At 34.9% G+C, this 72,089-nt stretch overlaps 3 protein-coding genes across 3 annotated transcripts; 1 reads left to right on the top strand and 2 right to left on the bottom strand.

Moving 5' to 3' along the window:
• The first annotated feature begins 28,442 nt into the window (after positions 1-28,442).
• Positions 28,443-30,853, top strand: LOC141718060 (WAT1-related protein At3g28050-like). Its single transcript, XM_074520411.1, has 7 exons — positions 28,443-28,868; positions 29,194-29,259; positions 29,404-29,517; positions 29,625-29,871; positions 29,959-30,117; positions 30,212-30,363; positions 30,475-30,853. Exons 1-7 carry the CDS (start codon positions 28,663-28,665, stop codon positions 30,641-30,643), a joined length of 1,113 nt encoding a protein of 370 aa, XP_074376512.1. The 5' UTR covers positions 28,443-28,662; the 3' UTR covers positions 30,644-30,853.
• Positions 30,854-35,305: 4,452 nt separating this feature from the next.
• On the bottom strand, positions 35,306-42,432 carry LOC141718059 (protease Do-like 9). Its single transcript, XM_074520410.1, has 9 exons — positions 41,904-42,432; positions 39,203-39,402; positions 38,942-39,122; positions 38,557-38,748; positions 37,336-37,568; positions 36,663-36,758; positions 36,460-36,510; positions 35,813-35,917; positions 35,306-35,670 (listed from the first exon to the last, which is right to left on the bottom strand). Exons 1-9 carry the CDS (start codon positions 42,142-42,144, stop codon positions 35,572-35,574), a joined length of 1,398 nt encoding a protein of 465 aa, XP_074376511.1. The 5' UTR covers positions 42,145-42,432; the 3' UTR covers positions 35,306-35,571.
• Positions 42,433-49,472: 7,040 nt separating this feature from the next.
• Positions 49,473-64,020, bottom strand: LOC141718058 (protease Do-like 9). The gene is made up of 9 exons (XM_074520409.1): positions 63,497-64,020; positions 55,390-55,589; positions 55,129-55,309; positions 54,735-54,926; positions 51,700-51,932; positions 50,799-50,894; positions 50,601-50,651; positions 49,932-50,036; positions 49,473-49,785 (listed from the first exon to the last, which is right to left on the bottom strand). The coding sequence occupies exons 1-9, from the start codon at positions 63,735-63,737 to the stop codon at positions 49,687-49,689; spliced, it is 1,398 nt and encodes a 465-aa protein (XP_074376510.1). The 5' UTR covers positions 63,738-64,020; the 3' UTR covers positions 49,473-49,686.
• Positions 64,021-72,089: the final 8,069 nt, after the last annotated feature.

Genomic DNA, 72,089 nt, shown 5'->3' with positions numbered 1-72,089 from the left:
CTAAGACTACAAAGAAACTAACTACATCAATCAAACAATCAAACGATTACTTAAACTAAAAAAATCGAATTCATACCAAGAACACCAAAAATTCGATTTTAAAATTTAACCAACCTCAGTTGATGTTGTTGATATCAATAGATTCGTCTCTTTGAGAGGATTAATTCGGTTACTCGAGCAAAATCAGAGGTTCAGTAAATCTCCTACAATCAGGGTTTGATCTTCACCTTCTTCCAGGAACAAAACTCTCACCCACACTCTCTAATTTCTTTTTATTATTTTTTTCTGATTTTTAATTACAATTAACTGAATAATTATCCATAAATCTGGTATTTATATTTATGAAAATAATACCCCTAAATAAAATTAAGGGTCTTATTACACTCCTAATAAAAATATTTGGCCCCAATTTTTATAATTTTTGGGTATTAATATTGAATTTTTAAATATCCAATAAATACAAAATTAATGTCAAAAATTCCCAAAAATTGTGAATATTACAAAAATACAAAAAAATGATATATGATAATTTCATGATCATATAAAAATAAAAATGTGATTTTTGTGGGGTTTTTGGTACCCGAAGGGGTCCGGAAAAGTTGTTTTTCGCGAAAAAGGTAAATTTGTAAAACATCTAGGGGTTCAGAATAGCGATATGATATAGGGCATTTTTGACAAAATAGGGCCAATGATTTTGTTTGAAATACGGGCTTTTAAAACATATTTTTGAGTTGTACGGGTTTTGATATAAAATATGTAACTTACAATAAAACACTCAATAAATATCCAAAACACGTTTGGATCAAAACAGACAACACGTAACACATAGCAGTTAGGGTTTAATGACTCAACACATTTAATCACATAATAATACACATAATTTATCTTTATTATGATATAATACAAGCGTAATTTCTCGGTCGTTACATTCTCCCCCCTTATAAGGATTCTGTCCTCAGAATCATACTATGCAAACAACTGAGGATACTTTTCTAACATTTCACTTTCGAGCTCCCGGGTTGATTCTTCAACCACTGGGTTTCTCCACAAGACTTTCACTAATGACACAGACTTATTTCTTAATACCCTCTCTTGTCGATCTAGAATTCTTATCGGATGTTCTACACACGACAAATCTGCCTGAAGTTCTACTGGTTCATACTCTATTACATGTCTTGTATCAGGGTTGTATCTCTTAAGCATAGATACATGAAATACGTTGTGAATGTGCTGCATATGGGGTGGTAAAGCTAACTCGTACGCAACCTTCCCAATTTTCTTCAAGATTTCAAATGGTCCGACGTAGCGAGGTTTCAATTTGCCTTTGTTGCCAAACCTGGTGAGTCCCTTCCATGGTGATACCTTTAGCAATACATGCTCTCCTTCCTGGTAGTCCATATCCTTTCTAGATAGATCTGCATATTTACGCTGTCGATTCTGCACCGCTTCAAGTCGCTTGTAAATCAGTTCTACTTTTTCCTTGGTCTGCTGAATCAGTTCTGGACCTAGAATTTTATGTTCTCCTACTTCATCCCAACATGTAGGTGATCTGCATCTTCTTCCATATAGAGCTTCATAAGGTGGCATCCCAATACTTGCTTGATAAATGTTATTGTAAGAAAATTCCACTAGCGGTAAATGTTCGTCCCAATTGCCTTCAAAATCTATTGCGCATACACGTAGCATATCTTCGATTGTTTGAATTGTCCTTTCACTTTGACCGTCTATTTGTGGATGATAGGCTGTACTCATGTTCAACTTTGTTCCTAGACATTCTTGGAATTGTCTCCAAAATCTGGAATTGAAATGAGGATCTCGATCTGATACAATCGATACTGGTACTCCATGACGCATCACAATTTCCTTGAGATATAAGTGCACTAACTTGTCCAGTGAAAATCTTTCATTAATCGGAAGAAAATGTGCTGATTTCATTAATCGATCAACAATAACCCAAATTGCATCGTGATTTGCTTTCGTCCTTGGAAGTCCCACTACGAAATCCATAGCTAAGTGCTCCCATTTCCATTCGGGAATGTCTAGTGGCTGTAGTAGTCCGCTCGGGCGTTGATGTTCAGCTTTCACTCTTTGGCACGTATAACATTTGCTGACCCATTTCGCTATTTCTTTCTTCATATTCGGCCACCAAAAATTTTCCTTCAGGTCTCTGTACATCTTTGTGCTTCCGGGATGAATTGAATATCTTGAACTATGAGCATCTTACAAAATTTCTGCTTTCAGTTCCGGTACGTTAGGTATCCAGATCCTTGAAGCAACACGAAAAATTCCCTTAACATCCTTCTGACTAGTAATCTCTTCTCCTGTCAAATTGTCGATATCCTGGTCCATTACTTCTTCCTGACACCTTCTTATTTTCTCCAATAGTTCTGGCTAAAAAGTCATAGCGTAAATCATTTCGGTAGAACTTTCTGGTACACGAACTTTAATTTCCAATCTATCGAATTCCTTGATTAAGTCCTCTGAAGACGTTAACAAGTTCAATCGTTCCTTTCGACTTAACTGTAAGTCATATGTCATAGACCTATTTGTATATTCGAGGATTCAACTCAACTCAAATAAGAATGTAATAAGTAAATAGTGGATCGACCGTCAGAGAGATCTCGCAAAATAATATCTGTCAAAGGATTCAGAGACAAGGTTCATCTACAGACTTGAGGAGGTAATTCACTGGAAGAAGTTCAAGAAGTTGATCATGCCTCAGTGATATAAATCAAGATCGTGGATTTAATCAAGTGACAGAGATCTCGTCAGAGTATCAATTAATTACAAGGATTTAATCTGAAGAAAATCAAAGTGTCAGAGTCAAGACATGAAGAAACGTCACGGAAGTTAGTCACTCATGAACCAGACAGTACATCGAGTGTCAACGTTGAAGTGGTGGAATTGATTCATAATTTTCAGTGATTTTCAGAAGATTTGCAGAAGAATGGTTGCTGCTCAAGACTAGAATTAATTCTCTATTAATTAATTAAGTCATCTAATTTAATTAAGAAAATAAATTATATCTGCGAAGAATAATTTATTTATTAATTGAATTAATTGATTAATTAATTCTGAATTAATTCTAGGAATTTTAGGAATTATCAGAAGTTTAATTGGATTAAATTCAAGCATTAAATCAGCAAGACAATTGAAAATGAACTAGCATGACAATCAGGATTGTCATACCGATTGTCATGCTAGGCCATTTTCCATTGTCATACCGAAAGTTACTCTAGGAGGATAATTGTCTTGCTAGTTCATTCTGATTGTCATGCTAGTTCATTCAGATTGTCTTGCTAGTTCATTCAATTGTCTCACCGAAAGTCTTGCCAGCTATAGGATTGTCATGCCAAGTCAATTCTATTCATTTGCTGATTTAAAAAGAAGCAGAGTAGCAGCAACTTATATTATTCATCCAGAGAAAAGAAGTCAAGAACATACAGAGAGAAAAAAAAGCAGCCAAATATTTCATCTTATCTGCTAATTCAAAGATCAAATTTCTAGCTTGTAAAGTTAAATTCAATCAACTAGAAATCATTCTCTTGTTCTTGTTTAACAATCTAGCGGATCAAAATCCCTAGAACTTAATCTCAAATCGCGTTTAGCATTTGATTCTAATTATTACAAAAATAGAAAAAGTTCATGTCGAATTTATTCTAGATTTGTGATAATTGATTTGAGATTAATACCTTGTAATCGATACAGTTGTTGTAACACCTTTCAAGTTTAATAATATTTTTATTTAACTTGAATTTTGTTTCACATTTTTTATTCCGCATTTAATTCGATTATTCGGTACTGTTTGTATTCAACCCCCCCTTCTACAAACACATTGGGACCTAACAATTGGTATCAGAGCCTTCTGATTAACGAACAAATCAAGATCCTAGACTTTTGTGATTTTTCAACTCCTTGAATTTTTATTTATTCAAAAATTCATAATGACTTCACATAAAGTTGGAACCGTTAAAATTCCACAATTTGATAAAGAGAATTATATCATGTGGAAGAAGAAGATGCTATTATTTTTACAAGTTGCAAATCCCAAATATTCAAACTTGTTAAAGAAGGGTATAAAAACTCCGATGGTTATTGAACCGGAGGTAATAATAGATGGTGTGGTGACTACTGAAGCTAGAACCTATCCAAAAGAGCCTGAAGATTTTACTCCTGCTGAGAAGGAAGAAGCCTCCTCGGATGCCAGCCTTCAATTAATATTAATTGATTCCCTTGATCCCTTGATGAACAGACATGTGATGAACTGTAAAAATTCCAAACACATGTGGGAAACTATTGAGGTGATTAATGAAGGCACAGAGGAAGTTAGGGAGAACAAGTTGGAAATCCTAACCTCTGAATATGAACATTTCAAATCAAATCCAGGAGAAGGAATTACTGAAGTGTTTGAGAGGTACAATGCGTTGATCAACAACCTGAACATCAATGGAAAGTATTATTCAATCAGGGAGGTCAACAAAAAGTTCCTTTTAACACTGCCAGCTCATCTTGAACATAGAATCACTGCCATTAGAGAAGCTAGAGATCTGAGTGAGATCTCTTTGGACAGGCTCTATGGAGTGTTAAAAACCTATGAGTTGGAGCAGATTCAACAGAAGGAAGTCTACGGGAAGGATAGAATGGTCAGCACATCTACTGCACTTGTAGCTGAAGGTCAACAACAACAACAATCTCAACAGTTAGAAAGAATGGTACAGTTTTCCAAGGGTGAGGAAAATGAGTTAGTAGCAGAATATGATCCTCCTACTACAAATCAATCAAGTGATGATTTTTATTCCTTGGAAGAGCTGGAGCAATTGGAAGATGAATCAATGGCCCAAATTGTCAAGAGATTCTCCCATGTCAGATTCAGGAGGAATCCCAAGCTTAAGTACAAGTCCAACTACAACAAATTCCAGAAAGGTGGATCTTCATCCTCTAACACCAGCAGTGGTGGGTACAAAACAGGGATGGTTGATCGAAGCACCATTAGATGCTATAACTGCAATGAGTTGGGACACTTTGCCACAGAATGTAGGAAGCCAAAGCAAGTAAGAAAGAACTCTGAAAGGGCTTATCTGGCAAAGGGAAGAAGCTGGGATGATACTGACAGTGAAGATGAAGATGAAGGAAATCTTGCTCTTATGGCTATTGATGGAAAAGCTTCATCGTCAAGAATAGAGGTAAAACTTTCTGATGCTGAAATGGTTTATCATCTAAGAGGTAACTTAGATTGTGCACGTCGTGATAATGAACTGTTAAGTTTACAGATCACAGACCTTGAGAAAGAGGTCAATGAATTAAGACTTGTGCACATTAATCAAGACAGATTAAAAGAACAGGTATCTTTTCTAGAGAATAGAGTTGACTGTTATAGAAAACTCGAAACTATTCTCAAAGATAAGATCACCGGTCTTGAGACTAAGGTTAGAGCCTACTTCAATTCTTGTTCGAAGGCTAAAGAGTTCTACAGTAAGCAAGCTGTTAATCAAACATCTGGAATAGGTTATGATTACAATGCTGCTATTGGAGAATTAGGCATAAACTCCCCTCCTCATGTATGTGCTAAAGGGAGGGAAGTACCACATGTGCTTAAGGGTGTTGATGAACCCCTCTATAAAGCATCAATTGTTGAACCATTTGATGCGACCTCTTCTGTTATTCAAGAAGAAATACGTGCTGAGGATCATGCTTATGAGAAGATTGTTTCCAAGTCAAGTGAGTCGAAAGTTCCAGTCAAAGTTGTGAAAGCAACTGAGACTAACTCAGACACACATGAGTTGGATAACAATAATGCCATGTCTACCATGCATAAATTGCCTGCTGTTAATCACTCTCATAAAGCATGTGGTGTTGCTAATTGTATGTCTTGTGCTTTTAATATGATGTATGCTTATTTTAATGGTAAGCATGTGTCTAATGATAAGACTACTCCTCGTCAGCATGTGAATAACAAGAAGCATGATAGGTCTAAGACTGCTAGTCCTTCTAAGGCTAGAAAGGAGACATTTGTGCCTAAGCTTAAACAGAAATTTGTTAAGGCTGTTTACAAGGTCAAATGTTCAGTCATTGAGAATGTTGAGACCATTAAAATTAAAAATGTTGTTTTGTCTGACAAAGGACAGTTCTACAAGTATGCCGGGCCCAACCAAGTTTGGGTTCCGAAGAAGGTCTAATCCATTTGAAGTGCAGGGCAGTATACAGGTGTAACCGGTAGTGTGGATTCTTGACAAGTGGATCATCAAGACATATGACCGGAGATAGAGCCCTGCTATCAAATGTGGTTGAGAAAGCTGGCCCCATGGTTACCTTTGGAGATAACAGCAAAGGTTTATCTGAGGGATATGGCTGTTTGCAAGCTGGGAATGTTATCATTGTAATTTTGTATATTGTGCTAGGTTATTATCAGGAAGCAGTATCTAACATATAGCACCAGTGACGAGACTTGAGAATATTACGACATATCAGACACCTGCTGCACATTACACTTAGAATTGTACTCTAGTAAGATGTGTACAAGTGTACTCCTGGTTGGTAAGTCAAAAGAGGAAGTCAATGCACCACAGTTCATGGACTTTGCAGCTGCAGATCTATTGGACTATGCAATTTCTTCTTCACAATCTCACTTCAGGTTGGTATGAACTAGTATACTGCTCAAGCAATCGTCAAGGACATGGTATGGCACTCTAACAGAAGTTATAATTTTATATGAATAAGTAGAGTCGTCATATTAATAACTATCTTATCACTAAGCACAATCATATTGTTTTATATGTGCAGTGGTATATTGGTTATGCAACATAACAATTAGTATCTAAAGTACTTGACAAGTATCGGTCAATGATATCTTGTTAACATTATGTTGCAGATATTTGTAAGCTTTTGACATGAATGAGAATTACTTAGACTTTACCCTAAGTGATCAATGTTTTATCAAAAACTCATTCATATTGAAAAATAAGAATTAAACTTCTTTCTACATTAGTGATTTCTTATTTCATGTAAAATCTTTTGAAATCACTATTGTAAATCATTTTCTCTCTATTACCATATATTCTGTGTTACAGGTTCAGTCTCCAATGACTTTCTTTCATTAACAGTCATGAGGTTGAAAACCCACAACGTCTATCCCAGACTGTAAAGACAAACACCAAAACAGAACCAACCAACACTCTCTTACCACTAAATATAGTATGAATGAGCGTGAGGGAGATAGTGCCTAGTGCACCACATAAGGAAGGTTCTGTAGTCAACCCAGTAGCTCTGTCTCCTACATAGATGAGTAGTATTTAAACCGAGACAACTGCTAGCCCCCATACATCTTCTCAAAAAGATGTAATGGCTGAAAAGGCACAAAAACGGTTACTAGATTCATTCTCTCAACAGGGTGCGTCTATTGAATTTTGCCTGTCGGCCAAGGTATCCGATGTAGTGTCACCACTTCAAACATAATCAATTCTTGATGCACAAGGAGAGGTTACACACACAAAGGATGAGTTGACGGAAACAAGAGTTTCGACCATTTTAAGGTCAGATTCGATTGTTCAAGGTTCGTTAGTGGACCAATTGCCTTTACAGGTGTTAGGAGAGGATACTGATCCAAAAGCCATATGTCAGTGGTCAGTGTCTACCTCCCCAGGCTTAAATCCCCTGGATGCATCTGCGGATAGTGGATCTGACATAGGTGCAGATCGGCAACTTGTTGACAATGATTCAGATATTACCTGATAAGTCACAAGGAAGTGTCTTCACAGACATTAGAAGGGAACTTTGATCTTTATGCTAAAATCGTTGGATCATTGTTTACCTTCCCAGAATTCAAATCTGGAACCCTAAAAGGGAAACTAGCAACTTGTAAATTATGACTCAGATTCATCTGACGAGTTTAACAAGGATGGGGATTTGTGAACTCCCATTGCACCACCTGTGACCTCCTTTAAGGATGGCTAAGGTGATTTTCCTTGCAGGTACAGCTGGATTATGGAGCTATGAGAGAAGAGTGATACACTTGTGAGAATGAGTGTAAACACGAGTGGAGAGAAGAGTGAAACACATGTGAGGTACACTAAACAGGATCACACACTCACAGTGAGGAAGAAAGTGAAACTACTTGTTATTTCTTTTCCAACCAAGTGAAATATGAGAACTCCTTCAGACGACGGCATACATTCCTTCTTTAAGGGGGAGATAGAAGCTTAAGTAATAGTTTGGAGGATTCCTCAACTAAGGGGGAGAAATAGCAGGGAGTAAGAAAAAGATCCTACTTGTACACTACACCACACCATTGTTGTTTGTAACTACGGATCCTATTGTACGGGAGAGGTGGTAAACACAAGGTGATTTCCTAGTAAGGGAAGAAGCTGTTAGGGGAGTACCATTGGTTTTTATCTGCGGATCCTATTGTACGGGAGAGGTGGTAAAACGAAGGTGATCTTCTTTAATCAGTTGATTCTCATAGGGGGAGAAGCAAGAGAGATATGGGCTTCTCAACAGGAAATGTGGTTGTACAAATGAAGATGAAACTACTTGAAGATATGTTCAGTCTAGAGGAACATCTACTTGGAATCTGGAAAATGTTAAATCTCATCCAGAAATTTTCTGCTATTTACTTTGCATGTATGTTTATATCTTTTTCTTATTTGTTAGTTGAGTTATCCTCTAGGTATTTGTGTGTTATTGTCTAACAAACAAATAGGGGGAGATTGTAAGTCATATGTCATAGACCTATTTGTATATTCGAGGATTCAACTCAACTCAAATAAGAATGTAATAAGTAAATAGTGGATCGACCGTCAGAGAGATCTCGCAAAATAATATCTGTCAAAGGATTCAGAGACAAGGTTCATCTACAGACTTGAGGAGGTAATTCACTGGAAGAAGTTCAAGAAGTTGATCATGCCTCAGTGATATAAATCAAGATCGTGGATTTAATCAAGTGACAGAGATCTCGTCAGAGTATCAATTAATTACAAGGATTTAATCTGAAGAAAATCAAAGTGTCAGAGTCAAGACATGAAGAAACGTCACGGAAGTTAGTCACTCATGAACCAGACAGTACATCGAGTGTCAACGTTGAAGTGGTGGAATTGATTCATAATTTTCAGTGATTTTCAGAAGATTTGCAGAAGAATGGTTGCTGCTCAAGACTAGAATTAATTCTCTATTAATTAATTAAGTCATCTAATTTAATTAAGAAAATAAATTATATCTGCGAAGAATAATTTATTTATTAATTGAATTAATTGATTAATTAATTCTGAATTAATTCTAGGAATTTTAGGAATTTTCAGAAGTTTAATTGGATTAAATTCAAGCATTAAATCAGCAAGACAATTGAAAATGAACTAGCATGACAATCAGGATTGTCATACCGATTGTCATGCTAGGCCATTTTCCATTGTCATACCGAAAGTTACTCTAGGAGGATAATTGTCTTGCTAGTTCATTCTGATTGTCATGCTAGTTCATTCAGATTGTCTTGCTAGTTCATTCAATTGTCTCACCGAAAGTCTTGCCAGCTATAGGATTGTCATGCCAAGTCAATTCTATTCGTTTGCTGATTTAAAAAGAAGCAGAGTAGCAGCAACTTATATTATTCATCCAGAGAAAAGAAGTCAAGAACATACAGAGAGAAAAAAAAGCAGCCAAATATTTCATCTTATCTGCTAATTCAAAGATCAAATTTCTAGCTTGTAAAGTTAAATTCAATCAACTAGAAATCATTCTCTTGTTCTTGTTTAACAATCTAGCGGATCAAAATCCCTAGAACTTAATCTCAAATCGCGTTTAGCATTTGATTCTAATTATTACAAAAATAGAAAAAGTTCATGTCGAATTTATTCTAGATTTGTGATAATTGATTTGAGATTAATACCTTGTAATCGATACAGTTGTTGTAACACCTTTCAAGTTTAATAATATTTTTATTTAACTTGAATTTTGTTTCACATTTTTTATTCCGCATTTAATTCGATTATTCGGTACTGTTTGTATTCAACCCCCCCCCTTCTACAAACACATTGGGACCTAACATTAACGCATCTGCTACTACATTGGCCTTGCCTGGATGATAATTGATTGATACGTCGTAATCCTTAATTAACTCTAGCCAACGTCGTTGTCGCATGTTAAGTTCCTTCTGGGTAAAAATATACTTCAAGCTTTTATGGTTCGTGTAAATCTCACATCTTTCACCGTACAGATAATGTCTCCAAAGCTTCAGTGCGAACACAATTGCTGCTAGTTCAAGATCGTGCATCGGATATTTCTGTTCATGCGGCTTTAGCTGTCTAGAAGCATATGCGATCACGTTACCACGTTGCATTAAAACACATCCAAGTCCTCGATAAGAAGCGTCACTGTATATGACAAAATCTCCTTGATCATCAGGTAAAACAAGCACAGGTGCGGTTACGAGTCGATTCTTCAATTCTTGGAAACTTGCTTCACATTTCTCGTTCCATTCGAACTTTTCATTCTTTCGCGTCAACTTCGTCAATGGTGTGGCTATCTTTGCAAAATCTTTAACGAATCTTCTGTAATAACCAGCTAATCCCAAGAAACTTCTAACTTCAGTTGGCGTCTTTGGTCTTTCCCAATTTAAAATAGCTTCAATCTTTGCGGGATCCACTTGAATTCCTTCAATACTAATGATGTGTCCTAAAAACTGCACTTTCTTCAACCAAAATTTACATTTTGAAAATTTCGCATAAAGCTGCTCCTTCCGTAATATCTCCTATGTCGTTCTTAAGTGTGCTGCATGATCTTCTTCCGTATGTGAATAAATCAAGATGTCATCAATAAATACAATGATAAACTTATCCAGATACATCTTGAATACTCGATTCATCAAATCCATAAATGCTGCAGGTGCATTTGTCAATCCAAAAGCCATCACAAGAAATTCATAATGTCCGTATCTCGTTCTGAACGCCGTCTTTGGAATATCTTCTGCCTTGATCTTTAACTGATGATAACCTGATCGTAAGTCGATTTTCAAAAACCATGCTGCTCCTTTTAGTTGATCAAATAAGTCATCAGTGCGAGGTAAAGGATATTTATTCTTGATAGTTAACTTGTTCAGCTCACGATAATCAATACACAGTCGCATGGTACCGTCCTTCTTTTCATGAACAATACTGGTGCGCCCCATGGGGATACACTTGGCCTTATAATTCCTTTGTCGAGAAATTCTTACAACTGCTTTGCTAATTCCTTCATTTCAATAGGTGCCATTCGATATGGAGCTTTCAAAATTGGTTCAGTCCCTGGCGTCAAATCAATAGTGAACTCGATTTCTCGATCCGGTGGAAGTCCTGGAAGTTCATCTGGAAAAACATCGGGAAACTTACAAACTACAGGAATATCTTCAATTTTCGGACTTTCTTTATTGCTATCCAATACGTAAGCTAAGTAAGCTTGACATCCTTGGCGTAACAATAGTCTCGTCTGCATCATTGTTAGGAATTTCTGCTTTTGCTTTTCACCTTTAAATGTTACCGTTTTATTTTCTTTAGTTTGCAATTTTACTTTCTTATTTGCATAATCAATCTGAGAATTATTACTAGCTAGCCAATCCATTCCTAAAATAACATCAAACTCTCCTAACCTGAAAGGTATCAACTCAACTGAGAAATGACATCTACCCTATCTCAATATCACATCTTGGGCATACTTGATCTACCATAACTTGATCATCATTTGCTAATTTTATGACTATCACTTCATCTAACCACTGAGTCTCACAATCTATCTTAGAGATAAAATCTTCAGAAATAAAAGATCCGGTAGCTCCTGAATCAATCAATACTAGAGCATTTACGGAATTCACAGGGAGCGTACCTGCAACCACATTCGGACTCTGTACTGCTTCCTTCATTGACATGTTGAAAGTCCTTGCCCTGGGCTGATTTTGTGGTGGTAGTGGAGGTGGAGGTAATGTAAAACCCTTGGAATACTAGCGGCCATTGCAATTCCTCTGCAGTCTTTGGAAATATGTCATTTTCTTCCACACTGGAAACAAGTGACCTCTGCTCTTCCCATCGGACATTCTCCTGAGTAGTGTCCCCTTTGTTTACACTTGAAACACGTGACATTTGGCTTATTGCAAATCCCCGTATGCTTTTTACCACATATTCTGCAATCAGGTATAGGCGGTCGAATAAGTCTTTGCTGAGTTGGGGCAGGAAGTCGATTAGCCATCCTCTGGTTATTTTGTTCTGGTCTCCTGGCATTTACTTTTCCCCGGGCTTGAAATCCCGGCCTTCTGTTGAAACGGTTCTGGAAATTTCCTGGTCCCTTCTCTTTCTGAGCTGCTTCACTCTCACCTTCAATGATCATGGCCTTTTGAACAATAGCCGTATAAGTCGTTAGCTCAAATACAGCTACTCTGCTATGAATCCATGGCTTCAGTCCCTACTGGAATCTCTTGGCCCGCTTTTCATCCGTATCCACTTGCTCAGGAACAAATCTGGCCAATTCAGTGAACTTGGTCTCATAATCCGCGATCGATAAGTTGTCTTGTTTCAGCTCTAGGAACTTGATCTCCATCTGGTTTTTCATGAAGTGAGGAAAATATTTTTCCAGAAAAAGATCAGTGAATCTATCTCAGGTCACCACACCTTCTCCTTCCAAAGCTTTCTTCGATTCCCACCAGTAATTGGCTTCACCTTTCAGAAAGTAGCTGGAAAAATTCGTCTTCTGTTCTTCCTCAACTTTCACCAACGTGAAAGTCTTTTCCATCTCCTTCAGCCAAGCTCTTGCCTTTGTAGAATCTGTGGAACCGACAAATTCCGGAGGCTTTACTGCTTGAAATTGCTTGAAAGTGACTGTAGGTGCTGCTGGTGGTACTTGATTTCCTGGATGAGCGGCTTACTGTAACATTTGTTGTTGGAACTGCTGTTGTTGCTGCTGCATTTGTTGTTGCATCATCAATATCTGTTGTTGCATAAGATTAAACATCTGATCCATCTGGTTATTATTTTTTTGGCCCTCGGTATTTCCATTAGACGAGTCGGGTCGTACTTTTCTTTTGGGTGCCATCTTTCTGATAATAAAACAATGGGTTCTCTTTAATAACAGTATATTAAACTAGTGTTATGGAATGGAAATAATCTTTATAATATTAAAACAGTGTTAAAACAGTTGATATGGGAAAATAAACAATTTAGTAAATATTTAAATAAATAAAACAATATGATGTATAAATAAATCCCCTTTTTAAAATACTTTAAAATCTTTTTGAAAACATAAAGGGTACAACATGATCGTAAATAAAACAACATTTGTAAATATGCAACGGTAAAATAATGTAAATAAATGTAAATGCTTAAATGACTGGAAATAAAATAAAGAAAACGTGCAAAAGACCATCTCATATATATATAGGTAGAACACCAGCTGCAGGTGTCAGTGCTTGATACAAAAGCCTATGATATATTAGTCGTACTGCTACTACTATCAGTCAAAATTAGTAGTTACACTCATACAAACTAGTCATACAATAATATGCTGCCTCTATCTACAAAATATACATGATATAACATTCCTCTATCTGCTAGTCTCAGAATCCTGGTGGCACGTGACTCAACTCCTCCTGCAACGCCTCTAGCACTACCTCGGTAAGTCCCAATGCTCTACGATATGCTGTCTCTGCACTAATATCCTGTTGTCTCAGATCCATAAGCTGCTGAGAACTAACTCGGTGAATCTGACGTAACCTCTCCCTCAATATGTAATATGATCGTAATGCTCGGACGGGACCATCTGCCTGCGTCTCAAACAATCCAAGGATCTCTCTGCAATGGTTCTGCCATCGAATCCTCTCCTCTCTCTCCGCCTGAAAATGCTGGTAAGTCACTGTATGATGCTCACGAAGATCCGTGCTAGACCCTCGAGAAGGTAACGACCCATCTACCACTATCTCATCCATGAACTCTGGCTGTGGAAACTAATATACTCCAGGAATAGGGGCATAAATAGCTAATGGGGTAGGGAATAAAATAGGCTGCTCCATAGGTGCATACACTGGTGGCTCTGCCTCTGGCTCCATCTGTGGAATATCTGGAATCTCAGGCTGCGGTACTGGAATCTGCGGCTCTAGGTCATCCCACTGTGGAAGATCAATCATATCAGGAACATCAAACATCGGAAATTCCAAAGGTGGAAAGTCAGGCATCTCCGGCTCAAAATAAGGAAAATAATCAACAAAATCTGGTATCTCTGGTGGAGGTGGTATCTCTGGCACTGGTCCACGTGGCAATGGTGGAGGTGGTGGTAATGGAGGAAACATCTGTACTGATACTGGGGCTAAAACTGGTGCTGCCACGGGGTCTGACTCAGTCCGCTCTGACGAAGAAGCCATCTAATATACATAACAATAATAACACAAAAACAAATCAAACCACATTCCTAAAACTCATAACTTCTAATCACATAAACAGACAATCCTAACACTCTTACTTCTATCCTATCTAATTTTCCTATCTTATCTTAATCCTAACGTTCTTGTTTTCAAGGGTCAATCCTAAGCTTTGATGCCAACTATAACACCCTTAAAATCCGGAGTATAGATTTGGGGCATTATTAACAACAACTACAAACTACACCTGCACAAGCGGAATATAAATATAATAATTACCCCGAACTATTACTACTCAGGATCTTTTAAGGGTTGAGTTGAAAACAAGAACCACATACTACACTTTATTACAAACCCAAATAAATAAAACATGTCTCAAGAACTCTCTTTGTTATAAAACTTTATTCAATCTACATTCTCACCACACAACTTTTATTCAAACCAACACAAAACTTTTATTCAACCCAACATTAATACTTATCCTGCTACACCTGATCTGGTAATTCAAAGCTCTCTTCGGGAATAGGAAGGAACACGCTTGGTATAAGAGGGTCTCGCTGCTTGACTCGCTTCTTGACTACGCGGGTCCTGATGGGTTTCATTCTCTACCTTAACTATAAAACAATAGGAACAACAATAAAAAAAGGATGAGCCAAAATTGCTCAACAAGCCTGCAACAATATATATAGTATAAAGAGAGAGAAATAAGTGAACCAATAAGCTGCTGGTTTGAACAACCATCTGAATCTGTATAGGATAATAATTTGCCAACACTGGCGAGTACCAAATGAACAAGACTGGAACAAGAACCAACATATGCACGATAACCTGCTGATCAGTCAGGATACAGTGCGGATCTATACCCAATTGCATAGACCCGACCAACATAAGGAGTACTCAGGCAACTATGGCCTATTAATTAAATGTCTGGGTAAAACCCAGTCCGCATCGTAACCATCCAGTCCAAAGATTAGCATCCGGAATAATCGAATGCTTTTGATGTATCCTAACATCAGGATATATCATAATATATGTAACAAGGGTAAGAATATTGGAATATGAATAGAGGATTCAATAAACTGGGAGATATCAAGAATCGAAATGAAATAGAAACAAGATTTAATAATTTCGTAACAGTGTATATGAACAAAATTTATCAAAGATAACTGATATGGGAAAATGAGATGTAATTCACTATTCTGAATTTAGAATAGGGGAAAACTTGCCTTGCGCGTACTTAACCTGGTTCAACTCACCGCCTTCTGTCCCTGGCCTGATCGGCCTTGCTGATACTGAATCAATCATAGAAAGATAGTCGTTTAGATAACTTACTATATACGTGTATCTCGAATTGATACCACGTAACCTTATCAGTCTACCCATGCGTTTCTATCTGACTTGCATATAGACACATATAATTATATAGCACGTAAGGTTCACATAACCACGTAAAGCACATAGCACATAAAGTACATAATTAATTTTTGGACTTATAAATATTTTTGGAATCGATTCTAGACTCATATCTGCATTAACTAGCCCTATCTGATTTTATTGCAATTTTTCGGGATTTATTTGACTCGATTCTACCCCTAATAGGGCCTATGAACAATTAATTATCACAAGACCACTCTCTTCCAGAAGAAATTATAACTTACAATTATTTTTATTGGATTCGTTTCATTTTTCTGAGTTTAGGGGTCTTCGTTTCGCTCAAATCGGACTAACGGTTTAATTATTATGAATTAAACAAGATTTTATTAATTAATAATTAATTATAAATAATTAATCATAATTAAATAATCCTTAATTATATTTTTAAATAATTAACTAATAATTATTGTATTTTAAAATAATTAATCCCTAATTATTAGGATTAATTACTATTTATTATAATTATTTACAAATTAATAATACTTACTCGATCAGATCGATTATTTATAAATAAACAATCGATACAACTAACTGATACGCTATTTATCGAATAAATATTAATTACTCGAATTATAATCTAATTCAACGATTAACTACTCGTATAAATACGAGCTACTCACTATTCTCGAATACTATCGAACTATTATATTATTACTGTAACTTATATGATTCGTTAATCAATTAATTATATGTATTTAATTATACGATACGAACAATTATTACGACATTCTTCGAATAAATTATTACTCGAATAATAATTCTCATTATCGAATCACTACTCGTATGAATACGAGTTGCTCGTAATATTAACTAATTATCGGATTATTAATCATATTATTTAATCCTTATTTATTAATTAATTACCTAATTATTAATTAATTACCTAATTATAAATTAATTAGATAACTAATAAATAATTAGATAAATAATTAAATAATTAATTAAATAATTAAGTTCGAATTTATAATTTAATAATATAATTCAGAAATTAAAAAAAAAACTATTTTTCAGTATTTAAAACTAATTTTTAATTAATTATTAGAATTACTAAAACTAATTTCTGATTTTTAGAAAATAGAATAAATATATAAAAAACCATAAACATAACATCAGGGTTCAGGGTCAGGGTTTTTGGATCAAACCCGGGTCGAACCCGGGTCGCAAAGAACACGAATCCAGCTGCCCAGAATCCGGCAACGTATAGTAACTATCCAGTCCAAGGCTTAGCATCCGGAACAATCGGAATGCTATTGATATATCCCCACACCAGGATATACCAGAGTATATGGAACAAGGGTAAAAAGGATTGAAATATGAATAGGGAATTCAATAAATTGGGTAAATCAAGAATTGAAATGAAATTGGAACAAGCAATAATAAATGGGTAACAGTGTATATGAACAATGATTATCAAAGAGAATTGATACGATGGAAAAGAAATATAAATCACTATTCTGAATTTAGAATAGGGGAAAAACTTGCCTTGCGCGTACTTAACCTGGTTTAACTCACCGTCTTCTGACCCTAGCTTGCTCTGCCTTGCTAACACTGAACCAATCATGGAAAAATAGTCGTTTAGATAACTTACTATATACGTGTATCTTGAATTGATATCACGCAACCTTATCAGTCTACCCATGTGTTTCTATCTGACTCGCATATATACACATACATTTATACAGCACATATATTCACATAATCACGTAAAGCACATAGCACATAAAACACATAATACATTTTTTTTAGACTTATAATTATTTCTTAGAATCAATTTTATACTCAAACCTGCATTACTAGTCTTATCTGATTTTATTATAATTTTTCAGGATTTATTCGGCTCAATTATACACCTATTAGGACCTACGAACTATCAATTATCACCAAACCATACTCTTTCGGAAGAAATTATAACTTACAACTATTTTTATTGGATTCGTCTCATTTTTCTGAGTCTAGAGGTCTTCGTTTCGCTCAAATCGGACTAACGGTTGAATTATTATGAATTAAACAAGATTTAATTAATTAATAATTAATTATAAATAATTAATTATAAATAAACAATCCTTAATTATATTTTTAAATAATTAATTAATAATTATTGTATTTTAAAAATAATTAATCCCTAATTATTAGGAATTATTACTATTTATTACAAATTATTATTATTTATTCGATCAGATCGATTATTTACAAATAATCAATCGATTTAATTAACCAATACGCTATTTATCGAATAACTACGAAGTACTCGAATTATAAACTAACTTAATGATTAATCACTCGTATAACTACGAGCTACTCGCAATTCTCGCATAATTATCGAACTATTAGATTATTATTGAAACTCGTATGATTCGCTAAACAGATAATTACCGATAACTAATTATACGATACGAATAATTACCGCAATATTATTCGAATAACTAACGCTCGAATAATAATTCTAATTAGTGAATCACTATTCGCATTATTAACTAATTATTAGATTATTAATCACATTACTTAATTATTTCTAATCTTTATTCACTAATTAATTACCTAATTATTAATTAATTACCCAATTATTAATTAATTAGATAATTAATAAATAATTAGATAAATAATTAAATAATTAATTAAATAAATAAATTCAAATTTATAATTTAATAAAATAATTCAGAAATTATTAATACTATTTTTCAGAATTTAAAACTAATTTTTAATTAATTTTTAGAATTATTAAAACTGATTTTTTAATTACTAAAATATAAATAAATAATTAATTAAATCAAAAACACAAAAACACAAACAGAATTTGGGTTTTTAGGATTGAACCCGGGTCGAAACCGGGTTGCAAACCGGGTCGTCCCCAACCCAAACGGGTCGGGAAGAACAACCGGTCGGCTGCCCAGAACCCGACGCCGGCGGGCTGATTCCGGAGAACCAAACGCAGCCAAAACGCTCGATTCCAGTTCGTTTCTTCTGCGTTTCTGAAGCAAAACAACACAGACACCCTCTCCTTCCTTCTTTCTTCTTCAGTCGTCGACGTCGTCCCCGGAAACGAAGAACAACGGCGACATCGCCGTTTTTCCGACGAGCTCGAAACGGACACCAAATCGAGTGAAACTGGTGCCAAACGACTCCCTATTCGACGATCTACACATTTCTAACAACAATAACATCAAACAATAACTAGCAATCAAAACCCGAATTCGAAATTAAAACCCGAAATAACAACTTTCAATTCGATCAATCAAATACGAAAAACAATTACATAATTGAAAACTAGAGATCATAAGCTTCAAAACGAGTACTCACACGACTGATTTAGACTCCGGAATCACGATGAAATTCGACCTTGATTCTCCTGCTCTGTTCTTCACAAACCCTAACCCTAATTCCCTTTTTCTTTTTCTTTTTATTTTTCTGATTTTTCTGTATAATTAACTGATTTAATTAATAATAATTCAGGTATTTATATTTATGAAAATAATACCCCTAAGTAAAATTAAGGGTCTAATTACACTCCTAATAAAAATATTTGGCCCCAATTTTTATAATTTTTGGGTATTAATATTGAATTTTTAAATATCCAATAAATACAAAATTAATGTCAAAAATTCCCAAAAATTGTGAATATTACAAAAATACAAAGAAAAATTATATATGATAATTTCATGATCATATAAAAATAAAAATGTGATTTTTGTGGGGTTTTTGGTACCCGAAGGGGTCCGGAAAAGTTGTTTTTCGCGAAAAAGGTAAATTTGTAAAACGTCTAGGGGTTCAAAATAGCGTTATGATATAGGACATTTTTGACAAAATAGGGCCAATGATTTTGTTTGAAATATGGGCTTTTAAAACATAGTTTTGAGCTGTACGGGTTTTGATATAAAATATGTAACTTACAATAAAACACTCAATAAATATCCAAAACACGTTTGGATCAAAACAGACAACACGTAACACATAGCAGTTAGGGTTTAATGACTCAACACATTTAATCACATAATAATACACATAATTTATCTTTATTATGATATAATACAAGCGTAATTTCTCGGTCTTTACAGAAGTGGTATTTTAAATAATGGTCTGTATGTATGTGACGTAGAGCATAATTTACTACAAATTGAACATACTAATAAAAGAAAAAGGGATGATAAAAATCTCACTTTCTTGTGGCACTGCAGACTTGGTCATATCAGTAAAAATAGACTGCGAACATTGCATAAGGAAGGGTTACTTGACCCCTTTGATTTTGAATCATATCCTACATGCGAGTCTTGTCTATTGGGTAAAATGACCAAATCTCCATTTAGTGGACATGGAGAGAGGGCTGTAGATTTGCTAGGATTGGTACACACGGATGTATGTGGACCAATGTCTACGCAAGCCATGGGTGGATTTTCATACTTCATTACTTTCATAGATGATCGATCTAGATTCGGATATGTGTATTTGATGAAACACAAGTCTGAAGCCTTTCAAAAGTTCAAAGAATATAAGTATGAAGTGGATAAACAAACCAAACATAGTATTATAACTCTTTGATCAGATCGAGGTGGCTAATACTTGAATAGAGAGTTTCTAGCTTATCTCAAAAAAAATAGTATAGTCTCCTAGTGGACTCCTCCATATACTCCACAGTTGAATGGGGTATCTGAAAGGAGAAATCGAACTTTGTTAGACATGGTTCGGTCCATGATGAGCTATGCGAATCTTCCTGTATTCTTGTGGGGTTATGCATTGGAAACCTCAGCATATTTACTGAATAAGGTGCCTTCCAAATCTGTTCCTCAAACTCCATCTGAGATATGGAAAGAAAGGAAACCGAGTCTTAAACACGTTAAGATTTGGGGATGTCCAACTTATGTCAAGAAAGTTGACCCAGATAAGCTGGAATCTCGATCTGTAAAATGTAATTTTGTGGGATATCCTAAAGAGACTTTAGGGTATTACTTTTACACCGATCATCGGGTGTTTGATTCGGCAGATTTTGATATCCACCCATGTCTCCAGACATGCTACCTTCTTGGAAAAGCAGTTTATCCTTGAAGGAAATAGTGGGAGCAAAATTGAACTTGATGAAGTTCAAGAAGCACAAACTACTACGGATCAAGTGGAAACACCTGTTCAGACTGAACAACCTTCTGTGGAACAGCCCATTCGTAGGTCAGGGAGAGTGTTTCGCCAACCTGAGAGGTATTATGGCCTTGTCATTGAGAATGACAATGAGTTGTCAATCATTGATGATGACGACCCTGTGACCTATAATGAGGCTATGAGTAGTGTTGACTCAGAGAAATGGCATAGTGCCATGAAATCCGAAATGGAATCTATGTATACCAACCAAGTATGGACTCTGGTTGAGGCGCCTGAAGGTGTTAAGCCTATTGGGTGCAAGTGGGTATACAAAAGAAAGATTGGAGCAGATGGGCAGGTGGAGACCTATAAGGCCAGGTTCATGGCAAAAGGATTCAGACAAAGGCAATGGATTGACTTTGATGAAACTTTTTTGCATGTAGCCCTGTTAAAATCAATTCGGATTTTGCTTGCGATTGCTGCTTACTACTACTATGAGATCTGGAAAATGGACGTGAAAACGGTCTTCCTCAATGGGAAACTTGAAGAGGAAGTGTATATGACATAGCCAGAGGGTTTTCTTTCCAAGGGAAATGAACACCTAGTGTGTAAGCTACTGCGAACCATATATGGTTTAAAGCAAGCTTCTCGTAGATGGAACATCCGTTTTGATGAGACAATCAAAGAGTTTGGTTTTATCAAAAACATAGATGAACCATGTGTCTACAAAAAGGTTAGTGGGAGTGCGGTAACATTTCTTGTATTGTATTGAAAGAGGAGACGTCAAGAGAGTTGACACACATAACAACGTAGCAGACCCACTCACAAAGCCACTTTCTCAAAATCACTTTGATCGTCATAAAGACAGGATGGGTATTAAATACCAGAGTGATTGGCTTTAGTACAAATGGGAGATTGAAAGAGATGTGTCCTAAGTCCAATCATGTATGATGATTTAGGAATAACTTTTATGTAATCTGTTTTGATTTCATTGATATTAATAAAAGACTTGTTTTGGTTTTATTGCGGGCTTTATCTATTTAAGTGTTTAAATAAGAAATACCATAGTTTAGAGTAAAGCTTTTTATGGATTATGATAAGATCATAATAATGAGACCTAAAAGATGATAACTCTAAACTTAAATATTTCCTAGTCATAGGATTACTAACAGGTAATTAGTAATCCACAAAGATCGGTACATACTATGCTTGCTTCATTATGAAGGATGTATGTTCTCATAGACATTTGTGTGGTGACACTATAGCTAGTATGTAGGTGCTTATTATAGAATAAGTTCACTGAACATGACTCACACAGCTGAACAACTGATGGAGTTCACTCACGTGTTAGCAGTTGTTCACATAGTGATAGTTGTACAAGTATCTTTAGACTTGAGGTCATCATAGTCATCTTGTGTACACTGAACTATGTTTTGGTTTAGTTCTTAGTCTCCAGGGACAATTATAAGGGCTCTACTGGGTATAGGAATTTGTACACGAAGATAGTGTATGATCAATAAAGGATCTACCCCTTCCAGTGAAGGAAGAGAATGTTCAATGCTGATCCACTTATGCTAGTTCAGGAATCTCTGACCAGAGTGAATGAAATTAGAAAGGAGTTTCTAATTTACATTAAATAGAACCAAGCATAGTGAATGGGAAAGCAAATGATTAAATAAGATAGGCTTGACACAAGTTCCATGCCTTGTATTTAATCGTGACATTGCGGGGTAGAAGGAATTGATTGTACGGTAACTACTCACTGAATAGGTTCTTGGTATTCTAAGCAGTGAATTCGTATTATCCGGATAGTCGCGATATGCTAAGAAGTATCCCTCACGATGTAGAATAAATATGATTAATTTATTAATTAATCATATTTAATGAATTAGAGAATTTATATAAATAATGATAAAATAGTTTTATTTTTATTTATTTCTATTACCGACTTAATATTGAACCTACAGGGTCACACCATAAAAGAGAATGATTTAATGGTGGAGGAATTAATTAATAATGGCTGGTAATTATTTATTTGTGAAATAAATAATTAATTAGCAGATTTAATAATTGATTAAATGAGATTTAATTAATTCTTAATATTATTAATTAAGAATTTAATTTTGGAAATTAAATCAAGTGAGAGAATTATTTTTCTAAAGTGTTTAGAAAAGGGATTAATGATTAAAAGGTGTTTTAATTATTAGTTAATTGGTTAATAAGAATAATCAATTAAAGGGTTAATAATAATAATATTTTATGGAAAATTTTCAGCTGAAAATTTTACCTATAAATATACTATTATAAACCCTATTTGCCTCAACCCAAATAATTAACCCTAATTCTAAAGTAGAACAAGAGGGAGGCAACTAATTCTCTCAACCTCTTCCTCCTCCATCACATTGTACTCTTGGTGGATACCGGTAGAGTGCTTCACACTTGAGGAACAGCTGCTAGGGATTTCTGTTCATCGTTCTTGGATCGCTATTAATGACCTCCATCTTTCCCTTAACGTAAAGTTTCTTAAGGTAAACATACTGGACTACGTATTAAATATTATTTTTCGCATGGATCCTGCGGAGGGTTTCGGTTTTTTTTTAAGATTTAAATTTACATTTTCGTTGCGTTTATGTGCTAAAAACCCTTCATTTGTTACCTATGTGAATGATGTGCCCAACAAATGTTTGTCTTCAATAAGTATGTGTTGAACAGTGCAGAAATTAGTTGTAGCATTACAACAAAAAGTGGTACTCAATCTTTCTAGCTCGGTATCAGTCCAGGTCAAGTCAGAATCCCATGCCACTTCTATATATTTCATTTCCACCGCATACAGATTATATACTTGAAATTTGAACTGCGCTCCTCCTTCATATTCCAGTAGAACCATGTGGTAGGGCTTCATTAAGTAGAAATTCATCATATCAGACAGATTTTGGATGCTCTTAGAGTTTCTCGGATATTTTCCCATCCAAACAATATTCAAGGGTCCTAACAACTTAACCTCACCATGGAGGTGACTCTCATAGTTTACATAAAATGACAATGCTAGAAACTGCATAATTTGAACAAAGTAAGCAAAACAGATATTCTAATATATAACAATTACAATTATCACATAATGAGCAATTGAACTTTAACAAAGTACAGAGCTACATTCTAATACATACCAATTCTCCCTTTCTGTAAAAATCACCCATATTTGTACAAACAAAACATATCTGAACTTCTTTTAGATCCATTTCTGCATCAATTTACATTCAACGATCAATCGAACATCAAATTCTTATTCTAACAATGAGAATACGTAAGAGAATTGAACAACTTACTTCTTTTGGAATGAGTACCCCCGATGAAATAGTATGGATTAGTTATTGTACTGAATGCAACACTTGAAGCTCTAAGCATAAATTACTTGAATCGGCTTCAAATTGAAAGAGAGAGTGTGTGAATTGTGAATTTTAAGTGAGTTTTGTCTGTTTCAAATTGAGAGTGTATGAATTGTAATTGAGCTATGCTGATTTGCTTTTTCTTTTTATTTTTGGAATATGTTTGTGTATTATTCAACTATTTTGTCCATCCGAAAAACCTAATTTTAAATGTTAAATTCATATTTTACTTTTCCTTATAAATTGAATGGAAATATAAATGCTCTATTAACATATTTTAATTAAAATGAAAAAAATTCTATAATTATGCTTTATATCAATACAGTACATAAGTTTAGAAAATCTTTAATAACTTGTCGCTGTACATACTTTTTTAGATGCAGAATATGTGATGTCATCTAAGAATGAATGTGAGTGTTGTATTGTATGTATATCTTTTTTTTTCATTAAATTAAATTATATTATTTAATTTTGGTATTGTCTAAACTATTCATGACAATATTATTTGACAGACTTTTACCTAAACTCTACACCATTATATTTTAGTGAAAAATAAACTATTCAAATGGTAAAAATATTTATTTGGTGCGAATCGTAAAAATTAATATAAAAAAATTGCTAGCATGCGTAGCTGACTCATCAAACTAGAAAGGTCATTTTACGTTCTCAGTTACTAATATACAATAAAGACAATTAACCAACAAAATTCATTTAGCACATAATTTATAATTACAATACAGAATTATACTTTATTCACTTAATCACGTCGCGAAATTCCCAATCGCTACAGTATAGATTGCTCAAATGCATGATTGTAACATTTGATACAAAATATTCTTTCAACTCAAACTCAATCCCCAAGTTTTAAATATAATTCATTTCATCTATAAATGTTAAATCATTATATGTTTACTTAATAGTTATTTGATTTTATGATATGAAGAACATGCATGGATGAATGAAATCAGATTCGAACAATTACTTAATCACTCATCACTAATGTTCAACAAAATTAAAGATATACACAGAAGTATCATATGTAATACTATATGTGAAAAAAAATCAATGATGTAAGGGTGCATATAGAGGAAGTAACAAAATGGACTCGGTGAATAACAATAATACCTCCGTTTTTTATTCAAGTGATACTTACTTTATAGTTGTAATAAAAATAAAAACTAAAACTTTTTGGTGTCTGATAAAAGAATAGGAGATGTGTCAATTGTATTTCAATTTGGCCACAATTTGGTATCTATACATTTTTTCATAAAATTAAACCACATTAAGTAATTCATGTTATTGTCTAATTTGAAACTTTTGTTTTTCTCTTATATATTAGCAACAAAAAAAATAAACTAACATCATATCGCAAAGCAATATTATTTGAGATACTTTTATCTAAACTCAACACCATGATTTCCGGCAAAAAATAAAATATTTAAATTATAAAAAGAAATGATAAAATAATGTATTTGGTGCTAACTGTAAAAAATAATAAAATTATTTTTTTTGCTAGCACGTGTATCGCGGGCAAAAGTCCCCGTATAATAAAATGTAAATCGGATGTTCAGTTACAAATTACGCAACGCAACAAATTTCTGGGGAAAGCAGCGCACTCTAAGGGGTCCAATAAACCGGATGCCCTGAACTATGCATGACATTGACCTTAATTGCATCCCAGACAAAGATGTGATCATTGTCTTATTATAATTTTTGTCCTAAATTATAATTTCTTTTTTAAGTTTTTACGGATATTTTAAAATATATATAAGTCATAGTTTCATAATTTCTAACATTTTTTTTCTTGAATTTAAAGTTAATATATATTTTTTTATCTAAAAAAAATTAAAAATAAAATAAAATTATTTTTTTATTTATTTTAAAATACACATAAAAAAATTAAAATAACTTATATTTCGGGACGGACTGAGTATTTCCTCCTAGAGTGTCCCCATACGTGTGAATCGAATCACCAAAGCATCTTATTCCCACTGATCATTTTAAATTATAATAGTGTGGTGAAAACTTAATACCACTTCCTGGCCTGTTTTAACTTTATATTTAATAGTCTCATTCTAATAGTCTTATATTAAATAATATTATTTTAATATTCTTAAAACCACTAATGATGTTATATTATAATAGGTTTATTTTATTTTTATATGATTTTATATTATAATAGAGATTGTTGTCCGGAGGTCACTATCAGGTAACAACCCTGATATTACACCAAATACAATACAAGTGAAGGTTATTTTTGTAAATACATAGGAGAGATTCGATTGTTACAAAAATATCATACAAAATTTGAATGGAAAAATATTATAACCATAGATAAGATACTTGAGGTCAATCGGCCTAGTTTTTCTTATTATAATATTGTAGTCAAAACATTATTTTTTAATTTTAATTGTCCAAAATATTCGTAAATAAGAATAATCGCCTAAAATGCCCAAATACACGTGTTGAAGATACATATTCACTTTTTTTTAAAGCTGAACAAAGAATAGACATACTATGCATTATGCATGCGTAATTATTTTAATTTTTGTAGCATGAATATTCACTTTAATTTTTTAGGCGAATTGGCATTGTTTAAGTACATATCGATAAAAGATAAAAGGAAACACCCACTTACGTGCATGTTCTTTATGAACTTCTAAAAAAATTAATAAGAAAATGTTTGGAAACTTACCTGATTATATAATGTATTTTTCATTATATGATTGTAATTTTTAAATAAATTTTATAATTTTAACAATATCCTTCATATATTCACATTAAAAACTTTTTATACTCACTCAACGTACCTAGGAGTATAAGCCCAAAAATTAATTATGCATCTCTCGAATTATAGGTATTTAGATATCAAAAATGATTATTTTCGTACAAACCTATAAATACAAGCTGATCCAGAATATGCATGTCAATGGAGGGAAAATCCGATTCGACCCGATCCGTCCGAGACAAATTTAGCGAATATGGATCGATCTATTAAAAATTTGATTCGGGATCCAATGGGATAAGAAAAATTCGATTATAAATGGAGCGAATATGAATTTAGGCCGACCTGATCTGTTAATGACTCGATCCGGACATCCGGTTTATATATATATATATATATATATATATATATATATTTATATATAATTATATATATTGTATATTAAAAATATTTTTTACTATTAGGTTATTCTTTATTATACCACTGTAAAATTGATTTTTCCCGTTGGTACCATAAATTTAATGGCCGCTACCTACGCTACCTACCTGTGGTCATTCTGTGCATTTGGTGTTTCACTTCGAATAACCCCATGTTAAATCAAGTGTAATAGAATTAATTTGGAACCAGAGAACAAGTTGTATATTTGAAATATTTGCAAAAGAAAATATATGAAATGAACTTTTAAATCATGTAAAAAATGTGTGAGATATATTTAAATTTCGTAACCAAACCTGATCATTAATATTTCACTCATATTGATTTCATTTTACATGATTTAAGAATCTATTTTATGTATTTTTTTTCCCAAAAAAAATCAAATATACAATTTATTTACAAACCGAAACCAATTCTATTAAATTTTACATAACACGGGGTATTTAGAGTAAAAAACAAAACATATAAAATTATCACAGGTAGAAACAACAAATTGATGGTACCAGTGGAAAAAGCTAATTATACAATGGCAGCACACAAAAAATTGCTTTACTATTTCTAATTTAGAATTTTTATCCTCAGTCAAAACTCATTATGTATATTTCATTCGATTCAGTCCGGTCCATTTCTATATTATACTCTAGTTCTTTTAATGTTTTAAAACCGCATATCACCTCAATCTCAACTCAAGTAAAAGTTCCACTTCAATATATCAAATTTTTTCATTGTTAAAATTAAATACTAATAGTATGTTTAATTTTTGATATGTTTTCAATTTATAAAAACTTTTGTAATAAATTAAGTTAATAAATAAATTTATATAAATGGAACAGATATTCGATCCGAAATTTGTGATCCGATCGAATTCAAATATGAATTTAAATTTAGGTCGATTCAATTCCGACCCGATCCAATTGACAGGTCTAATCCAAAGAATTTTGTAGACTTTCCTTTACTGAATTTAAAAAATTTGTAATAAAGATTATATATATCATTTATTACATGCCTGTCCGGCGAATAAACAGATATCGAAAAAATTAAGACAAGTAGGCACAGGCGAAACAGTTGAACACTTGGCAGCATTGATGAAAGAAAGAAGGGTAGCAGTTTGCCAAATCACTCAACCTCCAATCAATATAATACACGAAATATCACAGCACACTCCACTTCAACTCTTCTATTCACTCTATATATATATATAATAGTAATAAACATAGTTGCACAATTATATGTGATTGAAGAGAGAGTCAATAACCCTGATGAGAAGAGAAATGGCAGGAGACAAGTATTGTTACAGAGATGTGCTTCCTTTTGCAGCTATGGTGAGTATGGAATGCTTGAACGTAGGCTTGAACACTTTGTACAAAGCTGCTACAATGAAAGGAATGAGTGAACATGTTTTTGTAGTCTACTCTTATGCTGTTGCTGCTCTCTGTCTCCTTCCTTCTCCTTTCTTCACTCCCAGGTGTGTGTTTGCATCTGTTTGTAATCTATTTCACTTACATGCTGTTGATATGTTACATGTATCTACTTCCGATCTGTAGTACTATTTCGAACCATGTTTTGACGGATGATTATTAGAGTCTTTGTAGGTTAAAGTGGTTTGTAGTGAAACATACCCGTGTACTTTGTATAGGTCTGATCATTCTTAGAGTCTACAAACAGACAACAATCTAGCTAGATGATGTCTTTTTTCGCTCTTTTTTGCCAGTTGAAGACATGGTGATGGTGTTAATTAATTGATCATCTTAGATCTTGATCTTGATTATTTTTTGTTAACATTATCGCAGAGGCAGAGCACTTCCTCCGGTCAACTTCTCCATTGTGTCCAAAGTTTGCGTCCTCGGTTTAATCGGGTAAGGTTATGTTGTGTATGTAAAGTTTGCAGCTAATTACTTATGAATAATAATTTGGTAAAGTTGAAAAAGAAGGATAGAAAGTTTATAGTCTAGTAGTTGTGGATGATGGAATATGAAATTGGATTTTGGTGGTGTTTGTAGATGTACATCGCAGATAATGGGATATACAGGGATCGGTTACAGTTCTCCAACTCTAGCTTCAGCCATCAGCAACCTTGTCCCTGCCTTTACCTTCATACTTGCCATCATTTTCAGGTCTTTCTTCTTTTCTGCTTTTTCTTTTATCTTGCTTTTCTTTTCTTGACCTTAAGCATTTCTTTTTCTAGTTCTATTGTTCATGACCCATTTCTTGTTGTTGATAGGATGGAAAGTGTTACGTTTACAAGCTCAAGCAGTCAAGCCAAAGTGCTGGGAGCTATTGTATCAATATCAGGAGCATTTTTAGTCACACTTTATAAAGGTCCAAGAATCATCTCAACTCCTCCTCCTTCTTCTTCCTCGGTTCCTCAACTTCTGATCAGCACCTCAACTACAAACTCAAATTGGGTGCTCGGAGGCCTTTTTCTTACAACAGAGTACATTTTGGTTCCAATGTGGTACATTGTTCAGGTACTACTACCACATGTTGCTTTTCCGCCAAATTTCAAGTTTTTTTCTACGTGTTATATGTTGATGAATATCTTACCCATTTTGCAGGCGCAAATCATGAAGGAATATCCTTCAGAACTAACAGTGGTATTCTTTTACAACTTGATTGTGAGCATACTAGCTGGAATAGTAGGCTTGATTACAGAACCGGATTCGAGTGCCTGGAAACTTAAACCTGATATAGCACTAGTCTCTATCATTTGCTCTGTAAGTAGTAGTGGTTGATTTTATTACTTATTATAGTATGAATTAGATTGTCCAGTATTAATGGGTTGATCACTACCACCTGGTTTCATTTTAGGGGATTTTTGGGTCGTTCATAAACAATTCCGTTCATACATGGGTATTGCGTGTAAAAGGCCCCTTCTTTGTTGCAATGTTTAAGCCGTTATCAATAGCTATTGCAGTAACCATGGGAGTCATTTTCCTTGGTGACACGCTCTATCTTGGGAGGTAAATACCACATCTCCCTTCCCTGCAGACACACATGTTTATGTTTGTGATGGCTAATTTACAAGCGAGAATTCTCTAGTTCTTAACATTGTATATGTTACCATTTGACAGTGCTATCGGAGCTATGATAATATCTATTGGATTTTACACGGTGATGTGGGGGAAAGCAAAAGAAGAGATGAATGGAAGGCGCCTTGATGTTGAGAGTTTAGGAACCCCGCCATCTCAAAAAACTCCACTACTACAACAAACTACCCAGAACCAAACATTTGTTAGTTGATTGTTTCCGGGACAATTTTTATGCCCATGAAGCTCGAACTCGCTCTAGCAGTACATAGACAATGTCAAACAAAGAAACCATGAACTCTGTAGATATACTCAGAATGAGCATAATCAACATAAATTGTATGATAGATAGCAGGTTGAGTCTCCTGGTGCCAATGAAAAGGAGAAAATATATATAAATATATAAGTAATGCTGTATTTTTTTCTGGCCGGGTGATTAGGACAAATGTGCTCAACATAATTGTGTATCGTCTGTTGTCACCAAAAGATAAATATTTGGTATGTCATCTACACTAATATTTTTCGTGGAGATTTTTGGAAAACAGTTGATGTGACGACTGAGAATTTTTCGACGTAATTAAGTGAATAAAGTGCGATTTATGTGAAGTGATTATAATTATGTGATTAAGTGTTGGTTAATTGTCTTTACTGTAGATTAGAATCTAGGAGCGTAAATAAAAGCGTTTCAATTTAAAGAGTCAACTTAAAAGTTAAGTTGTGTTGTCGGATCGTCAAGTAGAACGGCATCTGTCCTAAAAAGGGATTAAAGTACTTCAAATGTGAACTATGTGTTATTATGTGAAATGAAATGTTTAAGTAAAGTATTGTGTTCTAAGTGACGTGTTGGTCGGTAACGATATTGTGAAGCGTAATTGAAACGCTGAGCGTCGGGCCGTCAGGCTGAACGTGACCCGGTAGACGTAAAAAGGAATAAAAATTTAAGAAGGACAAATTTTATGATCATACATGAGTTGTGATGTGCTCGTATGTGTGCTTACTGGTCTGTATGCATGATTACGTGATCTGTTGACATTTTTTATGGATTTAAGGGAATTATTTGATTTAAACAAGGTTTATTTAACCTTCGCACATTTTTATAAAATTATCTGAGTAAGATAAAGGCATGAGATTTATTCTGTTATCTTCATAATAGTCCTAGAGACTTTTTATAAATGATGGACGGATTTATTTGGTGATCGTTGCATTATAAATTGATTTTTATGTGATAAAATGCTATTATTAGCACGAATTTGTGAAAATCATATAAAATCAACCGTTCGCTCAAAAGTTTATTATGAGTAATGGTTGGAAAGCTAATTTCGAGATCTACGTCTTAAAATTGTCATTTGCAATAATTTTCGACTTTCCGAGAGAGATATATTTTATATTTGATTTTTATCTTATTTGAGTAAAAAGAAATGATTAATTAAACAAAAAGGGATTTAGTAGATTATTAAAATACCCTTGGCCCTAATACAAATATAAACTCCCCCCCTTCTTTTCTTTCCTTTCCCGTGAACACCCTCCCCCTCCCCCTCTCCCTCACTTTCTTTCTTCCTCTCTCTCTCGGCTCTCTCTATCTCTCTTCTCTCTCTCTTGTATGCAACACCAAATATTCACCCAAATTCAAAGATATTACCATCTATAGCTTCTATTTTCGGTATACTACTCAAACATCACTTGCATGTCAGTGTTTATATAAGTGTTTATGGTCCATCTCTATGGTTGTGTTCAAGGAAATACAATTTCTTGATATATGATCATAAGAGTAGATTCAAGAAGATTTTGTGGTTTAAACTCAAGAGGAGACCCGTTAGGGGCACTGTTAAGTTCGACCACCACCGGCCATGATCCAAGGAGAGCCGGTGGAATTTTAATGATGTGTTGATGTGATTTTAAGCCTTGCATGTTTTGGTTTCTTGAAAAGTTCAAACGGGTTTTGTACTTCCTTTGAAATTTAAGTATGTGATTGAAAATGGATTGTTTTGATTGTTTGATGTGTATGTAAGTCATTTGATGCTTAGGAAATCAAATTTGAAGGTTGCATGTTGGCTTTTTGATTCAGCATTGTACTAATAAAAAGGGAAATTAGATTTGGTGGCTTGATCTTAGTGTAAACTAAGCTTAATTAGTGAAAAATGTGATTACATGTTAGTTTAAAGAAAAGAACTAGTAATGCATGTCATTGTTTGGTCCTTGAAGTTGTGAATCATGGTTTTAGCCGAATGGAAAATGGGTCTAAAAGAGATTTACTTGAAGATTAAGTGAATGCATGCTTGTTTATTGGATAATTTGATTAAAGCTTGAGTCATTAGGTGATGTTTTGTTTTGTGATTCGAAAATTGTGATGGAAATGAGTTAAATGACTAAGTTAAGGTTTAAAACAAGTTGAAAATGTGATATAAAACTTTGCATGTCAAGATTGATCTTTGCATGTGTGTTTTCTTGAAAATTCTGAATGGGTCTTATGGTTAAAAAGAGAATTAAGTGGATTTTTGTGAGATTATATGTTAATTATCTTAGTTACTAATAATAACTTGGTTGCATGTCATTGATTGGATGATGCTTGTGTTCGAATTTGATAATTAAAAGAGGGTGTTGAATTTCGATTCTTAAAATGAATATGATTCGGTTTTTGGGACTAAAAGAATGAAGCGTAATTGCGTAAAAGACCCTTGTAATTTGCATACCAAAGAGGTTTATTGTATTTGATTATATGTGATTGAAGTTGAGTACACGTGGTTGTGTTTTATGTTTATAGCCGAATGATATATAAGTAGAAAAGCGATTGATTTGGTTCTAATACCTTGCTAAGTGATTGCATGTGAAATCCTAGGAGATATGTGATTCATTTGTGTGACTGATTGTTGTTGTGGTTCGAATTAAGGAATAAAAGAAAAAGGGAACTAAGTTGTTTGTTATTAAAGAACTATAAGTGACAGTTTTGGTCGCAAGAGATTTAATTGTGAATAAATCATGTACTCGTACGAGTTATATTAGTGTGATTTGAAGAATAGATAAGTTTAAGCGAGTATGAGTCGATTGATGAGTATATAAAGATATAAAGGTTACGAGAAAGGAATGTGTTATGTACTATGTGCTTATGCGTGTAAGCTATACTCGTATATTTGAGTCAAGAGTATAATCGAGCTATCGTATTGAGTGATCGTTCCGGGAACGAGAGTTGGGAAACTGATTAAGGTTTTGGTTTTATTGTAGATTTGGAGCGTGAGGGCATTCAGGCTAGGAAAGAGAAGGGTATACTAGGTGGCAGTAGTTCAACCTTCAGGAAAGCGAATTCAAGCAAGTAACTCTCAATACTTGTGAAAATGGTTATAGAGAGGTTATTGTTCATACCATGTAGAGTATTGAACTGTTTAAATAATGAACCCTTGTTAATGATTTGAGATACCCTGTCTTTGATCTTGATAAACTATTATTGATAAGCTTATTGATTCAACCCTTTGGTAACCTGTCTTTCTTGTTCAAGTTATTTGTTATACCATGAACTGTTATAAATACCATAATTACCTTTATGAACCCCTTGTAACGATACCATATTCCTTGATCACCATATTTCCTATTGATCCTTCTAATTTAATTACCTTGTTATCCTTGATTCAAAATCCCTAGAAATTGCTCCTTGATTATCCTTGATTCATTTCCTTAACTTTGATTTCTTGAAATTTGATTTAAGAATGAGTTTCGACTCGAAAGAGTCCGAATGATTTCATATTCTTGGTAATGATAAAATGAATTTAGAAAACCTACTTTTTCCAACTCAAGGTTTTCCAAATGAATTCCTGATGGATTGGATGGGACGTAAGAGGCTAGTGGGACTAGTCCAGTCATTGTAAGAGGCTAGCGGGGCTAATCCAGTTTAAGGCTGAAATTATGTCGTATGGTACCTTAATGACCGGATGGAGGTCGGTACGGGCTGATCACCCGTATTATAATGAAATGAAAGATAAAGTGATCCAATCAAGAGTTCTATATTGATTATTTAAAAAGGAATTGAAACTTCCTATTCGGTATTTGATTCTTTGAAAATGAAAAATGGTTTATATTGTTGTGAAAAGAGTTGATTGTGATATTGTGAAGCTTAAAACTCGTGAACCCTGATTTTAATCTGTTGATCATATAATTGATTCCATATAATGAAAATATTATCGCTTTCCATTCTGAAAGATCTGTTCTGATCCTTTAATGATTTGTGATGAATGTCGGCTTTCACCCTGCTATGAGCCCTGTTCCTTGAAAGCCCCACATTTTGCCTTCATAACCCCTTTTTTAACCCGAAAGATAGAAATCTGCCACCTAGATCAGATAAAGTAGAATGCCCAGAGGTTGGTAAAATATATTGTGGATTTTATATTGTAGAACTGCTTTATAGTTAATTGTTGAGTTTTATACTCATATGTTTTGTCTTAATCTAAACATGGAAGTTAAGCAAGAAGATGGCTAGTTTTAGGCGCACTGCTCGTAAGAGCGTACCTGGTGGTCCCTATCGTGTTGAGGGCTTCCGGTTGCCAGAGCAGGTAGTGGTATTTTGAGTGAGCGAGCGCTTAGCCAGGAAATTGTAGAGATACAATGGGTTATCTGTCGGTTCCAAGCCGGAATCGATCATGTTTATTCAATATTATTTTGAGGTTGTAAGTTATATTTTATGATTGGTAGTTGAAATCTTGTCTCATACTTTATCATGTTTGATCCTGTTAGTAGTTAATCGGGGTTTATGCTTATTTAATTATTAGATTAAAGGTGTATGAGTCCTCATTTCCTAACCCCGAGATTGAGGGCGTCACACTTACGCATGTGATCAAGCATTACAAAGATCTAACCCTAAAAAGCATCCAACCATGTACAGTAGTTGGTATATAACAGCTCAAACATAACCTCTAATCGTTCCGTCTACCAAAGCTTTATGGAAAATTAAATTGTAAAATTTATAATGAATCTAGATGTGGTGTTAATTACAAAACGTACTATTTTTATTGCGAGATGTGAACATATGAAGTTAATTGTATATTTGGTAGTATACTGACAATCCCTGCTAAATTCTAATTGTTATCGGCACTGTATAGCACAATAGACCTCTTCATAAGGATTTCACTTCATACAACTTCATCACACAATCTGCTATTATGCCTGGAGATCATCAGACATTGCTGAAGGTATGCAATGAGTGGCAAGAATATCTGGAGTTGCGGCTTTTGCTTTTTTGGTCTGCAAGACCACAATCTACATGAAATTCAATAAGATCTTAAGTATGACAGAGGGATAAAGCAGATAGCATAAACTCCTAGCGAGTAAATTATATCATACAAAAAGCATGTTTCAGCAGTAGGTGACTTGTGCATAAGGAACACACTGGGAAGTCAACCTGTTCATATTCAAGATGAAATTTCAGAAATTCTTCATCACACTTCTCCACCATGTAAGCTAATTCCTTTAAATTCTTAACAGGCTTGCCATTAAAAGCATGAACCTTCAAAAGTAAAGTTAACAGAAAAGAAGTTAGCAGCCAAAATATGGGTAGCATCCGTGTCACCCCGACCAATGTCACCCTGACTCTTCATTCACCTCCTTGTCGGGCACTCAACATTTCATTTTAGGCCAAATACATGCGAAATTTCATATTATTTTCAATACCAACACATTCCCCTATACATGTTTGTACACTTCCAAGTTCCCAGCACATATAACGTATATCATGTCTCGCCAAAAGGAAGACATATAAGTGAATTTTCTTTCTGAATATTAAGCACTCAAGTTTGTAATAGAAACTTAAGTTTGCACAGTTAAGATTATAAATATGTTGCTACATGCATTTTCTTGTTCAATTTGACCGACTTGCATATTGCCATTATATAATAAGAAAGCATTATAATTTGTATCATTGTGTGTCTATAATATGTTTCCAATAACGATTATGCTCTTTGGATGGTAAAAAAAAACATGACGTGACTTATATTTTTAAAAAAATCTTGTAAAATACTTAAAATACAAACAATATATAATCTTTCTAACCTGAGAGTTGACTATCTGTTCATAGCCAATATTGACATCTGCCACCAGTACCTACACAACAATTGATAAAGAAAATTGAGTAGTGATCTCATAATATATGTGCTTGACATTCATTTTTGCATATGAAAGACACATGCAGCATCAGGGCATAGCGTGAATGGTAAACTAAGGTTGGTTAATACAATTCAGAAAGGAAGATTTACCTGAGAAAGAACTACAACTTCCTCATCAATTGATTGTGCCACTCCATGCAGATGCATGTATAATAGTTTCACTGGGGCATCATAATATTTATCATACTAAATCATCACAAACAAGAGTTAAAAGAAAAATATCAGTAAACCTTTATTAAGTCAACAACAGAATCCTCAAAATTTGCAAGTGATCGGCACAAAGAAGCGTCCAGCAGAAAAACTACACTTAACAGTTCGACTTCTACTTAACAGAAAATATGATTTTTTTTATATATATATAGATATAGTAAAGAGAAGAGAATCTAAAGTTTGCTTCACATATTTTTGTCGTTTGGCCTATAAATACATCTATTGGCTGTTCATCTGATGATATAATGTGCAAATATGACAATTATAATAATCTTTCCATGATTCAATATTCATGATTCGTGAAATATGACAACAGTGAATATAATTATAATACCTAGTGATACTTGAAAACGGAGAACATAACAGGCAAAAAACAGAATTTTCAGTTAGAAGCATAACACATTAATAGACTACATTCAATAAAAGGAAGCATATTTGTAGTGAGTTGATATGTGAAACAATTGCACATACGCATGCACTTGCCCTACCAAAAGTAGGCATATTCATTGACGAAGTTTTACAAGCAAAGGCAAAATGTTTTTAGTGAGTGTACCTCTGAGCATAAATACGGAAAAGATACCGCTGAAAAAACAAATCCAGCAACTATGTAATATGAAGGTGGTTTTCCCTTGACGTGTGCTGGTATGAGCCTTGTGTAGGTTGCAAGTTTTATATTGAACTCCAGAGTCTTAGAATTACGAAGAACCTTAACTAGGGCCTTATCTCCAGTATATTTTTTGGAAACAAGGTAATTGAAACCTATGCGTTCTCCATCCCTGAAAGGAACTGATATTCAAGTCATTAGGAAAATAAGAAACAATGAAAGTATAGTATTCTGTATGCCAATCTGCAAGTGTAGACTCCAGCACACAGACACCAACACATCTCTTTTATTTGATATATTGTACTGGTTTGCTTATTTACATAATATAGCATGTGTAACATGCAATAATTTACAAATGATTTAAAAACCATTGCAATGATATATGATATAGGGTGCAAAATTACGGCGTTGTATTTAAAGCTTTATTTGATTTTGGTTTATGAATTAATTAATGTGAATTTTACACTTTAAAAGAATCTATATATAGACCGTCTTAAATTTTTTCCTGAAGATAAATTTGAGTAAAATAAAATGTGCAAAGGACATCATAAGGATTAGTGGACTATGAGCCAGAAAGGGATTAAAGGTGAGAATATGATGTTACCGTTATTCTAAGGTGATTGACTTTCTTCATTTTAATCAGACTCTAAAATCCTGATAATCAAATAAATTATGTAGCTTATTGACAGGAAAGCTTAATTAAATTAAGGAATTTTCATGTAAGTGGCATAAAGTTATAACTAAATGGTAACCTGTACCTATTTTTTATATGTTCTAGAAATACTGGTGCTTTAAATACATGTTATGAGGTCGACTATCCATTTGAAAGAGTTAGTATATAAGATCCAATTGGGGCCTTCTTGGGTGCCCGTGATCCACTCTTCGACCCATAAATGCAGCGACTGGTTTTCCACTAAACAGTTAGTGAAAGTAACCCATACAATTCAGGTGAATTTTGTGCCGCTATGCCAGACGACAAACGACTCAAACAGTATAGGCAAATACTAGTAACGCGGGTATTGCACATGCATTATATATTTTAAATTTGTGTGTGTGTGTTTTACAACTTACAATTTGGTTAATGTTCCACGTTAAGAATTTTACACTGTTGCAGATTTTCAGGAGAAGGGATACATGCAAACAACATAGCTTAGATTAGACGAGGCTCACCTGTTCCATCGTTAGCAATATTCACTCCATCAAAGCTAAGGATAACATCATATGGCTCTAAAAAATGAGATTCTGGAGCAGTAGGTTCAATCCTTCTTATGAGGACACCCTTCTGCTCGAGCCCCATTCCCATAGACATACGAAGATCAGGATTCTCCATATTTTGACACGCAACACTGAGTACTGGGAAACCTGAAGATGAAAGAACTCACAGACATAAATTAGTAGGAGGAAAAAGACATTCCACTTTTAGACAGGTAACTATATGATGAAATGAATGCTGCATCCAAATTGATTTCAACAACTTCTATCAATCATTTATAAGATTTTAATGCACTATTAGCAGATATGGGTAATTAAAACAGATGTGGCTGAATAAGTTTACCTGTATAGTTTCCATTCTCTTCGTAATCTTGCATAAAATGTAAAATTACTGGTGTTGGTATGACATAACCTATGTTCTCAGCATCTCCGTGTTTAAGGGATTGGAATGCAATACCAACACACTGGTCTTTATCGCTGAAGGCAGGCCCGCCAGAATTTCCAGAGTTTATAGCAGCGTCTATCTGCAAATGAATCATCTAGGTCAAGGATCATATATTTGTCAATCAGTTGGAACTTCATGATATTATTTATATCAAACTACCTGAAGTCCAAGAAGTTCTGTCGATCCATGAGTGTACGATAGTATCTCAATGCGAGATACCACACCACTTGTCACTGAGATTGTGTCTCCACCGATAGGGTAGCCAACAACTGACACAGCATCTTGCAGTACAGGCAATTCCCCAAATTCAATAGGAGAGACCCCTTCCCAAAATTCATCATCGCTCACAGTCAATAGAGCTGTTGTTCCACAGATATAAACATGAGTTACAAATAATTCCAATGAAAATTAGGTTATCTTGCAACAATCAAACTTCAAATTCAAAATGACATGGTAATCCATGGTTGACTTACTAATGTTAACCTTTAATTTCATGGTATGGATATAATACATATAAAGCATTGAGCACATTTATAAGCTTCTAACAATGGAATGAGGCTAGAATGAAATGAATAAAAAAGATATAATGAGAAATGAACGGTTATTCCAGTTTTCTTTACTTGTCAATTCTTTTTTGGAGGGAATGGAATGAAAAATGAAATTGAAAAAAGTTCTTGTAAAATTTTTTCTAAAAAACAATTCTCAAAAAAAAAAAATTCAAAATATTTCTCCTGAAATTTTTTTTGCAAAAAAAGGTTCTCAACAAAATTTCCCAGACAAGAAAATCTCAGAAAACTTTTCCCCTAAAAAGAGATCTTGTTGGAAATAATAATTCAAAATTATTTGAATTATTTTTTTGATTTGATTTTAATTATGGCATCTGATAATAAAATTATGTTTTGTTTTAGTTTATTTTTTAAAATACTTTTTATCAGTTATCATTTATTTATAAAAATCTAACATCGTATCACAGCTATGTTCGATTGAGTAACTGGGCGTCAAAAATTGCTGTGAAGAAATGGAAGGCAAGGATGGTATTGTTAAGAAGAATGTCTCAAGGAGAGAAGGGCTCCCGAAGTAAATTATGGAGAGAAGTGCTCTGCAATGGTGGTAGGGATGGCAACGGGTCGGGTTCGGATCCAGTATTGTAAAATCCAAATCCAAATCCAAATATTTTCGGGTTATCCAAATCCAAATCCGTCGGGTTTTGGATCAGATCGGGTATTTTTCGGGTATCCAAAATTACGAATAAAGTAGTCAAATTTAATATTATTACATACAGACACTATTAATCACATTTATATGATAGCTAAAATTAAAATATATTAACTGTAAGTAGTTAAACACATTATATTGCAAAGGTTTACATGATGAGTAATATCTTAGATATGTTGATAACATAATATTTAGTATTTTATCACAAATTATTATTTTTATATATATATACAAAGTACATCTTACATAATAAAAGCTGATTTTGATATTAAAAGTTATAATTCACTAAATAAGTGTTGACAATCTTGATAATAATCTATTACTACACAAATAATTAGAAAACTATGTAAATTATATGTATTACATCTAAAATATTACATATTATATATAATAAATGTATCGGGTTTTAATCGGGTTTCGGGTTTGGATTGAATTTCAGATTTCGGATCGGGTATCAGTTTGGTATAGTTGAAATCCAAATCCAAATCCAAAACTTCGGGTTCGATATATTCAAAACTTCGGGTTCGATATATTCAAAACTTCGGGTTTCAGATCGGATATCCGTCGAATCGGATTAATTTGTCATCCCTAAATGGTGGAGGTGATGGAAAGTACATCCTTGGTCAAGCAAATTAATTATTTTGAATTAAGAGGGAGTGTTGGAAATAATAATTCAAAATTATTTGAATTATTTTTTTGATTTGATTTTGATTAGGCTGTTAAAAATAGAGTTTAAATATTTTTTCGATAATGTAGCTTTTGAATTTTAGATAAGGTTAGGGTTACCTATTTATTAGGGGTATCAGTTAAATGTACACCTATATAAAGAGGAGGATTACACTGTATTTCAAAAATAATAAGTATGACATCTGATAATAAAATTATGTTTTGTTTTAATTTACATTTTAGAATACTTTTTATCAGTTATCATTTATTAATAAAAATCTAGCAAATCTCGGCAAAAAGTTCCTTAATAAAAGTTCCTTTAAAATAGTTTCTCAAATCGTGAAACAATTTATAGGGGGAAAAAATTATGGGTAAAACATTTCATGGGAAAATAATTCTCCAAAATTTTTTCCAATTTTTTTTTTCTCTAAAATATGTGTGAAATATGTGGTGTGATGCTTTGCAATGAATGAGTTTATCCAACATGTTTAGGATGAAATATAACTCAAATAGAATGAAATGAATATGGAAATTACTCATTCCATTCCGTTGTGCCAAGCTAACAACCTGAATTTTTATTCTGACCACTTATTTCATTCCAGCCACGTGAACACACCCAAAAACTTATAGCTGGAAGATATTGTCTTTTACAATGTAAAACGAATTAATATATTAAAACTTCTGCTTATGTTAAGCTTATATGCAAGTCTCCGCACCCTGCTTTGGATCCATATCCAAGAATCCAGGTTACAGAGGGCTTAAGCAATAAGCATATGTGTACTGGTTGAGCATTTGGTCTCTTAGGTTCGACTCCCGGTATGTATATAATTAAATAGCAATTGAAAAATTTGTGCTAATATTACCTACAAGTAGACACAATCTGTGCAAGCTCAATAAATAAAATAAAATACTACAAAATCAAGAACTATGAAAAATCGACAAAAAGAAAAGACAAAGAAGTTGAGGAGGGAGGGGTTACCAATATCACATTCAGTTCCAATGGCTAAAACAGTAGCCAAGTACTTAGTATCAGACCCGCGTTTCTTCAACTTAACTTGAGTGTGATGCTCCACAGAATGTGCATTTGTCAACACCCTCCTGCCCTCAATAATAAACCCACTACTACTGGTACTATACTGCCTCTTTCTCTGCCATGGCAATGAGAAATTAGGCTCTGTGTGAACACAAAACACCTTCACTACCGCGTCCATTGATGACATCACTTGAGTCAACGCCAAGTCTTGATCAGGTCTTGTCGGAAAATGGGTTTTGTTGATAAGCAAATCGAAAAAAGAATGGGTTTTCTTTAGGATTTCTTTCAGCTTTTTTGCAATTGTCAATGTTCTTGAGTTTGAGTTCCATAGCTTTGTATTCCTTTTTATTGGTGTTTGAAGAGCAACAAAAGTACAAAAAGGAAGTTTACACCTTCAGTGTGTACATAGGTCTTCTTGTTAAAGTTCATGGAGCATTCGTTGTAACAACCCATTTTTCAATAGAATACTTGTATCTTGCATCAACTCCGAGTAGGAGTATTTCTAGATTATCTGTAGGCACGGCGTCAACCATTTTCATGACCCCGTTTTGTCCTTTTGCGGCAACGTAGGCGACGCCAACCGTTGTGATTCAAAAATCCAAATTTGGATCACTAACTGATCCAAATACTGATCCAAATTTCTGAACAACTCCAACAGTGTGATCCAAATATTTGATCCAAATTATTTTTATATATAATAATATATAAATATCATATTAAACAATTTTATCTTAAATTTATCATTTAATCATTATTAACAATTTATATAACATTTCATGAATTAATTAAATAAAAAATTAATAAATATAAAACTATTAAAATTGTGCACTTAATTCACGAAAAACACATTTATTGCAATAATTAACATACAAAATATCATTGATACACACTAATTTTTCGAATTAGTATATTCTTCCCATAAATTCTCAATTAATGCATCTCTAAGTGCAATATGTGCCTCTTTATTTTTTTATTTTTAAATTTTCATGAAATTATGTTTTCTCATTATTTTAAGTTTTATTTTAAAAATAAATTTAGTTAACTATTAATTATATTCTGTTATTATTTATATAATTAAATAATCAAAAATTAATTTAAAATCTCTTAAACTACAAATAACAAAATCATTATTTTATATTAAACCAAGTGATCCAAATTTGGATCAGTGAAATCCAAATTGGATCACTATTGTTCACTGATCCAAATTTGGATCACTGTTGGAATGGAATTTGGGGTAATCTGTCCCAAATTTGGATCTTTTGATCACCGTTGGATTTGCTCTGAGTACTTAAAAATTGAAAATTACTTCAATTTGGATTTTTAACTCTATAAATGGATCAATCACCCGAATTTTGAAGGTATAATCTAGTCAAATAAATATAATCGGCTCCCAAAAAAATTGATAGACTCGAGTTTGGCTTGATTTAATTTTACCAAATATTGATAAAAACCTGGAATATAATCAATTAGGCTCGAGTTCGATTCAATTAAATGTATAAAATATAAATAAAAAATTAAATATTTATATAAAATATATTTATATTAAAAAATAGTAAATGCTCGATAAGGCTCGAATCTTAGAGTCGAGTAATTTGAAACTCGACCTCGGCTTGATAAAAAATTCAAACAATGCTCTCGGAGGGTGTCTCGGTCGCCCCCTGGGTCCTGTGCCTGGGAGTGGTCCGGGACCTGGACCTGGGTACTAGTAGAGGGTCTCGCAGTAGTACTTGGGTCTCGTAGTAGTACTTTTTCCTGCTCTTGCCATTGTTTCAAATGTACGAACAACAACTAACCAAGATTCCAAGCTAACAATATTGATCTAAGATTGCTTTTTGAAAATAATGAAAACTATCCAACACATGGACTCAGGCTAAGAAAATTTTATCAGTAGCAACGAAAAAGCAACCCCAACAACCCAAAACTTGTAGCCTATGGCAAGCACCCATTTTATAATTCAATATTTTGTATGAAGCAAATTTGAAATCAATGAAAAGCATTTCTGATTTTACTTAGCAATTTTTTACAAGCAATCACAGTCCGGGTCATACTTGAACCCGGACTAGCACATCATTTATTACTTAGAAATATTTATCTAAGAAAACATGCAATCACAGTTCGGGGCCATACCTGAACCCGAACTAGAGAATCATTTGATACTTAGAAATATTTTTCTAAGAAAAAAAGCAAAAACAGTCCAGGGCCATACCTGAACCCGGACTAGCACATCACCTGTTACTTAGAAATACTTTTTTAAAGAAACAAGCAAACCAAGTCCAGGGCATAATTGAACTCGGACTAGCATATTATTTTTTCTTAAAAATATTTTCTAAGGTAAAAAGCAAACTTTCGATGTGACAGTAAGAACTCACTTTTGGGGAAGATGAAAATAGATAGGAATGAAATGTGGTTGTGTGTGTATATGAGTATGTAAGAGAGCGTAACCCCCATACCTTCTTCCTTGGACTATTTATAGGCAATGATAGGGTTTAGGGGTTGGTACTCATCAATCAGGGTTGTCCATCCTTATGGAGGGTAGACACCTGGGACCTATGGATGCTTTACACGTGTCTATGTACGGATGTTGTAGGAGCGTGTTGATCATTATCCATTTACAGATGTCCATATCATGTGATGTGGCTTGCGCTTCACGTATCATGCTGTGTGTGGACTTTCTTGAGTATGAGCCGCGAGGTTGAGTTGTTGTCGGGTCCAAGTGTTGTTGGACCCGTGTGTTGTTGGATCGGGGTGTTGTTGGACCTGGGTATTGCTGGACCTAGATGTTTTTGCTGGAACCGGGTGTTGCTGGACCTAGGCGTTATTGTTGGACCTAGGTGATGTTGTTGGACCTAGGCGTTCCTGGACCTCGGTGTCCCTGGACCTGGGTGTTGCTGGATTAGGGTGTTGCTCGACCTAGGTGTTGTTGTTGGACCCGAGTGTTGTTGGACCTAGGTGTTCCTGGACCTGGGTGTTGCTGGACCTAGGTGTTGCTGGACCCGGGTGTTGCTCGACCTAGGTGTTGTTGCTGGACACGGGTGTTGCTGGACCTAGGTGTTGTTGTTGGACCGGGGTGTTGCTGGACCTAAGTGTTGCGGGACCGAGGTATTTTTGCTGGACCCGGGCGTTGCTAGACCTAGGTTTTGTTGTTGGACCCGGGTGTTGCTGGACCTAAGTGTTCCTGGACCTGGGTGTTGTTGGACCCAGGTGTTGCTGGACAGGGGTGTTGCTGGACCCGGGTGTTGCTGGACTCGTGTGTTCCTGGTCCCATGTGGCCTTGGAATGGATCCGGGTTCATCCATGGGCTAGGCTGTTTATAGCCCATCAAGAATATTGTATAAAAGCTTGCCCAAATTTACTGAGAGACAATTTAGTACACATTTTAGATATTAAAAAAAATAACTTATAACTTAAAAAATATCTAAAGAGGAAACAATATTATATTATCCATTAGCATTAACTCCGAAGATGAATAATTATAGATTATTTGTTGCTATTGCAACTAAATTATTTGTTATTATTGCAGCAATCAATTTTTTTAAAGATATTTTATTTCTTTACATTATCTTAAAAATGTAGATGTGGCACATGTGTAATTGTAATAGTAATTAGAAATTATCTTATAATAATAATTTGGTTAAAAATTTTGGGTCACATCTATTATCTATTATCTATTATATATTTATACTATACGATAATAACCGAAATGAGATATAATTTGGTTCAACGTTATCCGCTAATTTTAATTATTAAAAAAAATATTATATATCCGCTAAACTATTAAATTATTAAACTGCTACACACATAGTCTACTTATCAACCAAAACTTATCCTATTATTAAAAAATAAAAATATAGTGTTATATATCCCCTAAATTACTAAATTGTTAACTACTAGATATATTATACATCTCCTACTAAACTACGACCACAAGTTATCCTATTATTTTTTTATAAATTCATTATTATTATATATTTATATAAATATTTTAAAATTATAAAATGACGGGATAAATAAAATTTTTAAATATTAACGGGAACTCGTGCATCGATCGCACGTGATTTAAGATAGTGTAATATAACAACAAAGGGGTTTGACGAGCAATTTGATAGATATGATGATTATACCCCTAAATTAATCCTACATTAATAATAATTTCACCACATCATTCATTATTAAAATTTATTAATTATTGTATAATTAATATGCGCATACATACATACATACATTAATACATACATACATATAATAAATATAGACACATGTATATATATAAATTAATACATATATATATATATAAATACATGCATACATATATACGTACATACGTACATGCATACATATATATACATACATACATATATACATACATACATATATACATATATACATACATATATACATACATACATACATACATACATATATTTATTTATTTTTTACTAAATTGGTTTGTATTAGAAAAGCAAAGAATATACAAGTGATCTATCCTAAGATCTATGACAAGCTATACACGGGTCTATAACCAATCTAAAGAAGATTGGAGATAGAAAGCAAAAAAAAGAAGGAATTAAATGACGTTTGGGTCACTCAACTGACCGGAAACTTGCAGTTGAGGAATTATATTTATACCACTAACGATTATGTCCATTAAAAAGTGAAAAGAAAACTGAACGAACAGGTCTCCTACAACAACGTTAAGGGCCCTCCTACCGCACCTTTTTACAACAAATATACAGATTACCATCAATGGTTTTACTCACAAAAACTAGGGGTGCACATGGGTGGGGTTGACCACGTTAAATATATTTTAGCAACCCATACAAAATAAAAATGCAATTTAACCCTACCATTTGTTCGTTGGTTTGGATTAGTTTGAATTGAGTTGAACAGGTTATTAAAACTCATTTAAAATAAATAATTGTTAGAAAAATGTATTTATGATAAGAGAATATCGTGCAAACATACGAGTCCAAAAATAAAATCACGTTACGAGTCATTATAGAATAATTTTGGGATTTTATCCCAATAAAAATTTTGAGAACAATTTTTGAAATATTTCGAGATATTTTGAGATATATATTTTTTAATGGACGTAATGATCAGTGACTTGAATGAATTTTTTTTTAGTTCGATGACCAAATTGCAAGTTTTAAGTTAGTTGAGTGACCAAAATGTCATTTCATCTGATTGTACATGCAACAGTAGATTTTTTTAAGCCAAGTCACCAAAATTAGTCAGCATTCCGTTAAGTTTTTAATATAATGTAACGGCGAGTTACCTGGATGAAAAATTTTAAGAGTAAAATAATGTAATTGAATTTTTTTTGAGATAGATGACCCAACTGCAATTTACGGTCAATTAAGTGACTCAAACGGCATTTAACCCAAAAATGAAGAAAGCTAAATAGACAATTTAAGCAACAAGGATGTCTAAGTCAGGTCTATTACAAGCTATTTTATCAAACCAAGTTGAACCACTAAGGCGGGCCTTGATATCCATAATAATACAATGCAGAAGCTTAGTTGGACCAAAAACTCCCTTATCATGGGCACGAGTGTTACGTTCTTTCCAAATATGGTAACAATAAACCTGAGCGTAGCAAAGAGCAACCATCTTTTCCTTGTCTTCGATAGCCAGTAAATCAGTAAGGACATGGGACCAGGAGCCAGGGCTAATAGTGATGTGGAGAGATGCAAAGAGATGCCTTAAAATCCAGTTGATGTATGTGCAATTCACGAATATATGATTATCTGTTTCACGACCCTGGATGCATATGAAGCATTGTTGATGAGTAAGGATCCCAAATCTGTGAAGTCGAGCAAGAGTATTCAGCCTGCCATGGCAAGATAACCATTGATGATGAGCATATCTGTTGATACGCAGCTTGTGTCATACTGCAAGGTGCCAGCCAACAACAGGGGCCCTAAGTCTGATTGAGTCCCAAATGTTCCAAGTCTTGACTTTGTAAGCATCAATCCCATCCCATAGAATCAAGTCACGACCACTAGGATGTATGCTAGAAAAGTCAAAAGTGAAATCCAATGGAGAAGCAAAGGGTCTAAACGGTGATGCCTCAAGTTAATGCTAGGAAGCCTCTATGAATTAGTTGAAATTACATGGATTTCCTGCTAATTTCAAAGCATTCAAGGACAAAAGGGTTGATGCAGTTTCTCAGAGCACCTATGATGTCTCAAGTCCTAGCTCTTATGATTCTCATGACTTGATCACTCCTAGCTCGTCACTTTCTAATGTCTCAAGTCCTGATTTTTCATCACCTGATCTCTCATATCACGGTACTTCTAGTTCTACTATTTCTCTCTCTCTACATGTTTCACCCTTGTCTGAAGTGCATGGTCTCAGTGATTCAGTTACCAATATTATTCTTGATATTTTTGTTCCATTGAGAAAATCTACTCGTTTACATAAAACTCCTGCCTATATCTTACCTCTTATCAGTGATCTACTGTGTCTGCACCCAAATATTGGTGTAATCTAGTTCAATAACCTGTCAATATTGATCCATAATCTTTATGTGATATTAAAGAGCCACATTCTTACAAAGAAGCCTATCCACTTTGGGTCTCAGCTATGCAAACTGAACTCGGGCCTTAATTAATAATCACACATGGGATTTAGTCCCACTTCGTTCATATATAAAACTCATTGGCTCTAAATGGGTCTACAAATTGAAACTTAAATCTGATGGAACCCTTGAACGCTGCAAGGCACGTTTAGTTGCCAAATGGTACAATCAGAAGTTTGGTATTGATTACAAAGAAATAATTTCACCTGTTGTGAAAATGAGTAGTGTTCAAACATTGTTGTCTGCAGCTGCTTCTAACCACTGGCCTTTACATTAGCTTGATGTAAATAACGCCTTTCTTCATGGGAATCTGAAGGAAGAGCTGTACATGCAGGTACCTGAATGTGTTCCTAACCTTGGCAACTTGGTCCGTTTTTTACGGAAATCTCTTTGTGGTGTAAAACAAGCCTCTAGGGAGTGGCATGAAAAGCTGGTTGAAGACTCATTTTGGTGATAAAAAATCTTGGTGATAAATTAACTGTCCCTTAATTTTGGGACAGTTAATTAAGGGATGTTCTATTACAGGTTACATTTTATTGCTCGGTAACTCCCCTATGTCATGGAAGTCTAACAAACACAACACGGTTTTTAAATCTTCTACAGAAGCCGAATATTAAGCTATGGCTTCTACAGCTGCTAAATTGTGCGTTTATTGGATGGATTTAATGTGACCAATCACAAGCCTGTTACACTCCACTGTGATAATCAATCAATCAGCTGGCATTCCTAGTGGTCAGGAATGATTCAGTAAGTTAGAGACTTGCCACATCAATTCTAGTCCATTAGGATTTAGATCATGTATATATTCCATTGTATTGATCACTTTAGATTTAATCAACTGTAATGACTCTTATCTCAATATAGCATATCAATTCTCTTTGTAAACACAAGTTTGATAATGTGTTAGATCTTCATCTTCTCCATTCAATCAAAGGTTCACGGAAAAATTTAATTGCAAAATTAATAATGCTTACAGATGTGGTGTTAATTACAAAATGTACTGTTTTTCATTGCAAGTTGCGTACATATGAAGTTTATTGTATATATAATTATAACTGACAATCCCTGCTAAATTCTACTGTAACTGTTATCGGCAAGTATAGCACAATAGACCTCTTCCTAAGGATTTCACTTCATAAAATCCGCTTTTTATGCCATTAGATCATCAGACATTGCTGAAGGTATGCAATGGGTGGTAAGAATATCTGGAGTTGCAGCTTTTGCTTTTTGGGTCTGCAAGACCACAATCTACATGAAATTCAATAAAATCGTAAGTATGACAGGGAAATAAAGCAGATAGCACAAACTCCTAGCGAGTAAATTATAGTATAAAAAAAAACACGATTCAACGGTAGGTGACTTCAAAGAACACAGACTGGGGAGACAAAATTAACCTGTTCATATTCAAGATGAAATTTCAGAAACTCTTCCTCACACTTCTCTACCATGTAAGCTAATCCCTTCAAATTCTTAACAGGCTTGCCATTAAAAGCATGGACCTTCAAAAGCAAAGTTAACAGAAAAGAAGTTAGCAGCAATAAATATGGTAGCATCCAATGTCACCCCCCCTCTTCATTCACCTCCTTGTTGGACACTCGACCCTCATGTAAGGACACTCAACATTTCATTTTAGGCCACATACATGCAAAATTTCATATTATTTTCAACACCGACACATTCCCCTATACATGTTTGAACACTTCCAAGCACATCTATAGTATCTCATGTCTCGCCAAAAGGGGGACATATATGTGCTGTTAGTAAATTTTCTCTCTGACTATTAAGTACTCAAGTTTGTAATAAAAACTTAAGTTTGCACAGTTTAAAGATTTTATATATATATATATATATATATTGCTACATGCATTTTTTCTTCTTCAATTTTACCGACTTACATATCCATTTTATAATAAGAAAGCATTATAATTTATATCATTGTATGACTAGAATATGTTTCCAATAAACTATTATGCTCTTTGGATGGTAAAAAAGCATGATATGACTCATATTTTCAGAAAAATCTTGTTAAAATACTCTAAATACATATATCTCATATTTCTAACCTGAGTGTTGACTATCTCTTCATAGCCAATATTGATATCCGCTACAAGTACCTATACAATTGATAAAGAAAATTGAGTATTGAGCTCATACTATGTGCTCGACATTCATTTTTGCAAATGAAAGATGCATGCAGCATCAGGGCATAGCGTGAAAGGTAAACTAATGTTGGTAAATACGATTCTGAAAGGAAGATTTACCTGAGAAAGAACTATTACTTGCTCATCAACTGATTGTGCCATTCCATGCAGATGCTTGTCTATTAGTTTCACTGGGGCATCATAATCTTTTTCATACTAACTCATCACAAGCAAGAGTTAAAAGAAAAATATAAGTTAAAAACCTTTATAAAGTCAACAACACAATCCTAAAAATTCTGCAAGTGGTCGGCACAAAGAGGCGTCCCGCAGAAAAATTGGAATTAAGCAAAAACCAGATACATGGAAAGTAAACTGACTATACCAGCCAGCAGCTCAATTTATTTAATAAATACAGTTTCTTTTTTTTGCTAAGCTAAAAAACACAGTTTCACTTTCACCTCTACTTAATACGAAATATTATTTTTTAGTTTATATAGATATAATAAAGAGAAGAGAATCTAAAGTTTGCTTCACATATTTTTGAAGTTAGGCCTATGAATGCATATATTGGTTGTCCATCTGATGATAAAATTTTTGGATGTAACGATTATAAAGAAAATAAAGTGATGTTGTATCCTTCTGTATGAAAACATGAGCCGAATCGATGAATTGTCACAACTAAAAGCAATAATCTATATCACTGGAAATGCAGAAAGACACATATATAACTATGAGTTACTATTCATTCGCTTTTAGAAGTCAGAACCCGTCCCATTGGAGATAAAGACACATTAGTATCATCTTCCCATGATTCACTATTCGTGATTTGTGAAATTTGACAACAGTAAATATAATTATGACACCTGCTGATACTTGAAAATGAAGAATGTAACAGGAAGAAAAAAAAAGACCGATCCTTCAGTTAAAAGCATGCACATTCAAAGACTACGTTCTACAATAAAAGGAAGCACATAAAAGTGAGAGGATATTTGAAAAGGCAAAATGTTTTTAGTGAGTGTACCTCTGAACACAAATACGGAACAGATACCGCTGAAAAAACAAATCCAGCAACAATGTAATATGAAGGTGGTTTTCCCTTGATGTGTGCTGGTATTAGCCTTGTGTGGGTTGCAAGTTTTATAGTGAACTCCAGAGTCTTAGAATTACGAAGAACCTTAACTACGGCCTTATCTCCAGTATATTTTTTGGAAACAAGGTAACTGAAACTTATGCGTTCTCCATCCCTGAACGGAACTGAATACTCAAGTCATTAGGAAAACAAGAAACAATGGAACTACTGTATTCTGTATGCCAATCTGTAAGCTATGTTACTCCGACTCTTCTGTTTAGGCTACCGTACCCGTGTCGGACACTTGGACACTCGGACACGACACTTATTCCGACACTTATTCCGTGTCGGATTCTTTGACTGAAATATGGACACTTTGACCAATTTATAGATAAAAAATTAGTCACACTTCATATTCAAAATACATATTTAAGAAGAAAAAAGAAGCGGGAATGAGATAAAAGTAGGGAAGATACCAAATTCGCAATGTTCATTAGAAAATCAAGTTTAATCAAAGTTCAATTGTTACTTTATTTTACGATGTCTAACTTAACATACTTGTTTATTAATAAAATATGCCTTGTCCCCATACCCGTGTCCAAAAATTGGACAGTGTCCCCGTGTCCCCAATTTTTAGTCTTCTAAACTCCAACACTCGGATATGTGTCGTGTCCGACACTCCGTACCCGAGTCAGAGTAACATAGTCTGTAAGTGTAGACTCCAGCACACAGACACCAAGAGGTCCAAGACATATCTTTTATTTGATCTAAATTACTGGTTTTCCTATTTACATAATACAGCATGCATAACATGCAGTAACTAGAGCTGGCCAAATGTGCGGGTTTGAACCGCACATTCGGGACCGGTTCGTACGGAAACCCGTAATTATTCGGTCCGAACCGGGCCGGTTCAAACCCGCACAATTCGTTAAATTAATCGAGCCGGTTACGAATACAGTATTGAAAAACCGGGACCGGAACCGGCCCGCACTAACCCGCCGACACGGAACCCGCATGAGCTGCACGCGCCTGCAAGCCCGCACAGCCCGCACAGGCCCGAAAAATACATACATAATTCAATACAATTTTTTCACTTAATCTTAATTCTCTCTCTGACTTTCTGCCTCTCTCAATCTCAATTCTCATTCTCTGCCTTATATATTTCCTAATTATTTCCGAGCTTCACCAATCAGTATCACCAATTCACCATCCCTAATTTATTTCTAAATTCTCACTCGCACATCATACATCACAAATTCACAATCACAAATTCAAATTACAAATTCACAGACATAGGACAGGAGCCACAGCCACACAGGTGAGCACATCACAGTTCGCAATTGCTACATTTATTAGAGTTGCGTCGGTGAGGAAAAAGATGGTTGAGACTGCCAATTGCTTGGGCGTAGGTGGATATGACCACAGTACCATTCCACCCCTTCTCTCTTTATAATTTCTCTGTAGCTTGTACAAGACTCTCCCTGTTGACCCCTTCTCTCTTTATAATTTCTCTGTAGCTTGTACAAGACTCTCCCGCATGAGCTGCACGCGCCTGCAAGCCCGCACAGCCCGCACAGGCCCGAAAAATACATACATAATTCAATACAATTTTTTCACTTAATCTTAATTCTCTCTCTGACTTTCTGCCTCTCTCAATCTCAATTCTCATTCTCTGCCTTATATATTTCCTAATTATTTCCGAGCTTCACCAATCAGTATCACCAATTCACCATCCCTAATTTATTTCTAAATTCTCACTCGCACATCATACATCACAAATTCACAATCACAAATTCAAATTACAAATTCACAGACATAGGACAGGAGCCACAGCCACACAGGTGAGCACATCACAGTTCGCAATTGCTACATTTATTAGAGTTGCGTCGGTGAGGAAAAAGATGGTTGAGACTGCCAATTGCTTGGGCGTAGGTGGATATGACCACAGTACCATTCCACCCCTTCTCTCTTTATAATTTCTCTGTAGCTTGTACAAGACTCTCCCTGTTGGGTCTCTTTGTTCTTTTTAAGACCTACCTACACAGTTAAGCTACACTACACTACTGCACTATAAATATAATAATAATTATAATATAATATATCAAAGTAATACATGGCACTTGGCAGAGAATAGAATCTGGTTGCTTTTGCACGCGCGGCCCGCGGGTTAACCGTACGAGCCCGCACATCTATCAACGGGTTATTTACCGGTTCCGGTTACGAGTTCGGTTTCTGCGGTTCCAGCCAGACCCAAGCCCAATTTGTTCATCAACAGGCCGGTTCAGTGTTAGCATTTCGAGTGCCCAACCCGTGTGCGGCCCGGTCCGGCACGCACGGACCGCACAAGTGGCCAGGTCTAGCAGTAACATACAAATGATTAAAAAATTAGCACTTGATATAGGGTGCAAAATTACAGTGTTATATTCAAAGCTTTATGTGATTTTGACTTGTGAATTAGTTATTATGAATCTTTCACTTTCCCTAAAGAGAAATTTGATTAAAATAAAATGAGCAAGTATAATTATAAGGACTAGCGGACTATTATCCAGAAAGGAAAGGTGAGAATATGCTGTTAGTAGTCTGTTACTGTATTTTTAAGTTGATAGACTTAACTTTATTTTTATCAAACTCTTGAATCCTGATAATTAAATAAATTTTGTAGCTTATTGACAGGGAAACTTAATTGAATTAAGGCATTTTCATGCAAGTGGCATAAATTTATAAATAAGTGGTTAACTATACCTATTTGATATATGTTCTAAAAATACTGGTGCTTTGAATACAGGTTATGTGGTCGACCATCCATTGAAAAACCTTCCACTAAACAGTTCGTGAAAACAACCCATACAATTCAAGTGAATTTTGTGCTGCTATGCCAGACGTCAAGCGACTCAAACAGTATAGAAAATACTAGTAACGCGGGTATTGGACATGCATTTTATATTTCAAAATATGGGGGTACACAGCTTAGATTAGATGAGGCCCACCTGTTCCATCGTTAGCAATATTTACTCCGTCGAAGCTAAGGATAACATCAGATGGCTCTAAAAAATGAGATTCTGGAGCTGTAGGTTCAATCCTTCTTATGCGGACACCCTTCTGCTCGGGACCCATTCCCATAGACATGCGAAGATCAGGATTCTCCATCTTTTGACACTCAACTCCAAGTACTGGGAAACCTGAAGATGAAAGAACTCCACAGACGAAAATTAGTAGGAGGATACAGACATTCCAACTTTAGACAGGCAACTAAATGATGAAATGAATGCTGCATCCAAATTGAATTAAAATTACAACTTCTATCAATCATTTAATAAGATTTTAATGCACTAATAGCAGATATGGGTAATGTAAAACAGATGTGGCTGAATAAGCATATACCTGTATAGTTTTCATTCTCTTCGTAATCTTGTATAAAATGTAAAATTACCGGTGTTGGTATGACATAACCAATGTTCTCGGCATCTTCGTGTTTAAGAGATTGGAATGCAATACCAACACACTTGTCTTTATCACTGAAGGCAGGCCCACCAGAATTTCCAGAGTTTATAGCAGCGTCTATCTGCAAATGAATCATCTAGTTCAAGGATCATATATTTATCAATCATTTGGAACTTGAAGATATTATTTATATCAAACTGCCTGAAGTCCAAGAAGTTCGGTCGATCCATGAGCGTATGATAGTATCTCAATGCGAGACACCACGCCACTTGTCACTGAGATTGTATCTCCGCCAATAGGGTAGCCAACAACTGTCACAGCATCTTGCAGTACAGGCAATCCCCCAAATTCAATAGGAGAGACTCCTTCCCAAAATTCATCATCGGTCACAGTCAATAGAGCTGTTGTTCCACAAATATAAAAATGAGTTACTAAAACATAATCAACAAGTAGAAGCAGGGGAAGAATCTGCACAAATGATAAAAGAATTATAATTACTGAAACTCGGATCAAGCAACCCTCTTTAACCAAGGTTGCAGACTAGTTATGTAAACTTTTTAGGTCACATATTGTGAATACAATCTGCGATTAATACATATAAATCAAATAAGTGTGTGCGTGAGTAAACGAAATCAAACAGAGAAAGAAAGGATATAACCAAATGAAGATCCTCGAGTCCAGTTGAAACTGTCTCCTTAAAGCTATTTCTCCTATCACCGTATATGCGAGTTGATAGCCTCCCAGGATAAAACGAGATACCAGTATAATCGATAGATCGAATATACTCTCAGCGAACTTGAACTAAGCCCGAGAACTATCACCGGATTATTGGAAAAATTTAAGACTAAAGAGACCGAGAATGAAAGAGATGACTCTTATTCCCTTGACTTAATAAAACTGATGCCCTAAGACTCTATTTATAAAGAGAGGCTTGAAAGGACTTGTTTTTCTTTTCGATGTGGTACATGGTATTTATAAGAAAAACTAAGGAATAGGTTTGTGCTACTCTCGATGTTGTACAAAACCACTTTTCATATTAAAAGGTAAAACTTTGGAACATCAGTTCTCATTCACCTTTTACTCATTTTGAGCGTGTAAATATGCGTTGGAATCCCCTCGAAGAGGAGAATACGTTCCAATAAATACACACCACTAACACACATAATGTGTCTCACTCATATAGAGTCCCAAAATGATTCACAACTTAGTCTAAAATACTAAGTTTGTCCAACAATCCCCCACAAATGAGATTGATGGTCCAGTAGCACGCACCACATAGACAGACAGACGGGGAGCTTGACTTGGTGATAGTTCCGGCGGTCAGATATAGCATACGATAGGTAGAGAATGCTCCTTGAACCTTCGCTCGAATAAGTATATCGACTTTACTGGTAGACAGTATGACGCGATGTCCTTGAACTGTTCGACCGTTTGTGTAAACGATGACATACTCATCACTATATCTTTCCTGACTCATTCAGTTCTCATGATTATGTCCATTTCGGCCATGGAACATCGTCCTGGTTCTGCAGGAGTTTTTAAAGAATTGTGCCTCGCAATTCTCCTTTGAAGCGGCCCCACTTCTCTCCCACATAGGTGATCTTTATCTTATAGAGTAATCTGCGTTTACTCAACTGAATTCCATGCGTTCACTCCTGAACTCCATGTATTCATCAAAGATCATTAAAAGCTCAAAGCTTAACCTCGTACCTTACAAGTCTCACTGTTTCCTCATCATAGGAACAGGCCAGGGGTTACCCCCACAGTGATTTGGTCATCATGATTTAGTTGTCCCATTGAACCAAGTTCTTGGGATCTCCAGTCAGCAATGGTTGGGTGTCCACGATGATGCCGTTAAGCAATAGGCTTAAGGCCCATCCCTCTCGATGATTTCTCAACCACTTCTTTTGATAACCCTTTGGTGTGGATCCGCGATATTATCTTTTGACGGTATATAGTCAATAGTGATAATTCCGGTTGAGATCAATTGTCTAATGGAACTGTGTCGTCGTCGTATATGACGAGACTTTCCATTATACATTGTGCTCTGTGCTCTGCCAATAGCGGATTGACTATCACAATGAATCCCTATTGCAGTTACAGGCTTTGGCCATCTTGGAATATCCTCCAGAAACTGACGTAGATATTCAGCCTCTTCGGCGCATTTATCTAGTGCCACAAACTCAACTTCCATCGTGGAATGAGTTATCACCGTTTGTTTTGATGATTTCCATGATATTGCCGCTCCAGCTAATGTAAACACATAGTCGCTCGTAGACTTAAGTGCTTTCTTGCTAGATATCCAATTTGCGTCAGTATATCCTTCTAATACTGCTGGGTATCTGCCATAGTGCAGTCCATAGTCTCGAGTTCCCCTCAAGTACCTTAGTACCCTTATGATCGCTTTCCAGTGATCAGCTCCCGGATTACTCGTAAACCTACTCAACTTGCTAATTGAGTATGCAATGTCTGGTCTTGTACAACTCATGAGGTACATCAGACTACCAATTATCCTCTAGTATTCCAATTGGGAAACAGCTACACCTTTGTTCTTGGATAGGTGCAAAGTCATATCCACAGGTGTCCTAGCTTTCTCAAAGTCATCCTTAAGAAACTTCTCAAGGATCTTGTCAACATAATGTGGTTGACTTAATGCGAGACCCTCTGATGTTCTAGAAATTTGAATTCCCAGAATTACATTTGCTAGTCCCATGTCTTTCATGTCGAATCTTGATTTCAACATGTCCTTGGTAGATTTGATCACTTTATCATTGCTTCCGACAATAAGTAGATCATCTACATATAGCATCATCATGACATAGCCACTCTCGTTATCCTTGTAATAGGCACAACTATCACATTCATTGATTTTGAAGCCATTAGCCAGCACGACCTCGTCAAATATTTCATGCCATTTCATAGGCGCTTGCTTCAAACCATACAATGATTTCACCAATCTACAAACTTTCCTTTCTTGTCCTGGGACAACAAACCCTTCGGGTTGTTCCATATAGATTTCCTCATCTATGTCCCCATTTAGGAAGGCTGTTTTCACATCCATTTGATGTACAGTTAGATTACGCATTGCAGCAATAGCAAACATCATCCTTATGGACGTTATTCTCGTTACAGGAGAATATGTATCAAAATAATCAAGGCCTTTTTGTTGCTTGTATCCTTTAATCACAAATCTGGCCTTATACTTATCAATAGTGCCATCAGTTTTCAACTTCTTCTTGAAAACCCACTTGCTACCTAATGGTTTGCAACCAGTTGGCAAGTCCACTAGTTCCCAAGTATGATTCTGCATAATTGAATCAACTTCATTCTTGATGGCCTCTTTCCACATAGGTCCATCAGGTGAGGTAACCGCCTCCTTATAGGTTTTTGGGTCACCTTCTTCGAGCAAATAGGTCATAAAATCAGACCCATAGGATTTCTCCGTTCGTTGTCTTTTGCTCCTTCTCACTACCCCCACATTTTCGTCTTCACTTTCTTCACTCTCATTATCGTCATCTACAGACTCATGAGATCGTTTAGACGTCGTAGGTTGTTGGTTTCCTGGATTTCAGGGAAATATCGTCTCAAAGAATGAGGCATTCCTTGATTCCATAATGGTATTCTTTTGAATATTAGGAATCTTGGATTCATGAACAAGAAACCGATATGCAGTACTGTGTGGAGGATATCCGATGAAGATACAATCCACAGTCTTAGGACCTATCTTCACCTTCTTCGGTGTAGGGATCAGTACCTTTGCAAGGCACCCCCACACTTTCAGGTGTTGGTAACTTGGTTTCTTTTTCTTCCACATTTCATAAGGACTTACATCCTTATTCTTGCGCATCGTAATATTTAAAATATTATTTGCGCTTAAGATGGCTTCTCCCCACATCGATTGTGGAAGCCCAGAGCTTAACAACATCGCATTCATCATTTCTTTCAGAGTGCGATTCTTCCTTTCAGCCACACCATTTGACTGAGGGGAGTATGGTGCAGTGACCTCATGGATTATACCATGTTGTGAACAGAATTCTCCAAATGGTTCAACATATTCACCTCCACGATCACTTCGTATCGTTTTGATTTTCTCAGTCTGTTGTGTCTCAACTTCTTCCTTATAGATTTTAAATTTATCTATAGCTTCGTCTTTGCTTTTCAACAAATATACATAGCAGTATTTTGTACAATCATCAATGAATGTAATAAAATACTTGTTTCCTCCTCTTGTTGGAGCGAATTTTAAATCACATATGTCGCTATGTATTAGGTCTAGAACTTTGGTGTTCCTTTCCACACGTTTAAATGATGATCTCGTCAATTTTGCCTCAACACAAGTCTCACACTTATGTTTTGAATCGATAGTAAGTTTAGGTATGTATTCTTTTACACTTAAACGTCATAAAGTGTCATAATTTACATGTCCTAATCTAGCATGACATAAATTAGGAGACTCAAGCAAGTAAGCAGAAGAATTCTTCATTTCATTATCGTCCTTAACGGACATTACATTGAGCTTAAAAAGCCCATCGATTAAATAACCCTTGCCTACAAACATACCACTCTTAGACAAAATAACTTTATCTGACTCTATTACAATGTGAAAACCATGCTTACTCAACAGAGAATCAGACACAAGGTTCTTGCGAATATCAGGCACATAAAGTACATTCTTCAAAGTCAGATTCTTCCCAGAGGTCATCTTCAGGATTACCGTGCCTTCACCCTCAATGGTAGAAGTTGCTGAATTCCCCATGTAGAGCTTCTCACCAGCATCGGAAGCTTTGAGGCTAGAGAAAATCGCCTTGTCTGAGCAAACATGCCTAGTAGCACCAGTATCAATCCACCATTCACGTGGATTAGAACCGACCAGGTTCACTTCAGAGACCGTAGCACAGAGGTCTATATCACCCCATCTCCTTGAAGATATTCTCTACCATGTTTGCTTCTTTCTTCTTGTTGGGCTTCTTGGGCTTCTTGCAGTCAGAAGACCTATGACCAACTTTATCACAGTTGTAGCCCTTCCCCTGAAATTTCGACTTCGAAATCCCTCCTTTGGGTGCCAGCTTTGCCCCTTTACTAGAATTAGTCTTCTTGGGCTTGGAGCTTTGAGCATGCTCCACCATGTTTGCCTTCCCAGTGGCAACATTAACTTTCTTCTCGGACCCTCTGTTGTCTTCTTCAATACGAAGTCTAACAATAAGATCCCCCATAGACATCTCCTTTCGCTTGTGCTTAAGGTAGTTCTTGAAATCTTTCCATCCAGGTGGAAGCTTTTCAATAACAGCAGCAACTTGGAAAGACTCACTTATGACCATTCCCTCAGCATGAATGTCATGAATGATCACCTGCAGTTCCTGCACCTGACTGACCATAGTCTTAGAGTCTGCCATCTTATAATCAAGAAAGCGGCCAACAATCCACTTCTTTGCCCCAGCGTCCTCGGTTTTATACTTATGGTCAAGTGACTCCCATAAGACCTTAGTTGTTGGCTTCGCGCTGTATACGTTATACAACGAGTCAGACAAACAATTTAACACATAGTTCCGACAGATGTAGTCGGAGTGCTTTCAAGCATCAGCAGCATACACAGTCTGCATGTTACTCTCAGCAGTGAGCAACGGTGGTTCTTCCTTAAGGAAGCGATCCATATGCAACGTGGTCAGATAAAAGTGCATCTTTTGTTGCCAACGTTTGAAGTTCGTTCCGTTGAACTTCTCAGGTTTTTCAGCATGTGCAGCAGGCACAGTTGGCATAACAGGTGCAGCAGGCACCACAGGTGGAACAGATGGTACGTGCGTCTGTACTACAGGTGTATGCACACCAGTAGACACCGCAGGTATGATCGGAGGAGTGAATCCTGCCGATATCTGTCCAAGAGGAACACTAAACTGTCCAATGACATTGTGTCCCACAGGCACATGTCCCGAAGGCACATGTCCAACAGGCGTTTGACCCTCATCAGATCGTACGATCCGTGCGTTAGGGTTAATCGGCTGCTGGTGAACCCCATAAGATCCAGTGATCTGTGCGTTGGGATCAGCCGTCATGTTCATCGGATCGTTCACAGTTTGGTTCTCCATCAATCTGTTACTCAACAAAACAAGCAGATATAGATGTATCAGTCACAGATGTATAAAATAGAATAGCTTTAAGATTGTGAATACAATCTGCGATTAATACATATAAATCAAATAAGTGTGTGCGTGAGTAAACGAAATCAAACAGAGAAAGAAGGGATATAACCAAATGGAGATACTCGAGTCCAGTTGAAACTGTCTCCTTAAAGCTATTTCGCCTCTCACCGTATGTGCGAGTCGATAGTCTCCCAGGATAAAACGAGATACCAGTATAATCGATAGATCGAATATACTCTCAGCAACTTGAACTAAGCCCGAGAACTATCACCGGAATATTGGAAAAATTTAAGACTAAAGAGACCGAGAATGAAAGAGATGACTCTTATTCCCTTGACTTAATAAAACTGATGCCCTAAGACTCTATTTATAAAGAGAGGCTTGAAAGGACTTGTTTTTCTTTTCGATGTGGTACATGGTATTTATAAGAAAAACTAAGGAATAGGTTTGTGCTACTCTCGATGTTGTACAAAACCACTTTTCATATTAAAAGATAAAACTTTGGAACATCAGTTCTCATTCACCTTTTACTCATTTTGAGTGTGTAAATATGCGTTGGAATCCCCTCGAAGAGAAGAATACGTTCCAATAAATACACACCACTAACACATAATGTGTCTCACTCATAAAGAGTTTCAAAATGATTCACAACTTAGTCTAAAATACTAAGTTTGTCCAACACATATCACCAAATTACAAATAAAAGATTGAGAATGTTATCCAACTAAAATACTACATTAAGTTTCGACTTGTGGTATATTCCTGGACTCCTGGTCATATCAATATTTTTTATTTTTTAAGTTGAATATAATGTATATAGCTCCCGAACTTGGGTATCCCATTGTTTAGTTGGAACTGTCATATAGAAACTAGATACTTCATCTTGCAACAATCAAGTTCAAAATTTAGTAAGACTTGTTAACCATTGATTTCATGCTATGGATATGACATACATAAGCATTAAGCACATTTACAAGTTTTAGTGGTGGAAACACTGTTTTTAACAATGTAAAACTGAAACAAATAAAGAAAAGACTTAATTGCACAATGGTGGCTTGAACTTTGTTCATTTTGCACGAAAATGACTAAATCTTTATTTGTGCCAATATGATGACTAATTGTTGAATATGTCAGCGGTTTGGTGGCTCTTCGCCCCTCCCGTTAAATTTTCCGTTAAATATAACGGATGTTTATATTATATGAATAAATAACCCAAAACTGAAAGTTAGGGTTCATGTTATAAAAATTATCCACCATAACAAATCAAAATCTCAATATCAACCATTATATGCTGTTGGTTTTTTATTAATAGAGAAATGGAGGTTAAGTGGAGATCTCATTGGTCAAAGGCCAAACCGACGGTGGGGAATGTGGTTTTGTGTGTGATAGTGCGGCGGTGTATGTGTGTGGTCTTGTGTTGTGTTCGGGATGACAGGGAGAGACGAACGGAGAGAGAGGTTCAAAAAGAGAGGGAAAGAGAGAGACGAGGGAGATTTGAGGTTTGAGAAGAGAGGGAAAAAAAGAGACGAAGGATATTGATGGTGATTAAAGGATGTGTGTGAATGATGTGTATGTGTGAGTGTTGCGTATGTGCGTGATGTGTGTTTTGTTGGTGGAGCAGGGGAGCCACCACCACTACGGTGGTGGCGATGGCCATGAAAAGAGAGGGATGGGAGAGGCAGAGAGATTGATCCGAGATGATAGATGGAGTGAAGAGAGAGATTAAGATGCAGAGAGATTGAGAGAGAGTGAGATGTGGCTAGAGAGGGAGCAAGCTTATTACAATATTACCCCTGCAACCGTTAACATTTAACGTTGAATTTAACTGGAGGGATACGGAGCCACCATAATACTAAGAAATTAATCAATTAGCCACCATTTTGGCACAACTAAAAATTTAACCATTTTCGTGCAAAACGAACAAAGTTCAAGCCAACACTGTGCAATTAAGTCTAAAGAAAATATTAACTTCTACTTATGTTAAGCTTCTATACAACCCCCGCGCCCTGGGATTAAGCAAAAAGCATATGTGTTACTTAAATGTGTTAATATTACCTACAAGTAGACACAATCTGTGCAAGCTCAATAAATAAAATAAAATACTACAAAATCAAGAACTATGAAAAATCGACAAAAAGAAAAGACAAAGAAGTTGAGGAGGGAGGGGTTACCAATATCACATTCAGTTCCAATGGCTAAAACAGTAGCCAAGTACTTAGTATCAGACCCGCGTTTCTTCAACTTAACTTGAGTGTGATGCTCCACAGAATGTGCATTTGTCAACACCCTCCTGCCCTCAATAATAAACCCACTACTACTGGTACTATACTGCCTCTTTCTCTGCCATGGCAATGAGAAATTAGGCTCTGTGTGAACACAAAACACCTTCACTACCGCGTCCATTGATGACATCACTTGAGTCAACGCCAAGTCTTGTCTGAAAATGGGTTGTGTTGATGAGCAAAAACAAAAGAAACGAATGGGTTTTGTTTGAAGCTAGTTTGCAATTGTTGTATTTCTGGGGGTTGTGTTCCATAGGTTTGTTGTGGTCCCTTTTTATTGGAGTTTGAAGAGCAACAAAAGTACAAAAGGAACCTAGTTTGCATCTTCTGTAGGTACATAAAATGTCTTCTTGCTAAAGTTCATGGAGGGAGGCTGGAGCATTCGTTACAACAACCCATTTTTCAATAAAATACTTGCATAAACAACTCCAAAGAAAGATAATTACTTTAAGGATTTTTAACAGTTGATTGTTACTATATATGACCGAGTAAAACTGATTCTTAAATTTTATGAAAATTAAAATTACATGTTATGTAAAAGATTGCACGAATTTATGCGACAAAACTTAAATCACCGTCGATCTATGTACACTTTTCAATTTGTTATTAGCAATGAAATTTTAGAGTGATAATAAATTATTATTCCTTGTTTTAAATTGTGATAGAGTTTCGTTTCAATTTATCGTGATAAATAAATCTAACATTTTCTAGTAGCAATTTATGACGATATTGGTAATACAATTAATCACGTTGCCTGAATGTCACTTCAGATCATTAGTAGTTAAAAAAATAAAGTCGACGTGTCATCATCAGCTAAAATTAGAGATATAGTCGAGCTGAGCCGAGTCGAATACTGCCAGGCTCGGCTCAAATTCAATTAAAATAGTTTAAAAACGACCTCGACCGAGTTTTTAATTACAAGTTCGAAGATCGGCTCATAACAAGTTCGGTAGGCTCGAGTTAAACTTGAAAGTTCGAATTAATTTCACTAAATATTCATAAAAACTCGAAATATGATCGGTTCGCCCCGAGTTCGATTAAAAAAATATACTATATATAAAAATATTAAATATTTATATAAAAATATTTTATAATAAAAAAATATATAGTACAGACTCCATAACGCTCGCGAACCTTATAAGCCGAGTAAATTGAAACTCGAGTTCGCCTCGGTTAAAACTTCGAAAAGCTCTAACTCGAGTTCGGCTCGATTATTTTCGAGCCGAATTCGAATTTTTGACGAGTCGAGTTCGAGTAGCTCACGAACCGTTTTGCTCATTTAGACCTCCAGCTAAAATGGAACTGTTGAACAAAGTCTACAAAAAAAACTCTACTTACGCACTTACTTTCATCTTATTTTTGGAATGAGAATTTCAGAATAAAAATATGTTAAATTTGTATTTATTTGTATTTTTATTTGTTTTTTTAAAAAATTTGGGAATATAATTATAAGGTAAACTCTTATTTTTCTTCTTTTTCTAAAACTTCGAGCAATGATTAATCTTTCGACATATGTTAGTGTTGTGGAGTGGATTAAGAGCAGGTCCAATAACCTAATTATTCTTGCTCTAAAATTGAAATTTAAGGGATTAGAGAAAAGAGTGTGCTTAGAGACTCTTTAAACACCTAATAACTTGATTCCACTTTTTATTTTTAAGGATTCATCTCCTCTTTTAAAGAATGTCTTCACCTATATTTTATAATATAATATAGCCTCACTATATTTGTCTCTCTTTTATATTAACTTTTAATTAAAGTAAAAAATACTTTCACTAATATAATATGAAATAAGATATATGTATTAGGAGCATTGTTGTAGACAAAACTAATTATCTAGCTCTTAAACAATTAAGAACCAATATTTTATAATTTATTTAAAACGCCCAATAAGACATTATTATACTTATTCTAATACTCAAACATCCTTCCCATCGGAAATCGAGACACATCGCCAGTATATTTAAAATACTAGGTTATTTGTTGTAACCACCCATTTGGAAGAAGTAGGTCAACTTTATGCATAAGTTTGTAATTCACATAAGAGTGTAAATTAAAATTAGTAGTCGTAGTTAAGAGGCGACATCCTTAATTTAGCAAACAAAGAAGAATTTGGATGCCCCGTCCTGGAAAACTCTGGCTAGTTGGACTTGGGAATTAAACTAAATGATATATAGTCATAAAATCCCAGTACACATGGTGCAAAATAATCCGAGGCATTTTTCCATTATTCGGCATGATGAACGGTCGCATGAAAATGACTGTTTTCATGCAAATATGATAGAGTACGAGTAAAGGAAATTAGCAAAAACAATATCAAGGGAGATATCAAAATAAAAGGGGAGTTAGAGGCAATACTGAAGCCAATGACTGAACACCATGAGCTTCACCCTCTCTAAGTCTTGCCCGACGACTATGTCTTGAAAGTAGGGAGGGGTGAAGAAATGATAAGACTAGTCCCAAGCATGCACTACACCATATATGGCCTGTTGTAACGGTTTTTTCGGTGTAACCAGCTAAAGTGTGACCATAGGTACCTTAAAAAAATTTGGCTAGTAATGATTACACTTTTTCTATTGTAACGATTGGTGTCATTTAGTATAACCATAGAGAAAATGAGATATCTACGGTTACACCAAAATGGATGTTAGCGTTGGTCTTAAAAAAAGTGTAATCAAACATCGAAAAATGGCGGTTAAAAGAAAACATAGACGAGATTGAATTTTAATTAAAAACATATGCGGGGGAAAACAAAAGCCTTGTCCTAATCTAAAAAAAAAGTGAATTAAAATCATTTATGTTAGGAATATGTTGTGCACTTGATGATATGTTAAACAAAATACTTAGTAGATTTAATTTAAGTGATTTTGTAGCTGTCAACTGATGAACACTTCAACATCCGTTGAAAGGGTAGCTTATATATTAATAAGTTTAGTAGCACATTTTTGCATATTGTAATGCCTTAGAGAACTAGATGTTGTAGAATATTTTAAGTCATGTTGACTACTAGATTGATATACAAGATAGGTTGGCTAATTGTAAATATTAGATGCCTTGTAATCTTGTATAAATGAAATGGAGTCAACTGCTATGAAGACAGTCTCAACGAATGTTCCACAAGGCTTCACCGGATGATCAACTAAAGGCTCAACGGATGATCAACCAGACTCTCAACGGATGATCCAACAAAGTCTCAACGGATGATCAACCAGACTCTCAACGGATGATCCAACAAAGTCTCAACGGATGATCCCACCAAGTTTCAACGAATGATCTAACTGAGTTCCAACGGATGAACAAATTTAAAAGAGCAGTTGATAGTGATTTGACAGTCACATGCGTTGATTGTATGCAAATGGAATGTGACATCCTATTTACAGGTTTTAGAGAACAAATAAGCATTTCCATTTCCATGCTAAACTGAAGATATTCAAAGATGTTGGATTGAGAAATAAAGCAGCATGAAATAAGACTAGAAACATTTTATCTCATTTGTTTGTCTTTTTATCATGTAACTTGGTGATATATAAATCAAGTGTAGCAAGTAGAACAGTATCCAAGTTATTAAGCAATTACAAGAGAAATAGAAAAAGTTATATCTATAAAGAATTTCTCTGTTCTTGTAAGTTCAACTTGTAAGAAACTGCGTGTAAAGACATCGCATCACAGAGTTCTCAAATTAATATATATCTCTGGTGGATAAATTCAATCCACCAGAAAGTTTTTAAATACTTGTACTTGTTTACTTTGTGTTTGATTTCTTCAATACTTTCATTCCGCACTTTAGCTAAATCAAACACTGATATACATTCATAGTAGAACAGTTCTTAAAATTAAAAAAGTAGCCAGAATTATATTCAACCCCCTTTTGTAATTCTTCGTTAGATTGTTGGGAAATTAATTGGTATCAGAGCAAGCTCTTGAAGTACAAAGAGTTTAAAAAATACAACCACTAATAAGATGAACAAAAAAGATGTTGGAGTGAAGATTCTATTTCTGAAAAAAGACAATTATCACCACTGGAAGGTGAAAATGCCACCTGCATTTTCTCTCTCAAGATGAAGGATATATGGACTGTATTGAGAAAGGTCCTCATGTCCCTATGAGAGCTACTACAGGAAATGAGCCATCTATCCCAAAGCCTAGAGCAGAATGGTCTGATCCAGATATTGAACAAGTCCACAAGGATAAGAAGGCCATGAATATTCTGTTTAATGGTGTTGATAATGACATGTTTGACAATATCATAAACTGCAAAACTACTAAGGATGTTTGGGATATAATTCAAGTTATATGTGATGGAACTGAGCAGGTAAGGGAAAACAAAATGCAACTCTTGATTCGGCAATATGAGCATTTTCATAGTGAAGAAAGTGAGTCACTCACTGACATATTTAGTAAATTTCAAAAACTACTAAATGCTCTAAAGTTGCATGGAAGAGTTTATCAGACAAAAGACTCAAACCTCAAATTCCTTAGATCTCTTCCAAAGGAATGGAAGCCTATGACAGTCTCATTAAGAAATTCTCAAGATTACAAGGAATTCACCTTGGACAGACTATATGGGATTCTAAAGACCTATGAACTTGAAATAAAGCAAGATGAGAAGCTAGAGAAAGGAAGAAAGAAAGGAGGGTCCATTGCATTGGTTGCTGAGCAAGAGAAAGAGAAAGATATCAAGATTGAAGTTGTGGATTCTGCACCAAACCCTAGAGTTTGTGAAGGCAAGGGAAAATGGCTAGTAGCTGAACATGAAGACCATCTTAGTTAAGATGATATTGATGACATAGATGAACATCTAGCTTTTCTATCCAGAAGGTTTTCCAAGCTCAAATTCAAGAAGAATTTTGGAGCAACCAAGCCAAACAGAAACATGGTTGACAAGTCAAAATTCAAATGTTTCAAGTGTGGCTTGAGTGGTCATTTTGCAAATGAACGCAGAAAGACTGATTCTGACAGAAAGAAGTTTGAGCATGTGGATTACAAAAAGAAGTATCTTGATTTGCTCAAACAAAAGGAAAGGGCCTTTCTAACTCAAGAAAATAACTGGGCTGCTGGCGGATTGGATGAAGATGAGGATACAAACTATGTCAATCTAGCCCTGATGGCCAAATCAGATGAAGCAGAAGTTAGTTCTTCAACTAATCAGGTAATCACCACTAATCTAGCATATTTATCTAAAGCTGAGTGTAATGATGTTATAAATGACATGTCTACTGAATTATATCATTTGCGTGTTACACTCAAATCTCGCACTAAAGAAAATACTAAAATTAAAGAGAACAATTTATTTTTAAGTGAAAGAAATAATGTGTTAAAAACTCAATTTGTTGAATTTGAGAAACTGAAGATAGAGTACAAGACTACTAAAGATTAACTAACTGAATTCTTAAAGAAAGAGGAGATTTTAAGAAAGCAGCTTGAACGAGAACAGGAAGTAATCAAGGCATGAAAATCATCCAGAGATGTTCATACTCAAATTACTAAAATTCAAGGTATAGAATCCTTTTGTGATGAATCTTGGAAAAAGTGCAAGGAGAAACTAAATTCCAACTTGGAAGAAGGACTTTCAACGGATGTGGATTCGACGAATGATGAATGTTATCTGTCGAATAATCAAAAGAATTATCCATCGAAAGACAAGGAACCACATCTGTTGAGTGAAAGAAAGCCAGTTAGCAAATCCAAGCTAGCTAAATTAAGTGAGAAATATGGATCAGTTTCTAAGAACTTTGTTCCAGGAGAAACAAGTCAAGTGAAAAAGGATAAGAGAGTCAATGTAGGGCATCTGTCAATCAAGCAACTGAATGACAGATTGAAGAAAATTGAGATTAAAGTAGAATCTAAAAGGAAAAATAATAAATATGGGAAAGTAGGAATTAACAAACATAACAACTACACACCTGATAAATATGCACCTAGAAAAACCTGTGTGGAGTGTGGTAGTGTTAATCACTTGTCTGTTAATTGCAAACTTGCTATGCCTGCACCCATGTCTGCACCTCTTTCTTTTCCTAACATGCCTACCATGCCTGTGAAAAGGGATGGCAATCGGGTCGGATCGGGTCAGGTATTGCAGAATCCATATCCAAACCCAAAAATTTTATCCGTACCCGAAATCGACCCGAACCCGAAAAATACCTGAAAATGAATACCCGAACCCGATCCATCGGATTTCGGATCGGATTTGGGTATACCCAAAACCCGATTTTTTTTTGAATTGGATATTCATACCCGAACTCGAAATCTGAAAATTTGTATAATTATTGATATTGCAAGTGCTTGGGATCGAACACGCGACTTGTAAAAAAGAGTTTTAACGTATTATTTTGAACCACTACACCACATCATTAATTGTGTTATTATATGTATAGCTAATATTTAAAAAACTAACTCAATTGATACCCAATTTTTTAGATTTATTATTAAAAGATGTTTTGTTAACCTTATAAACATTATCACCCATTTAAATGATTGAATAACGATATTTAATTAAACTTTATAATTATTAACATAAATATAAAAATATATGTTCTTAAAATTATATAATAATATGTATAATGTATATTATTAATATATATTATAATATGTAATATATAAAATTATAATGTTATATATCTAAATAATATATATAATAAATCGGGGTTTTTTTAGGATTTCGGGTTCGGATCGGGTTCAGATAGAGTTTCGGATTTCGGATCGGGTTTCGGGTCGGTATACCTAATATCCAAATCCAAATCCAAATCCAAAAAATTTCGGGTTTAAAAATTAAATCCATATCCAAATCCAAAATTTCGGATTTCGGATCGAGTATCCGTCGGATCGGATTATTTTGCCATCCCTACCTGTAAATGTTATGCTTGCACATAATTTGAATGTATAATTTGCTAATATGCCATTTGCACAAAATACTTATTATGCTGCAATTAGTATACCTCAAATGCCATTTAGCATGCCTTACTGGAATAACATGTTTGCACAAAATATGCCATTCCATGTAAATCAACCTGTGCATGATAATTCTGTAATGATGAATGGTTTCAAAGGTTATATTCAAATGACTAAGGATGAATCTCAAATACTTAAGTCAAATGAGGACAAGCCTAAGAAACCTAAGAAAAAGACTAACAAAACAAGACCCAAGGAAACTTGGGTACCAAAATCAACTTGATTTGATTTTGTTGTGGGCAGGGAAACATAAAGAATCTTTGGTATTTGGATAATGGGTGCTCAAGGCACATGACTGGAGATTCTACCCTGCTCACCGAGTTCAAGGAGAGAGCTGGCCCATGTATCACTTTTGGAGATGACAACAAGGATTATACTGTGATATGGCTTGATTTCAAATGATAATGTCATCATTGAGGAAATTGCCCTAGTGGATGGACTCAAGCACAATTTGTTGAGTATTAGCCAACTTTGTGATAAGGGCAACTCAGTAACATTTAATTCTGAAGCCTGTGTTGTGACCAACAAGAAATATAACAAAGTGGTTCTCACCGGTGTGAGAAAAGGAAATGTGTATCTAGCTGATTTCAACTCATCAAATACAGAATCTGTCACTTGTCTCTTCAGCAAGGCAAGTCAAGATGAAATTTGGCTATGGCACAAGAAGCTGTCCCACCTTAACTTCAAGACTATGAATGAGCTAGTCAGTAAATATTTGGTAAGAGGTATTCCTCAAGTGGAATTCTCAAAGGATGGATTGTGTGATGCCTGTCAGAAAGGAAAGCAGATCAAGGCATCATTCAAGGAGAAGCTTGATTCAACAATTGAAGAACCTTTGCAACTACTACACATGGATTTATTTGGTCCAGTCAATGTATTGTCCATCTCAAAGAAAAGATAATGCCTAGTAATTTTGGATGATTTTCTCAAAATTCTCTTGGACATATTTCTAAAATCCAAAGATGAAACTAGTGAAATCATCATCAATCACATAAGGCAAGTTAATAATCATCCTGATTTCAAAGTTAGAAGAATCAGGAATGACAATGGAACTGAGTTCAAGAATTTTATGATGAGGTTATTTTGTGAAGAGAATGGGATCATGCATGAGTTTTCAGCAGCAAGAACCCCACAATAAAATGGAGTGGTGGAAAGGAAGAACAGATCTCTTATTGAAGCTGCAAGAGCAATGCTAGAAGAATCAAAGTTACCAACATATTTTTAGGCAGAAGCTGTAAATACTGCATGCTACACTCAAAAATATTTCTTTGGTTAATCAATCAAAATGCATGACACCCTACCAATTATTCAAGAACAGGAAGCCAACATTAAACGTTCTTCATGTCTTTGGCTGTAAATGTTATATCTTAAGGAATCAAACTGATCAACATGGAAAGTTTGATGCCAAAGCAGATGAAGGCATTTTTGTTGGATATGCATTTGGAAAAGCATACAGAGTCTACAATCTCAGAACCAACATTGTTATGAAATCTGTGCATGTTGTGTTTGATGATAAAAATATTGAAGGACTAGATGG

The sequence above is a fragment of the Apium graveolens genome, chromosome 4 (genome assembly GCF_009905375.1).
Source record: "Apium graveolens cultivar Ventura chromosome 4, ASM990537v1, whole genome shotgun sequence".
Lineage (NCBI taxonomy): Eukaryota > Viridiplantae > Streptophyta > Magnoliopsida > Apiales > Apiaceae > Apium > Apium graveolens.
Note: the sequence above shows the minus strand (reverse complement) of the source record. Positions and strands in the feature narration are given on the sequence as shown.

Excerpts from the sequence above, each read along its gene's own strand:
- LOC141718060 (XM_074520411.1), top strand. The coding sequence starts at position 28,663 with ATGAGAAGAGAAATGGCAGGAGACAAGTATTGTTACAGAGATGTGCTT. Across the intron at positions 29,260-29,403 it reads TGCGTCCTCGGTTTAATCGG|ATGTACATCGCAGATAATGG; the intron begins GTAAGGTTATGT and ends TGGTGTTTGTAG. Across the intron at positions 30,118-30,211 it reads TAGTCTCTATCATTTGCTCT|GGGATTTTTGGGTCGTTCAT; the intron begins GTAAGTAGTAGT and ends GTTTCATTTTAG.
- LOC141718059 (XM_074520410.1), bottom strand. The coding sequence starts at position 42,144 with ATGTCATCAATGGACGCGGTAGTGAAGGTGTTTTGTGTTCACACAGAG. Across the intron at positions 39,123-39,202 it reads CAGAACTTCTTGGACTTCAG|ATAGACGCTGCTATAAACTC; the intron begins GTAGTTTGATAT and ends ATTCATTTGCAG. Across the intron at positions 37,569-38,556 it reads TATTGCTAACGATGGAACAG|TTCCTTTCAGGGATGGAGAA; the intron begins GTGAGCCTCGTC and ends CTTGAATATCAG.
- LOC141718058 (XM_074520409.1), bottom strand. The coding sequence starts at position 63,737 with ATGTCATCAATGGACGCGGTAGTGAAGGTGTTTTGTGTTCACACAGAG. Across the intron at positions 55,310-55,389 it reads CCGAACTTCTTGGACTTCAG|ATAGACGCTGCTATAAACTC; the intron begins GCAGTTTGATAT and ends ATTCATTTGCAG. Across the intron at positions 50,037-50,600 it reads AAGAGATAGTCAACACTCAG|GTCCATGCTTTTAATGGCAA; the intron begins GTTAGAAATATG and ends TTGCTTTTGAAG.